The sequence below is a fragment of the Sus scrofa genome, chromosome 10 (genome assembly GCF_000003025.6).
Source record: "Sus scrofa isolate TJ Tabasco breed Duroc chromosome 10, Sscrofa11.1, whole genome shotgun sequence".
In the NCBI taxonomy this organism is placed as follows: domain Eukaryota; kingdom Metazoa; phylum Chordata; class Mammalia; order Artiodactyla; family Suidae; genus Sus; species Sus scrofa.
Window position 1 is genome coordinate 38163491 of NC_010452.4, and position 72089 is coordinate 38235579.

General features: G+C 40.2%; 1 long non-coding RNA gene across 2 annotated transcripts; it reads right to left on the reverse strand.

Annotated features, from left to right (window-relative positions):
• Positions 10693 to 44956, reverse strand: LOC110255612. 2 transcript variants are annotated; one of them, XR_002336156.1, is made up of 4 exons: positions 44425 to 44956; positions 41200 to 41262; positions 12478 to 12642; positions 10693 to 11741 (listed from the first exon to the last, which is right to left on the reverse strand). It is a non-coding gene; the product is annotated as an uncharacterized LOC110255612 (long non-coding RNA). The 2 variants fall into 2 exon arrangements; XR_002336157.1 differs by lacking the exon at positions 41200 to 41262 and having other exon boundaries at positions 44425 to 44951.

Below are 72089 nucleotides of genomic sequence, written 5' to 3' on the forward strand. Positions count from 1 at the left end.
TCCCTTGGCTTCCAAGGGGTGAAACCCCCTCAAATGCCCATGTGATATTTTAGCATTTCCCAGGCCTGTAGTTTTGTTTGTTCCAACAAAAGATTTCTAACGTATCTAAAGGGCCAGCATTTGCACTGTGTTTGACAAACCCCCAGGGGGAATAAAAATACAGAAGAGTTTACATTTTCTGTGACTGCCCCAAATATGGGTCACATTAAGAAAATGTGATTAGAAGAACTCCTTACGGAGAGAAAATGCCTTCTATCAAACAGAGCTCAAAAACTCATGTGGCTAATATCTGTAGGTCATACTCATTTTACTTAATAAAGTCAACTCTAGAAAAATGTAGTCTTGAAAGGCTACATTATAAAAAGCTATTCTGATTGATTTATTTGAACCAGAGTTTCTCAGACACTATTGCTCTGTGTAATTTGTTTTTTCACATGTCATAAGGGAAAAGCCAAAGTATACTATGTCATACATCTTGAGTACCTCTATCCCATCAAAATTTAGTTTTGGGGAGTTCTCTTGTCCTCAGGTTGAGGATCTGGTATTTTCACTCTAGCACCGTGGGTCATTACTGTGGCACACTATTCTGTTGGCTGATCGACTAGACTATACCATTCAGTCGTTTGATCCCTGGCCTGGGAAATTCCATGAGCCACAGGTTCAGCCAAAAAAAAAAAAAAAAGATTTTTTTAATTTTATTTCATTAGCCAAGACCGTCTATAGTATAAGGATGGGAAGAAGGTTGGAAGCTGTCAGGGCTTGTGTAGCCAGGGGAACCTTCTGGGCATACATCAGGGCTATTCTCAGCCTGGAAAACTGAGGATTTCAAAGAACTGTCACATTGATTATCTAATTTGAGCCTCACAACGGCACAATGAAGTAGGGAATACAAGCCTTATTGCCATTCTGAGGCAAGACAAACTAAAGTACAAAAGAGGTCAGAGTGAGGACTTAAGATCCCACAGTCAGTGAAGATTTGACAAGATTCTTGACCTGTGAGCTGTAATCTGGTATCATTTCCCCTGTAGCTCACTGCTCCCCTGGCACTTGTAGCCAGATTGCAGTTGTCCAAAGGGCAAGGAAGTGAAGACCTATCCAAGAAAAGTTATTTCTTGATTTTTTACCAGTGGTGGTATGTGATTTGTTTGACTGCTACGGAAATTTTTTAACATCAGAGTGGAAAAATACACTCCTGCCAACCTTTATTGTGACAGCTGAGTGAGAGGAAAGACCTTTGAATTGGAGGTAACAGGAGCCGGAGTAATTATACTTGGATGAATTAGTTTGCTGACATCCTGGAGACCCCAGAACATAAGTAGAATTCTGGAGAGCAGACTATTCTATTGGCTGGTCGACTATTGGTTCAGTCCCCTCAGACATGGAGGCTACAGAGACCTGTCCCTTGGCAGGTGACAAGGTTCCCACAGCCACAGGTTCTGAAGTTAGATATCTGTTTGCTTGTGCTATGCTGTGGACCTCAACACCTTTCTGGCTTTCTAAAATTAGAACCAAGCATTCATCTCATTCCACTCCATCTTCTGATGAAAGTGTAACATTATGAACAACAGTGACCAAGTCACCCTTGGCCTGAGCTTTGAGTAACTTGGAAACCCTTACCAGTAATGTTCTCCATCAAGTGCTGGACTAAGTCAGGACTTCCCTTTACAAGATCATACAGACCTTTAAAAGCCTCACAATGAACACTAGCACCACACAGCAGTGCAGCAGCATCTCAAGCCCAGATTGAAGGATAACATTTTCCTGACATTAATATAATTCAGGCCTTTCTTACACCAAGTCACCTTTTTCAACATAGTACTAGAGCAATTGGCTCTCCATTGGCAAAAAAAAAAAAAAAAAAAAAAGTTTCAACCTAATCTTTACACTTTCTATTAAGATCAACTCAAACTGGATCATAAACTTAACCATACAATATACAACTATGAACCAAAAAAAAATCAAAACTCTTTGGAGTCTAGGGCTACGCAAAGAGTTTTTGGACTTGACCCCAAGATTATGATCTATAAAAAGAAAAACTGATCAATCAAACCTCAAAGTGAAACAGGATTTTGCTTCATTTTGTCGTTTTGTCTTGTGAAAACCCTTATGTAGAGCATGAAATGACATTACAGACTTGGAAGAAAATATTTTCAAACCACATCCATGACCAAAAACTACTATCCCAAATACATAAAGCATGCTTAAGACTCAACAGAAACAATACAGTTAGAAAATATGCAAAAGATATGATGAGACATTCCACTGAAGATATGCAGATGACAAGTAAGCACATGAAGAGATGTTCAACATTATTTGCCATTGTTTAAATTCAAACTGATATCCCAATGAGGCCTCAGTACACATCAGAATTGCCACAATTACAAATAGTAACAATACCCCTTGCCAGCAAGGATGCAATAGGCAATAGGAATGTAAAATGGCAGACATTCTGGAAAAAAAATTATGTTTTGACTTTTTTTGGCTTTTTAAGGTTGCACCCATGGCATATGGAAGTTCCCAGGCTAGGAGTGGAATCAGAGCTGCAGCTGCCAGCCACAGCCACAACACCACCACATCCAAGCCACATCTGTGACCTACACCACAGCTGACAGCAATGCCAGATCCTTAACCCACTTACTGGAGCCAAGGGTGGAACTTGTGTCCTCATGGATACTAATCTAATTCATTACCACTGAGCCACAACAGGAACTTCTGTTTGGCACTTTCTTAAAAAGAAAAGCTATATATGACCCACCAAAGACACCCCTGAACATTTGTCCTAGAGAAACAAAACATTTCCATACAAGAAGTCTGCACATGAATGTTTGTAGCTGATTTGTAATAGCCCAAAAGAGGAGTCATTCCAGATATTCAAGGGATGAATGGCAAGAAAAACTGTAGAATAAACATACTATGGAACACTAGTCAGCCATAAAAAAGCAACATTAATCAGCAATAAAAAAGGAATGAACACTAGTCAGCAATAAAAAAGGAATGAACTATTCATACACAAAAACTCGGATGAATCTTCAGGGATTAAAAAAAAAAAAAAAAAAAAAAAACAACAACAATTCCCAAAGGTTACACACTGATTTCTATGAAAGTTTAAGTGACAAAATTTTACAAAATTGGAAGACACAGTAGTAGTTGCTAAAAGCTGAGGACTGGAGGAGGTACAAAATGGGAACAGAAGACAGTTGGCATGGCCATAAAAGAACAAGGAGAGATACACATAGCAGAATTGTTCAATATCTTGACTGTGCAGGTGGATACACACACTTACACATGTGATAACACTGCGTTAAATTTAGACACAGAGACACAGAAACAACAGCACACCAACAAATGAAAGTTAAACTGGGGGAATCTGAGATCAGTAGATTGTATCAATGCAATTATATTGGTTGTGATATTATACTGTCGTATTTCCTAAATGTTACCACTGGGGGATACTGGGAAAGGTACAGGAGGATAACTCTATTATTGCTTATAAGTGCATGTAAATCTGCAGTTATTTTGATAAATAGAAACTTCAATTGAAAACGTGTCTTGTGCAGTCCACTACCAATTTCGCTTCTCCTCGCTTCTCTCATTACCCCGTAATTTAAAGAACCTATCTAAGAAGTCAGAGGAGTATTTGATGTCTCTAAATAAGGGTCTTAGATTCACAGCTTCTCCTGGGGTTCTTTAATCATGTGACTACAGCATCTGCCAATTAGCAATTTAAATGCTTCCAGATGGACCCAAGTGCTTCAGCGATCTCAGTGCCAAGGCTATCACATAAGGCAAACATATCCTCCCCACTGCCCAGCATCCATACATCAAAGATGAGCTCCAGATTTATTATCAGCTCCACGTGGCAAACAGGTCATTATTTATAACATAGTCATATAGGGGCCTATAAAAACCCTTTAAGCCCCCCCCCAAAAAAAAACACAGAACAGCAGCAGATGGTCCAAACCTAAAATGGAGAATTAAAGATGTTAATAAGCAGAAGAACAGTTAAAAGAACAAAGGATCACAAGAAAAACCAATATTCTTTTTCAGTGAGACAAGGACATCGCTCACCTCAATTTCAGCAAATATGTCAAGCGTAAGACAGGCTGGAAGTTGGTATAACCCCATAAAGGGAGACTCCCAGGCTATCAGAGGAGAATCATCTATTGCTCAGCTGCCCCACCTCCAACAAACAGAAGACACGCACTAGTTGCTCTGTTCACAGGAGCCTAAACCTCAAGTTTACACATAGAAATGAATTTGTAGATGGATGCCTAGTAATTTGTTAGAGTCTTATTTGGATTTTTTGGCAACAAGATCAATAGCAGTAAGGGTGAGGAGGCATCCCAAAACACATGCGCATGAAGCCTCAGTAGCCCCCACATCATCTTCCTTCACTAGCTCAGCCGCAAGCATCACCAGCTGAGCCATGAGTGCTATCAACCACCTCATAACCTCCACTGCTACAGTATCTTGACACTCTCATCCACTGTCCCTGGGCTGCAACAGGTGAAGGACTAAGGACTTTGGGTTTCAAATAAAATTCCAAAACATCTCCCTCCCTAGGTTAAGGAGTGCAGCTCAGCTAGTAGACTTTCACTGAAGTCAGGACTATTATAAGCATCATTTACCTGAAACTATGAGGAATACAGAAGTCATAGAATATGCCCAGCAAAGAGCTTAAGATAGAAAGCTGTTCATGAACCAGAGAAGAGTCCAAATGGTCAAAAAACACAAAGCCCAAAAGAAACAGCTAGCACCCTGTAACATCATCAAAGATGAAAGTGTAAGACAGATGAACAAGAAGCAACAAGCATAGTATGAAGGAAAAAAGACCTTCAGCTCTTACCAGGAACAGACATTCGAGATGGAGCCATCTTGGTAACTGCAGATGCATTGTGGGTAGGAAGGCCAGCTGTAATATAGGACCAGAGATAAGACGGCAACAGAGAAAACCTGGGAATAATTAAAATCTAGGCAAAACACCTATATGCTCAGCATACTAAGTACACCTGTGTCTTTAGCTCAGATAGTCACTGGGGAATTCCAGATTCAACAGTTTACAATCACTAAGAAACACCAACCACAGTTTCTCCTAAGTTCCACCAGGAGTTCCTAGAAACAGCAAAGTCACAAGGGAGCAAAAAAATATTAAGAAAGTTTCAACACATACTCTCCAAATTCAGCAGCTTTTTATAAAGAGTCAACTGTCTTCTGAAATCTGCCGTCAGGTTTGAGTGGGAGAGCAAATTCCCACGAAGTCCCATAGCAGACATATAGTCCCATAGCAGACATAGTGACCCCACTATATTGCAAAAGCAGGTAAACACAAAAGGTAATAACTTTTGACTGGAGAAGTTTTGGATATTAGAATAAGGGAAGGCTAGCCATGAATAGGCTACAGGTGAAATGTGGCCATCTTCAAATGGCCCTGGTGGCAGAGGAGGCAGGCTACAGGGTGTTCACGTCAGGAAGCATTTCTTCAAGAAAGATACGGATAATGGAGGCAGTGGAAGAAGGCAGCATTAAAAGGTTCCCACATTTCTCTCTTTGGCTCTTGGGACAGGCAAATATCTTCAGAGCAATCATGGGTGGCAAAGGATTTCTATTCCCTGCAGATAGATTTAACCAATTATAGAATAGATATTGAAAAGACAAGAAGGCTTATCAGAAAGAAATTCAAAGTGAGGATATAATTCCACTGAGCACTCATAAAAAAAATTTTTTAAAAATTAAAAAAAAAAACTAGCTACCTTTTTGTTCTTTTGGGGCAGTTTTGATTCTCCAAGGATACCACCCCTTTCAATGAGGAAATCCACGACTACTGCTATGGGGCCTGTGGGCTGAGAACCAGATAGCACATCTGCAATGAATCAAGCACAGGGACAAGGAGGTAAAGAAGTCAAGGGTTACCAATGCAAGAATGTAACAGCAGTCAGAGGGTTACAGAAGCCCACCTGGGTCACATTAGGTGTTGCCCAGATTTAAAGCCATATTATCACCTAAAGAAAAGAAGCACATGCATTATAAACGAGCTGATTCCATAATGGTATTCCTTCTTTCCCTTCGAGGAGCTGCTCAAGAGCAGAGGAAGGCAGCTGTCCCATTTCTGTTTCTTAACATGTTCACATGTAAATTCCTCTGCCTGATCGTCAAGGTCTCTATTATCCTTCTTCTTTCTACCCACAGTTCTTTATACTCATTCACAGATACCCGTGTATATGAGTAAAGAAAACAAACAGAAATATTGTCTGAAAGTGCTTCCTTTTATAAATTTTAAATGTTTCCTTTTTAAAATTTTACATTATTGGAGTATAGTCAATTTACAATGCTGTGTTAGTTTCAGGTGTACAGCAATGTAAATCAGTCATACATATAAGGATGTCCATTCTTTTTCCCCACAAAGATTAGCCATGCTAGAAATATACACACGACAGAAAATGATAAACTTTACAAATCAGGGCTTTCTTTACTCCTTTCCTCAACCCCCCACTTCTTTCCCCAACCCTCCACAGACAGCTAGTTATTAAACATTTACCAGGTCACCATTGGCCCTGACCTAGATTTAAGTTTATCCGGCTTTAAAGTTAAATGAATTACATCAACTTTTCATCCTTCTGGAGTATAGGAGCCAAGTTAATTACAAACTAAAGCAAGGTGCCAGACACAGACATGAAAAAGTTTGTATTCTCAGTACAAATTTCAAACATAAAGACAAATAGCTACAATGAATTGGATATCTTTTAAACACGTATTTTACTTATCACCAGAGTATCTGCAGATTTGATAAATGTTAAATGGGGGAAGAAAAATGATATTTCCTTGATAAGAAAAAAGGCAGTATTTACAATAACTAAAATAATGACACAGCCTAGGCACCCTTGGGAGTTACATCCCACAATTGGCCCAGTGGTCTCCCTGGGGATTCCCAAAAATGGCCAAGCAACAGAACACCAGAGATACCATTTAAATTCAGCCTCCCAGGTTTCATCCTAGAACAACCTAATCAGAATCTCTCAGGACAAGTCTTGAAATACGAATGCATAGAAAACTTCCCTAGTGATTCTTATGTTAAGTGCTCATATTGCATTACAAAGAGTTCACCATATTCATTTCCTACTGGAATGAGCTGGATGGTCTTTTTTTTCCTTCTCATACCAACATTCTATAATTTGGAAAGTCTCCTCAATCCACTCTGAATATACTACATTTGAAATATCATTTTTATTTCTGGAGACTCTAGCAGAAAAAAGAAAAGGAAACATATGAAGAGCAGAGAGAGAGAGGTGAGGAATCTGCAAACTATACCTCAGGAGAAACAAAGAACCAGGAAAAAAATATGCTTAAAAAAAAGTTGGAAAACAAGTGATCAAAAAAGCTCCCTAATTGGGCCTCATCATTTATTTCACTTCTTTTTTTTTTTTTTTTTAATTTACTTTTTTTTCCTTTTTCTTTTTGGCGCCGCACCTGCAGCATATGGAAGTTCCCAGGCTAGGGGTCAAATCAGAGCTGCAGCTGCAGACCTACACCGCAGCCACAGCAACACAGGATCTGAGTCACATCTGTGGCCTACACTACAGCTTGTAGCAATGCCAGATCCTTAACCTACTGAGGGAGGGCAGGGAACAAACCTGCATCCTCGCAGAGACAATGTCAGGTCTTTACCCTACTGAGCCACAATGGGAACTCTCTTATTCCACTTCTTGCTCCAGTTTTGGGAACTAGCCCTTGGTAATCTGTTAGAAGAATATTCCCTATAACTAGAGTGACCTTACAATTTATCATCCAAATTGATACATTTAGAGAGTGAATGAAGATGCTATTTGTAACTACCCTAGGACCATAGACATAGAGACACAACAAACTTGGACCGTCTCGAGGAAACTTCTATGTACAGTCACCCTAATCATAGCAATCTTGTCTCCAAAGAACTTTTATCCATTTATCCTTTCTTCCTTCAAAGCCATAGACATCAGCCTGATTTCATTTGATAGCCTTCAAAAATTAGAAAGTAGCCATTATGGGAGGGAGTGGGACAGACTGGGAGCTTGGGGTTAATAGATGCAAACTATTGCATTTGGAGTGGGTAAGCAACAAGATCCTGCTGTATAGCCCAAGGAACTATATCTGATCACTTGTGATGAAACATGATGGAGGATAATGTGGGAAAAAGAATGTATATATGTATGTGTGACTGGGTCACTTTGCTGTACAGTAGAAATTGACAGAACACTGTAAACCAACTATAATGGAAAAAAAAATTTTAATCATAAAAAAAAGAGAAAGAAAATAGCCATTCTGACCACCCTGCTGGTCAGAATGGCTATTAATCATTTTCTTACCCGGAATCTTAACACATAAAATTGACTCAGGTGTGGTTGGAGGAGTGAAGAGCCCAGCCTCCACCTGCTGACTTTCTTCTGCCCCTTAGGATGGTGCTTGCAGCACCTCCAAGAAAATCTTAGGAATTGGTAGTTTGAAAACTAAGCCGTTGAGGTGAGCTCAAGAGATGACCTTTCCATATTAAGCTTTAGAATTCTTAGATGACTCTCAATTTTGAATTCAGTAATAAGACGGCAAAGGAATAAAATATTCAGTAGCTTTATAATTCCCAGCTTTTCTACATTAAAAATTATTTAAGTATACACAAAGCTGTTATATAGTATAAAAAAATAGCAGTACAACTGACATCCAAATAACCATTAACAAGTTAAAGAGAATATTAGCATTTTTTTTTCTTTTTACAGTGGCACCTGCAGCATAAGGAAGTTCCCAGGCTAAGGGTCAAATTGGATCTGCAGCTGCTGCCCTACACCACAGCCACAGCCACAGCCACACAGGATCCGAGCCATATCTATGACCTATGCCACACCTTGCAGTAATGCCCGATCCTTAACCCACTGAGTGAGGCCAGGGATAAAACCTGCATCTTCACAGACACTATGTCGGGTTTTTAACCTGCTGAGCCACAACAGGAACTCCGTTAGCATTATTTTTGAAAACCCCTTTTATAGAGGTTCCTGGTGGCACAGAGGGTTAAGGATCTGCCATTGTCACTGCAGTGGCTCTGGGTCTCTGCTGTGGCATAGGTTTGATCCCTGGCCCAGGAATTTCCACATGTCATAGGTGCAGCCAAAAAAAATAAAAGTCCCTTTAACTCTTCCCCTTCCTGTCTCCCTCCTCTCTCCCAACCCCCCACCCCAGATAACCACTCTCTGGAATTTGTGTGTACAATTCCTTTCACAGTTTGCTGAGATATCTTGCACTTAGGGCCAGAAAACTCTGAATGAGCAGGGGATCAGAGCCCCCACCCCCAACACAAGGCAAGCATCCCTCTGTCCTGCATAGCCCACAACTGGCTGACACGGCTTTGAGGCAATTTTCATAGAACCATCTGAATCAATGGATAAAGACCCCAGATTTGGCTATTTCCCAAACTGATTTGATGTGGTTAATGTAGAAATGCCAATTCCATACAGCTGTGCAGAATGCTGAGCATGTTTTGACTGAGGAGATGGATGAATCTGGCACAGAAAGCTCACAAGCCAGGGATTGTCACAGTGTTTTATGCCCAGAAACTGACCATAGCAGACTTTTGAAAGAAAAATGGGCTCATTTACATTGGAAAGCTAACTAAGAGCAGGAGTTTACAAAAAAAAAAGAAAAAAAGAAAAAAAGAAAAAAAAAAGAAAATTGGAGAGAGAGGAGAGCGCTAAGGAGTGGCCCAGCTCCTTCCATCATATTTTTAAGATCCTAGATTTTGCCTTACACAGTCTTTGTCCAGGTGTTGCTTAAGGCTTGTTGGAGGAGAACACAAATGTAGGGAATAATTATATTATGAACAAGGCAGGATGTGACTGACAATCTTTATACCCAAGGGATAAGTTGGGTACCACAGGCCCCTAGAGAATAGCACAGTGCCATGTCCCCAGGGAGTAACTGTGAGGTAGAGTGACTGAATACAAAAGACACTTACAAAAAGAATGATCAGTCTGGCTGGCATCAGAGAAACCTTTGGAGAGGCAGCAACCTTTGAGCAGAGCCTCAAAGAGGAGAAAATGGAGAGTGAAAGCATATTTAAACCAATAATGAAAACAACTGGCATTCGCTGTGCCAGCTTCTGTGGTAAGCACTCCACATGCATTATTTCCTCCTTCCAACCACCCTCTGACATCTAAGTATGCCCACTTTATGGATGAGGAAACTGAGACTCAGAAATTAAGGAACTTGACCCAGGTCACACAACTATATAGTACAGTCAGAACTCATCCCAGGATATGTGATGAATAACCAACAGGATGCTTCACTGCCTGGGTAGAGGAACAGCAGGAGAGGAAGCCCAGCTGTAGGAGGAAACAGGCTGATTGTCAAGGAGTCAGCAAGGATTGGTCATACCAAAGGGGTGACAGAGCATGGGTGTCTGGGCAAGTCATGCCTCTGCTGCTAGATCCTTAAATACCTGCCCCATCCCCTGTGCCTGGCACACAGAGATGCTCAAGATTGCTTGTTAAATTTAATTGGCAATGTAAGGCAAGGACCCAGCACGAGAAGCAATGATATAATTGGGATTCTTTGCTTATTATACCTCCTAGTTGACTAATATTTTGAAGTTTAACAGGGCATGAACAGATTTATATGGGGGGGAAATGTCTTAAATACATCAATACAAGCTGGGAAAATAAAGGATAACAAGAATGAATGAACATGTGAAATCATCTTTTATTCATCTATTCATGCAACACACATTTCCTGGTTGGTCACTTTGTATTAGTTCCTGTGCTGGGGCCCCCCTGAAAGGGCAAAACAAAAGGATATCAGCTTCCACTATAAGCTTTCTAACAAGATAGAATTCAAGTCACCTCCCACACCATGTATGGAACAGTGAGCAGTTTTCAAGGCTCTACTGCCTGCTGGGTGCTCTTAGATGACAGGTCCTCAAATGCTTCCAAGAGGAGGTAAACAGGCAAAGGAAGAATTGCTGCACAATGCAATGAGTGCCCCCTAAAGGGGGATTATAACTAAGACAAATATCTGCACCAAAGAAGGATATAAAAATCCTGATCTGGTCTATATCCGCTGAATTTACTTGGAATAAGTTTAGAAGTTTTCTGTTAAGCCGAGTAAGTTCATCTCCCTGGACTCCAAGGACCAGAGCAGATCCCCTTTTAGAAAAGGCTTGTAGCTCTAGAATTAGATTCTGCACTCCTCCAGCCATTGAGAAATCAAGGCACAAAGGCCAGATGAAAAAAATAATATAAGAGTAACAGAACACAGATAGAATACTCAAACTGGATAGGCAGACGATAATATTCACTAAGGCTTCTGTTTTTTTTGGGGGGGGGTTTGACAAGACACCAAAAGATAAAACATTCATTTATTCATAAGTAGGTTAAAGTTACAATTGCGCAATACAATGGTAGTTGCTTTTGCCTAATTGCTAAATTCCAGTATGTCAGTGGCAGTCCACTGAAAGTCAGATCCCATTACTCAGAAACTGTAAATTCAAGCAGTTATGTCCCAACCGTTTGTTATAAAACATAAAATTCAAAAAAATTCAGAAAGTTCAACTGCATGTATTTAGAAAAATTCCAAATGAAAGCTCGATGAAGGAGGAAGGATGATAACAGCAAGGACAATTGTTTCATTAAAATGCCTAGAAGATGACGCTGGTCTTGGCATATAGCTTACTAGGTTGTGTGACATCATGCAAATCACTTTCTCCTTCTGGGCCTCAGTTTTGTCATCTGTAAAATAAGGGGATTGGACAAAAATTTCCATCCTTATCCTGTGATATTATGAAAACTTAGCAATTTACAGTCATAGTCAAGAAATGGCAAATATTCTGGCCTTGACTGACACCTTCAGTGGATTGGTATTTATGAGTTGCCTGGGAGTGGAGAAAGATTCTGAGCCCTAGTCCAACTTCAGAGGGAAAGAGCCAAAGGCTTTAACACTGTCTGGATGGGACAAATGGGATGAGGGGTACACAAGAGCTACTGTGGTTCTAGTTGAATCCTCACTTTCTTTTTAAACCAGAAAAGTTGGACCCTGAATGGTTTAGGGACATGCAATGCTCACAGAACAAATCAGTAGATAATACAAACTCTAAGTTGAATTTTTATTATTGTCTGTACTCTTTTTTATAATATTGATAATTATTGTATCTTCTTGCATCTTGTATCCGAACAAAATTAAAGTGGCTTACAAAAGGTTGCATGAGGTCAATGAATACAGAAATAAGACAAAAAGAAACGTATTATTTCATTTTATCATACTCAGGGCTGTCGAACTGATTTGTCCAGAGGACAATTTATTTCATATCACTATACTGCTCAGCGATGCCCTAAAGTCCTTATGATCTTTCCCTAACTGCCCTTCCAAGCCTGTATTCCAATTGTACTGGTCTACAATTCCCCATACACAGTATAGCAGATACCCATCCGGGAAGGTCTGATCACCATGCAAGTCATCCCCCCTTACCTAGGAACTTTGAGATCTTCCCTGGGAAGCCAGGTGTATGTAACTTTCGCCTCCTGGCAGTAGTTCATGAAACTGACATAATGTAGGGCAAGAACATTCTCTTCAATTAAAGAGTTGGGAGTAGCCACGGTCCACTGTGTGAATGAAGGAGCAGGGAAAGCAGGTCTGCAGAGACATGAATGAAGCAGAATGAGATTTCGCTGGGTTCCTGATTGCTTCTCAACCCTGATTCCAATTCCTTCCTGAAGCCCAGATGCATGTCTGTCTTTGAGTTTCCCCCAAACACCCCTGAATCCTTACCATAATATCTGCCATCTCTTAAGCTTTCACAGTAATTCATCTGCATCCCTTGCTGTGGCTTCTCCCTTATTCTACAGATCTCACCTTCAAGTCCCTACTCTGGAAAACTTCCTTCAGAAATCTTTTGCTGATTCCCCCAGAAGAAGTGATGTCTTCAACCTATGAATTCCTGCTGTGCTGCATCTATATATTTCTTATGACATATCTGCCTGAGAGCACACTTTCATGATTATACATCCTGGTTTTTTTTACCATAATTTCTAAGCTTCTTGTAAAGATCCATGCCTTATTCATTATTGTAATCTCCATATACCAGGTACAGCAGAAGTGTCAACCTTTATTTGCTCAAAGAAGAAAAAAAAAAGGATGAACAAATAAGTACCTTTTATTCATTTTCTACACTTGAGCAAATCCCTAAACCTCTCTTTTCCACAGAAGTGGAGATTGGATCAGCCAATTTACCCAGTTAATGTGAGCAATGTAGACAGACAAATAGGATAACTGTGACCCAGAGGTCTACTCCGGGGCCAGAATGACGCCATTTGGTTGTCAATACCGATCACGTTTAATTAGAAAATTGCCAGATTTCCGCTCTTCTTAGTGCTATGTGGACATCACCTGAAAGCAAAGGGATGACAAGCTGTTCTTAGCATCTGCAATATTTATGTAATAAACATGTTTTCATTTGAGAAAATGTGTGCCTACTTCTGAACATGATCAGAGCCTTTTAGAATTTTTTCTCTATTCCCCACACCAACTTTCTTCAGTGGTTAGGATCAAGAAACTGTAAGTGTATAATTCCTAGAGTTATTAAAGTCATGTTAATTTTATTTTAATTCACATCGTAGAAATAAGCATTCACAGAGTAGATTTAGAGTAGGGTTAAAAATCAAGATTAGGGCTTAAGAAATAATCACTCCAGAAAGAGAATGGAGTCATTTGAGATGCCTCGTGACTCTGCGAAGTGGGTTATTAACCTGTCAAGGACCTATGTCTGCTCCGAACACCTCTCTGGTCTTTCATGACCCTATCAGAGCTCCTTCCAGATGAAAGCATAGCTGTAATCACTGTGTTTTATGCCATCCACTCAGTTTCTCAAATGGCAGGTTATACTCAGAGTGAGATTTGCTTTTTGATCTGTCTGTATCTGTGTTGATGCCCCATCAGAACTGGAAGAAGCCTGTCAGTAATCATTAACAGAGGGTTAGAGCAAAAAACTTTCAAGTGTTCATTTGCCAGTCTCCATAATTCAAAACAGTCATGCAGCAGTAACCAGGCTGCTCATCTTGGTATTCAGGCTTAAGCATGTGACATTTGCATGGACTTGCTGGTAAATAAACCTTAAGGGTGGAGCACTCAATTGTTATTATCAAGAATAAACACCAAGGATTAAGATTCAATATCTATGGCATTTTCCTATCTGTGCTTATTGACTAAAGGGGTGCTTAAATTATGAAACTGCAAGAATTCACCTATGTTTTCAAAAGGCATATTGGAAAAGCATTATTCATTATGCCCAACATAAACAATTGATTGTCATATCTGCTAATTCGAAAATCTCTTTTTACATGGAAGGCACATGTCTTATTTTTTTAACTATCTAAAATAGAAAGTGGAAGATCAAAAAATCCACAAAAAAAGTTTTTTTAAATTACAATGCTACTGCCCTGAGAGTATCAAGGTTAAAATTTCTGCTTTATAGTCTTTCAGCCACTTCAATATATGTAGATATGCATGTGAGAGTGATAAAAATTTGTATTTAAAATTAAAATGATATAATACTCATACTATTTTGTAATATACTTTTTTCACTTAGTAATATAGCATCAATATTGCTCTGACCCAAATGTTGACACGTTTTTTTGTAAAGGGTCAGAGGGTAAATATTCTAGGCTTTCCGGGTCACACTGTCTTTGCCACAACTATTCAACTCTATTTTTATAGCAAGAAAGCAACCGTACACAATACGTAAAAAAATGGATATGACTATGTTCCAAAAAAACTTTTTTTTTGCAAAAACAAGTAGCAGAAACACTGTGTTCATGGAATAAAGACTCAATATAGCAAAGATTTCGATTCTCCCTATATTGATATACAGGTTTAACATAACTCCTGTCATATTTCCAGCAAATCTTTTTGCATTTATGGACAAGATAATTCTAAAATGTGTATGAAAAGGCAAAGGAACTAGAAGAGCTAAAATAAGTTTCAGAGAAGACTACAGTGGGAAGAGTCACTCTGTCCAATTTTAAGATGTATTTTATGGCTGCAGAAATCAAGACTGTGTGGTAGTACAAACCAAATATCTAACAAAGAACTTTCTGGAGTAGATATTACTAGAGACCTATCAGAACAGCCAAAATAAAAAATAATGGCAATACCCAAAGCTGGCAAGGATGCAGAGCTACTGGATCTCTTATGCACTGTTTGGGGTACTGTAAAATAATATAGCCACTCAGCAGTTACTTAAAAAGCTAAACATATACTTACTATCCAACCCAGCAGCCACATTTCTAGGCATTTATCCCAGAGAAATGAAAACCTATATCCATACCAAAACCTATTCACAAGCGGTCAGAGCAGTTTCATTTGTAATAGTCAAAAGGAGGAAGCAACCACAACGTCCCCTTCAGGAGGTAAATAGTTAAACAAGATCTGATAGATCCAGGCATTCCCTTGTGGTGCAGTAAGTTTAAGTATCCATCGTTGTCACCACAGCAGCCCAGGTTGCTGCTGTGGCACAGGTTCAAGCCCTGGCCCAGTAACTTCCCCATAGCCTAGGTGTGGCCAAAAAAAAAATATGATAGATCTTTACATGGACTATTACTCAGCCAAAACGAAATGAACTAGTGATACACCTATAATTTAAATATATCTCATGGACATAATGCAGAGTGGGGGGGGCGGATTTCAAAAGGTAGTATAAATTGTATGATTTTGCTTACATAACATTCCCAAAATAACAAAGTCACAAAGATGGAAAACAGATTAATGGTTGCCAAGGTCTAGAAATGGAAAGGGAGAAAGGATAGGTATGACTATCAAAAGAGAGCACAAGAGAGACCTTTGTGACAATGGAATAGTTCTCTATCTGGATTGTGGTTGTAACTGTAGAAATCCACACAAACATTCCACTAATGTCAGTTCCCTGGGTGATACTGTACTACAGTTATGTAAGATGCAACCAGTGGAGGAAATTAGGTGACTGATACACAGGAGCTTTCTGTTCTATCTTTTCTTTCTATTCTATCTTCCTGTGAATCCATAGTTATTTTAAAATTAAAAGCTTCTTTAGGAGTTCCCTTCGTGGTGCAGAGGAAACAAATACGACAGAGAACCATGAGGTTGCGGGTTCGATCGCTGGCCTCACTCAGTGGGTCAAGGATCCGGCATTGCCATGAGCTGTGGTGTAGGTTGCAGATGCAGCTCAGATCCCATGTTGGTGTGGCTGTGGCATAGGCCAGCAGCTGTAGCTCTGATTAGACCCCTAGCCTGGGAACCTCCACGTGCCACAGGTGTAGCTCTAAAAAGCAAAATAAATGAATTAATTAATTAATTAAAGTTTTTTTTAAAAGCAGGTGAAAGGCCATTGCCATAGTTTGACTACAGTTTGCTAACCCCTGATCTAGAAAATTAGCTGTTTTGATAGTATTTATTAGATGTAGAAGAGGTCTTTCAGTATACATAATTTATTTAACAATTTCTCTGCTTCTAATTCTTCTCTTTATAACACCAAGACCTAGAATATTTTATATCTTTTTATACATTTATAGTTACTTCTCTAGAATAAATACCTAAAATCACAGTACCGAATATACACATATCTTTAAACTCTTGGCATAATATTGTCAATTATCTTCTAAAAATTTCCAATCAATTCATATTCCCATCAGTGCTGTAGGAGAGTGTGTACCCATATATTCATACAATATATATTATCTTTAAAAAAAAAAAAACTTTGCACACTTGTCAAGAAGGAATATCTTTGTTTTTCTTCATTTTAAGCGTATTCTGCCTTTTACTTCTAGGTCTTTACTCATGCTGGCCCCTGACACATTCTGCCTCTTCCTAGATAACTGGTACTCAATCATCCCAAGTAAGATGCCACTTCCTGCAGGAAGACCTCCTCCATAATTGGCCCAGATGAGGTAGACTTCTTATTCACTTCCACAGCACCCTATCCTTCTTTGCTCTATCACTTATACTCTGTGGTCACAGCTTGTTTCATTGTGTGTCTTCAATCTTTAGACCTTGATCTCTGTAGGGCTATACTTATCTTGCCCCCTCTTTTTATGCTCAGTAGCACAACGATGCCTGACAAATTGTAGGTGTTCATTAAATACTTACTAAATCAAAGGATGAAAAAAGATTGTATCCATCATAAAGGAGATGTTCTATTTTTCAATCATTCACAACAATATTGATATTTTTACTGTTTATGTATAAAAACATAGATATAAATATATAATGTTGTGTTTCTAGCACCATCCAGGAAAAAAGGTCCTTTACTTATGAAAATAGATATCAGATCAGCACAAAGCCTACTCTTACAGGAGGGAGATAGAGTCATTGGATTATCATAGCTTGATGACACTGGCCATGAAGATTATTCAAATGGCTTTCATTGCACACTTCCCAAGCCACTTTTTAGTTATTATTTTGTTTTTAGGCATAGACTATAGACTACCCAGATGGAGAATATGCAAGCTTAAATATTCCTATCCTTGTGACAATTAGACTTTTTCACTAAACATTAATAAAGTGACATTCAATTTGGGCATCAGTTGCTTATGAACTGTTTCTTATACATTCCCCAAACTCTATCATCTCCCTTACAAGGTAGCAATGACTTCCATGTGCCATCAACCTCCAGGGGCTGGCTGCCTGTTTGCTTTCCCACACTGCAATAGGCATGACATTTAAATCTCTGTCTGTTTTATCCCTAAGCATTCTTATTTCATTGGACTTTTTGAAAGTTCCAAGTATCTTCTAAAACTCTTCATGAAGTCATTCGCAAGCCTCTGTGCTCTTTCTGCCTTAGCCAAAATATGTTCTTTGATTGTAATTGGATTAGATCTAAACTTGGAGAGGTATCAGAATGTGCCCAGTCCTGATCAGACTGTTATGGCTCCTCTTTGGCAAGAGATTTCAAAATCTGATTGTATTCTTTATCAAGACTCCCTATCTATACAAACTTGTTCCTCGTGTTTAAAGGCCTTTGGCATTTAACACAATTAAAGCAGTCAGGTTTATTGTAGGTAGGTGGCTTTTAGAAAAGATCAGAAAGTATGTTTAGTGGCTGGGATTTAAATATTTGTAAAACAGGAGTTCCCATTGTGGCTTGCGGTTAGTGAACCCAACTAGTATTCATGAGGACATGGGTTCGATCCCTGGCATCGCTCAGTGGGTTAAGGATCCTGTGTTGCGTGAGCTGTGATGTAGGTCACAGATGCAACTTGGATCCTGCATTGCTATGGCTGTGGCATAGGCCAGCGGCTACAGCTCCTATTGGACCCCTAGCCTGGGAACCTTCATATGCCACAGCTGCAATCCTAAAAAGACAAAAAAATAAAATAAAATAAAATATATGGAGTTCCCGTCATGGCGCAGTGGTTAACGAATCCGACTAGGAACCATGAGGTTGCGGGTTCGGTCCCTGCCCTTGCTCAGTGGGTTAACAGTCCGGCATTGCCGTGAGCTGTGGTATAGACCGCAGACTCAGCTCGGAGGCTCGGATCCTGCATTGCTATGGCTCTGGCGTAGGCCAGTGGCTACAGCTCCGATTAGACCCCTAGCCTCAGAACCTCCATATGCCGTGGGAGCGGCTCAAGAAATGGCAAAAAAAAAAAAAAAAAAAAAAAAAAAAGCCAAATAAATAAATAAATAAATAAATAAAATATATATATATATATAAAACAGAATTTCTTATCTGAGAATTATACTCTGGATCACAAGCGTTATAACCAGTTGCTAAGAGAGACTATGGAATTGTGACCATCTGACCTGGAAATAAGAGGAAAGGCTAAAGGAGTAGGCGATATATTACAGAGAAAATATACCAGAACTGTAATCCTGTTACTAAGTTACTGCAGGAACCTGCGTTAGCCACTTAACCTCTCTGAGCCTCATTTCCTCATCCACAAACCAAGGGAAGTGGACCAGAAGAAGGATAAATTCCCTTCCAGCTCAAAAGTTCTGTGATTCTGTGGTACAACTGGTCTAGCCCCTCAACATCCAATCCCAGCGAGATATGTGTTTTGTAATTACTCCTATTTAATTTGAGGAAATAAAATATCCCACTGATTTAGAAAAGATTGTATAGGGCTTGTAAAAAAAAAAATGATCTTCTAATCCAGAGTATCACCTTTTTCTACTCACAGACACTTATTTTCATAGAAATTTTAGGTGACAGGCTGAGACTGAATAACCACTCTCACCAACCACTCATCCTCAGGTACAGGCTCAGAAATCATGGGGCCAGGTAGATGCTATTCTGTGCCTCTCTTCTTAGCTCTAGCTAACCTCAGCTCCATCAAAGATGACTGCAGGGTGGTATACTGGAATCCCATGGCACTCGTGGTTTGTGAAAATTCTTCAGCTTCTATAGATCTACAATTTCAATTTCATGGTTAATGTGCTCAGGGCGACATCAAATCATGTAACCACCTTCTTCTCTTTCTTTTTGAAAAAAAAATCTCCTGCACCTGCCACCTACCCTCTTCTTTTCTCTGAGCCAGTGGATTATAACGTGTGGAAATTAATGTCGACATTGAGAGTGGGTGGAGGTACTACGAGCGGCACATGTGAGCCAATGGTAGATAACCAGATGTACTGCTGGCCAGTGTTTTTTGAAGTTGAACATTTGGCAACTCTGCAGTCAGAGGAGGGATAATAACCTCTGAAGTTAGCTACAGGGCTTAGAAGTGTCTGGCATCAGAAAGGTCAATGTGTGATCAACAGGTAAGGTAGATGCCGGAAGAAACAGCAGCAGGAGAAAGAGATAAGGAGCAAAAAGCATCAAACAAACAGCCTCAGACTTGAGAGACGGCCTCCGGGTGTTTGCTGGGCTGGGAATCTGCGACACTGAGTTTGAGTTTTTCTGACCCTTTTATAATTGTGTCATTCATCAAAAAGCCACACTGGAAATGGAGAGCTAGATCAAGTGATTTTCCTGCTGACTGCAGGGTACTTAACAATTTGTCCAGGGTTGGTAGGGGGACAGAGATGAAGGCCTCTCACTTCCTACGTGGGAAGATGGCCCATAGTCACTGTTTCAATCCCTGCAACCTCCGCAATGGCAGTGGACCATTGAAAAGACATCCCCAGACGTTTAAGAAGCTCTAAGTCTTCTCTTACCCCTTAGATATCTACTCCCAAGACTAGGGCCCTACAGGGATATGACATGATTTCCCAGATATGGAACTAGATTAAATAAGATCACATATAAAGACTGCCTCAGAAGTGATACATAATAGGCATTCTCTAAAGGTGAACATCTTCCCTAAATTAAATTCATTTTTGCATTACAGTAAGCTTGAGATGCCTAAGGGACTGTTATATGGAGACATCAGTATTCACTGGGACACTAGTGAAGGTAGGGTTCAAGTTCAAAAAACGAGAAGGTTTATGAAAATGAGAAGGGGTAGACTTGGAAATGAGTCCCTGGTGATGGCATATTAGGGGGCAAAATATCATTTTCTGAGAAGTGAGCATCATCTTGCATGGCCTTGTCACTTATATTTTGCTCACTGGTTGGTCAGTGACTCAACTTACAAACTATGCTTATTCTATGTATTTTATAATAGAATAAATAGCTAAAAATTTAAGTTAGTGGGCCCAACGTTAGGAATTTTTTATTTATTTATTTATTTATTTATTAATGGACAAACCTTCAGAATACAGAAGTTCCTGGGGTAGGGGTCAAATCACATCTGCAGCTACATGTCTACACCACAGCCACCAAGGCCAGATCCAAGCCACATCTGCAACCAATACCGAAGCTTGTGGCAACACCAGATCCTTAACCCACTGAGCAAGGCCAGGGATCAAACCTGCATCCTCACAAAGACCACCCACTAGGCTACAACCAGAAACTCCTGGAAAAGGAAATTTCCTTTTTTGTCTTTTCTAAGGCCGCACCCACGGCATATGGAAGTTCCCAGGCTAGGGGTCTAATCTGAGCTGTAGCTGCCGGTGTAATGCGGGATCCCAGCCACGTCTGCGACCTACACCACAGCTCACAGCTGGGAAGTTTCTTGAATGGCTTTACTAGTAACTGCCTGTCTGCCTTCCCACACATGCCAGACCTAAAATCCACCTCGGTGTCAACCATTCTCCACCAACCAAAGTGCTAGTGATTCAGGCCATGACCTTTTCTCTTTTTCTTACAAAGAAGACTTTAGATTTCATTATGAGCTCCCCTGCTTGACCCTGCTGGCTTTGCAACCGTAAAATGATCCCTCTCCGTGTTTCCTATTTTTCCTTTTAGAAAGAGCAAGTGAGATTCAATTGGTAGGAACATGTGATGAAAAAAAACTGGAATGAGAACTGAAATGGCCTCAAACACCAGCTGCCGAAAGAACAAACCTGGTTAACGATCTAACTTTTAAATATATTGTGTGCTCTCTAGCAAAGAAAATAGCAGCAGAAAAACAGGCAACATAAATGTGTCATAATGTCCACCTACCGAAAAAAAACACTGCATTCTAATGGGGTGGAGGTGGGAGAAATAAGAGAAAGAAAAAAACAAGTAATTTTATTGAAATTCCTACTGTGTGCTGGGTGCTTTGATATATTTTTTTAAATACTATCTCCTTTTTTTTTTATTCTCTAGCCTCCTCAGGATACCATTTGCAGTTTGGATGGAATTCAAGTCTGTTTCAATTTGAGCTTTGGGACTTCTTAGTAGCCCACAAGGAAAGCCTTTTTATCATGTCTCTAAAAAATAAAAAGAGAAATTCTGTTCAAGATGGTATGTCAGGAGTCCCCAAGACTACTCCATGTTTAGAGATTCCCTAGAAGGATTCATGGGACGCATATAGTTGTACTCATGGCTGAGATTTATTACAGCAAAGCAGCGGGAATAAATAGCTGGATCTTATGGGGAAAATAAGCAGGCAGAGTCTGGAGGAATCCATACACAGGGTTTTCTTGTGCACTTTCCCTCCCATAACAGGTGATACACAGCAACTTCTTCCCCAGGAACAAAAATGCAGTATGTGTTGTCATGCCTCTGACCAAGGAAGCCCATTAGAGCCTCTGTGCCCAAGGTCGGGGCAGGGGTGGGCTGGCCACATAGGCACTCCCTGCCCAGCAGACTCCCAGAAGGAACACAAGCATTCAGCAGAAATCGTATTTGCCCAATCTAGGCACGCCAAACCAACCTTATCAGTTAAATGCTGACTACCTGGAATGCTCTGACAGCAGAGTTCCCAGCTGACAGCCAAGGGCTACTCTCCACACAGGCTTTTCTAAAGATAACCGTCTTAGGGATGATATGGCAACTCTTTCCTGTACAAGTAGTATAGTAAGTGAATGCTTTCATGTATTGTTTTTATAATGATTGTTATTTTTTTCCATTATAACTGATTTATGGTGTTCTATCAATTTTCTGCTGCACAGCAAGGCGACCCAATCACATATACATGTATATATTCTTTTACTCACATTATCATGCTCCATCACATGTGTCCAGACATAGTTCCCAGTGCTATACAGCAAGATCCCATTGCTTATCCATTACAAAAGCATCTATTAACCCCAAATTCCCAGTCCCTCCTACTCCTTCCCCCTCCTTCTTGGCAACCACAAGTCTGTTCTCCATGTCCATGATTTTCTTTTCTGAGGAAAGGTTCATTTGTGCGCTATATTAGATTCCATATATAAGTGAAATCATATGGTATTTGTCTTTCTCTTTCTGACTATAGATTGAAAGTGAAGAGATGGGAAAAGATATTTCATGTCCATGGACAAGACAGGAAAGCAGGAGTTGCAATCCTCATATCAGACAAAATAGACTTCCATGTATGTTTGTACCCACTGCCACCATGATCTACAGAACTCAGAGCAATGACAGTAAAATGTGAAAAGTATGAAAGAAATATCTGGGCTCAAAAACTAATCTCTGTGGATCAGGAACAGAACCACAATATAGACCATCACCATTACTGAAGCAAAGTATGTAACTAGAAGAAACCCTGAAGAAGGCAATCATATTTGACCAGACTGGGGCATGAAGTCAGAAATTCATTTACGGAATATTAGATCTATACTGGAAATGTGTCCATTTGCCTTGCAGGTGGAAAAGTAGGTACAGGAGTTCCCATTGTGGCTCAGTAGAAATGAATCTAACTAGCATCCACGAGGATGCAGGCTCAATCCCTAGCCTTGCTCAGTGGGTTAAGGATCCGGCATTGCCATGAGCTGTGGTGTCTCAGATGCAGCTCTGACCTGGCGTTGCTATGGCTGTGACGTAGGCCAGCAGCTACAGCTCCAATTCTACCCCTGGGCTGGGAATCTCCAAATGCCAAGGGTGTGGCCCTAAAAAGACAAAAAAAAAAAAAAAGAAAAGAAAAAGAAAAAAGAAAGAAAGAAAATTGGGTACAACTCCAGCTGAAAATGCTGGTTAGAATGGTCCCATTCAGTAGGGCTATTTGCTCAGATTGAACCTAAGCAGAATTAAAGTAAAACTTTTAAATTTAACCAGATGAACCAGATCTACCTAAGTTCAGAATCATTTAAGTTTAGTTCTCAAATGGTGCCAAATGTCATACAAGTAGCTTTGAATGCAGCCCTGGCCAATAGAACTTTCTGTGATGACGCAAATATATATATATATATATATATATAGTGCCTACTGGCTATATGTAGTTCTTGAGCACCAGGCATGTGGATAGTACAACTGAGGAACTGAATTTTATTTTATTTAAATTAATATAAATTTCAATAGTTACATGTTGTTAGTGACTTTTCTGTTCAAACACATTTTCTAATGAGTTCATTGTCTTGATTTTACTCAAATCGCAAGAGCTTCCTTCAAACTGTGTTGACAGAGCTGTTGATTTTGAGGTGTGTGTGTGTGTGTGTGTGTGTGTCTTTGGGCAGTGTCAGCAGCACCATGTATCAATATACATACCTAATTATCAGTAAGAGAAATTCCAGGACTACTTTTGATCATCCTAGTCTAGTTCATCTATCTTTTCTTCATATTTGTAACTTGACTCTATGGAAATCAAATAACCAAACTTCAACTGTTTAAGTGGACAGGCCAAGAGGGTCTCCTTGACTATTAAACTTCTCAAAATCTCACTGGATAAATTAGTCTTAGAAACAAAGGAAAGAAAAGAAAAGAAAGGAAAGGAAAGGAAAAGGAGGAGGTAGGTGTGGTGAATGGTACTGTCAAGCAGAATTGATTTTATATATGAACAATGGGTCAAGTTATAGTTTTACTTATTGCTTTTGCTTTAAAGAAACATTTTTTAAAAAATATGGGAAGCATATTTTCCATTTGTCTGTAAGAATTTATACTGCCAGGAAACTAAAGATTCACCAGGACACCATCTGAATTCTAAAAATAAAGTGGCACTGATATGCTGAAACACTAGGCTAGGTTAGGATGAGTAAGCATCAGTGAGTAACACCCATCCGTTAACTTTGGAACATGATCTGCATGTCTCTGGTATACAAGGCTCTGTGCTAAGTACAACAACTGAATAAAGATAAACCTTTGGCCTCCAATCATTGTGATCAGGACCTGGTACCTGGACTGGATAAACCTTTAAAGAGAACTGTCAATACAGCATATTTCCTACCTACATTTTCCAAATCAGTTCGTTTTACATACAATTTTGCTTATGACTAAAATCAGATGATTATGATCAGAAAGTTATTAGTGGGAGTTCCCATCATGGCTCAGAGGTTAACAAATCTGACTAGTATCCCTGAAGATGCAGGTTCGATCCCCAGGTTAAGGATCCGGCACTGCCATGAGCTGTGGTGTAGGTCACAGACGCAGCTCAGATCTGGTGTTGCTGTGGCTGTGGTGTAGGCTGGCAGCTGTAGCTCGGATTGGACCCCTAGCCTGGGAACCTCCATATGCCTCAGATGCGGCCCTAAAAAGCAAAAAAAAAAAAAAAGAAAGAAAGAAAGAAAGAAAGAAAGAGAGAGAGAGAGAGAGAGAGAAAGGGAGAGAGAGAGAGAGAAAGAAAAAGAAAGAATGAAAGAAAGAAAGAAAGAAAGAAAGAGAGAGAAAGAAAGAAAGAAAGTTATTAGTGACAGAATGTCATAATATTCATCCTTCCATCTAAAAAGTGAATACGGGCTAAACGCAATATGGTATCCTGGAACAGAAACAAGACATTAGTGGAAAACTGAAAAAGTCTGACTAAAGTCTTAAGTTCTGTCAATTGTAATTAATGTCTTAGTTTTGACAAATGTACCATAGCAAAGTTAATATTAGGGAACACTGAGTGAAGAATGCATAGGAATTCTTTGTACTATTGTCTTAGTCTATTCAGGCTGCTATGACAAAACTACCATAGATGGAGAAGCCTAAACAACAGAAATTTATTTCTCCCAGTTCTGGAGGCTGGGAAGTCTGGGATTGAGGTGCCAGGAGATTCATTGCCTAGTGAGGGCCTGCTTCTTGAGTCAGAGAGGGTCATCTTTTCACTGCATCCTCACTTGGTGGAAGAGCAGAGGGAGATCTTTTACAAGTGTCCTATAAATCCTATTCACCTCACAAAGGCTCCACCTCCAAATACCATCACACTGCAGGTTAGGTTTTAACATGAAAATGTTGTATAGCTAAAAATATTGTCTGAAGCAGCTACCTTTGAAACTTTTCCATAAATGTAGAATTATCCAAAAATTGAAAGTTTATTTAAAAAAGATATGGAAGTGTTCCTGGATTGGGAAAATCAATATTGTAAAAATGGCCATACTACCCAAAGCAATCTACAGATTCAATGCAATCCCTATCAAATTACCCATGACATTTTTCACAGAACTAGAACAAACAATCCAAACATTTATATGGAACAACAAAAGACCCAAAATCGCCAAAGCAATCCTGAGAAACAAAAACCAAGCAGGAGGCATAACTCTCCCAGACTTCAAGAAATACTACAAAGCCACAGTCATCAAAACAGTGTGGTACTGATATCAAAACTGACAGACAGACCAATGGAACAGAATAGAGAACCCAGAAATAAACCCTGACACCTATGGTCAATTAATCTTTGACAAGGGAGGCAAGAACATAAAATGGGAAAAGGAAAGTCTATTCAGCAAGCATTGCTGGGAAACCTGGACAGCAACATGCAAAGCAATGAAACTAGAACACACCCTCACACCATGCACAAAAATAAACTCCAAATGGCTGAAAGACTTAAATATACAACAGGACACCATCAAACTCCTAGAAGAGAACATAGGCAAAACACTCTCTGACATCAACATCATGAATATTTTCTCAGGTCAGTCTCCCAAAGCAATAGAAATTAGAGCAAAAATAAACCCATGGGACCTCATCAAACTGAAAAGCTTTTGCACAGCAAAGGAAACCCAAAAGAAAACAAAAAGACAACTTTCAGAATGGGAGAAAATAGTTTCAAATGATGCAACCGACAAGGGCTTAATCTCTAGAATATATAAGCAACTTATACAACTCAACAGCAAAAAAGCCAATCAACCAATGGAAAAGTGGGCAAAAGACCTGAATAGACATTTCTCCAAGGAAGATATACAGACGGCCAACAAACACATGAATAAATGCTCAACATCGCTGATTATAAGAGAAATGCAAATCCAAACTACCATGAGATACCACCTCACACTAGTCAGAATGGCCATCATTAATAAGTCCACATATAACAAGTGCTAGAGGGGGTGTGGAGAAAAGGGAACCGTTCTGAACTCTTGGTGGCAATGTGAACTAGTACGGCCACTATGGAGAACAGTGTGCATGTAACTTGGAAATCTATACATACAACTTCCACATGACCCCGCAATCCCACTCTTCAGCATATATCCGGACAAAGCTCTACTTAAAAGAGACACATGCACCCGCATGTTCATTGCAGCACTATTCACAATAGCCAGGACATGGAAACAATCCAAATGTCCATCGACAGAGGATTGGATTCAGAAGAGGTGGTATATATACACAATGGAATACTACTCAGCCATAAAAAAGGATGACATAATGCCATTTGCAGCAACATGGATGGAACTAGAGAATCTCATACTGAGTGAAATGAACCAGAAAGACAAAGGCAAATACCATATGATATCACTTATAACTGGAATCTAATATCCAGCACAAATGAACATCTCCTCAGAAAAGAAAAGCATGGACTTGGAGAAGAGACTTGTGGTTGCCTGATGGGAGGGGGAGGGAGTGGGAGGGATCAGGAGCTTGGGCTTATCAGACACAACCTAGAATAGATTTACGAGGAGATCCTGCTGAATAGCATTGAGAACTATGTCTAGATACTCATGTTGCAACAGAAGAAAGGGTGGGGGAAAAACTGTAATTGCAATGTATACATCTAAGGATAACCTGACCCCCTTGCTGTACAGTGGGAAAATAAAAAAATAAATAAATAAATAAAATTATTAAACGCTGTGTCCCTAAAAAAAAAAGAAATGAGAAACTTCTAAGTCCACTGGTGTAGAATAAATAAGTAATAAATGGAAAAAAAAAAAAGATATGGAAGGATGAGCAGGAACATCTAAAGCCCCTTAAAGGATTTCCCGTGGTGGCTCATCGGAAACAGACCCAACTAGTATCCAATGTGGGTTCAATCCCTGGGCTCGCTCAGTGGATTAAGCTTCTGGCATTGCTATGAGCTGTGGTGTAGACTGCAGATGCAGTTCAGATTTGGCATTGCTATGGCTGTGGTATAGGCTGGCAGCTATAGCTCTGATTGGACCCCTAGCCTGGGAACCTCCAGGTGCCACAGGTGCAGCCCTAAAAAGCAAAAAATAAATAAATAAATAAATTTTTCAAATAAATTAAATGTAATTAATTATTTTTTTAAAAAAGACATAAAATTGTACAGAACAGGGGGGAAGGTTCCCTCCTAGATCTTAGTCCCAGAATGTGGCCAGCTGTGCCTAAATCAACCATTTTGAGGAGAAAAGAGATCCATGCCCCCTTTCTACTTTTTCTTTCTGTGCGGTCCAGTCTGTACCATATTTGCACGAGCCTGATTCATGAACTATGCTATGGAAATACCATCATACTTTACTTTTTTAATTTTCCTTTTAGAACATTTCAATATATTTCACTGACAGGAAAAAAAATGATTAGCCTATCTTTTGAAAGATGAATTAAAGGAAGTGCGGGGGGCAGCAAAATAGAACATAGACTCGACCATGACAAACATAAATCTGAAAGTCTCAATCAGTTAATGCTTCAATTCCAAAACCAGCCCTTTTCTTTTGTCTTTTTAGGGCCGCACCCATGGCATACTTGAGGTTCACAGGCTAGGGGTCAAATTGGAGCTGTAGCTGCCAGCCTCCACCACAACCATAGCAAGGCAGGATCCAAGCCATGTCTGTGACCTACAGCACAGCCACAGCAATGCCAGATCCTTAACCCACTGACCGAGGCCGGGGATCAAACCCACATCCTCATGGATATTAGTCAGGTTCGTTACCCACTGAGCCATGATGGCAATTCCTAAAACCAGCCTTTAAATTGCCGTCCTAATTTTGATCTATGTGGATTTATGCAAATAAACATTTTGAGTATAACTACTTAGATTTGCTTCTTCAAAAAGCATGAACTTAAACAAATCAAATATTCCAACTAGTTCCTGACTAATTTTAAGTGCCTAGATGTATTTTTTGTAAGCTACTGTTATAATTTTGGGTAGGAAAGATCCAATAAGTTTTGCATGCATAAACTTAGAGGTTAGGGTAATGTCACTTTAAAGACAGAAAACTTCAAATTTTGGGAAATGTCTGTAGAAAGCATCCAATTTCCTCAGACATTAATCTGTGCCCTTAATGAGGAACCGTGCTTGTCTTCACAATTTCAGAGGCAGCTGGAGGTTTTTACACATTGGTACAGACAAGCCTATGCAAGACCTTCTCACATTGTGCACAGGTTTTTAAATAATGTGTGAAAATTCTGCGGTTGTAATATACTTAGTACTCTCACATGACAAAATAAGAGCAGAAAAATCAATTCCCACCCTGAGAATGAAAGGGTGGTCCTGCAGGGGCAATATACCAATTGAATGAACAATTTCAAATTCGAGCCACAGAATTTTTAGAAGAATAGATTTATATCCTCGGTGAACATACGGGACTCAGAGTTTCTTCAAATAGTTTTATAGGCAAAAATCACTAAATTTCTTTGGCGTAGAGGGCGGGGGGGGGGGAGGAGAAAGAAAAGCAGTTACAGGCAAAACTCTGCCTGAATCTTTTATAGTCCCTTGCCCCTATGGGTTTCCACAGCTCCTGTGACCATTATTTTTCTCCATCCATCCCAAAGCAGGAAGGCTTCACCATTTTCTGGATGATCCCATAACAATAAAGCATTTTCCACCTGCATTAGATACTTTTCAAAAGGGAGCAGAGATTCTTTTCCAACATGGTAGGAAAAGCCCCGCTATATCTCATCTTACCTCTCATTACAAGTAAAACTACTTAACAAAATACAGAGAACAGCTACCTAAGGACTCTAAAAAGCAAATAAAAGACGGTGGGTTGTGGAGGAGAGTCTGAACTTAGAGAAGAAAACTATATGGTGGTTAAGCAGTAATTTGGGTATCTAAAACTTCAATAGAATCATTCTATTTCTGGCCAGCGGGATGGGGCAACGGGTTGGAGAAGGTGGGGGAGTAATTCCAGTGAGGAGATAGCTAAACTGGGAGATTAACTCTTATTCTAAGGGAAATCTCAGGCTCGCCCCTGAACCTGCATGACTGATGGACACCCAAGCAGTAGGGCTGAAGCCTCGAGAATGAAGCCAAGATTCCAACCACAACTCAAACCACAGACCATCCAAGAGGCCCATGCTCCAGACAGACCCAAGCAGCATAGCAAAGAACTGAGGTTGGAAACATTGCCCACAAAAGGTGAAAGAAAACCTGCAATTTGAAAAGAAAAGATTGATAATCTGCTTTAAAAAAAAAAAAATCACACAATCAACAGTCTCTCAAATAAGAAACATTGTCAGGGATAAAGAAGCACATTACAAACGCTAAAAGGGTCAATTCTCCAAGAGTACATAATGATCTGAAACATTTCTGCACCTATCAGTAAAGCTTCAAAAAAACATGAAGCAAAAACTGACAGAAGAGAAACCGAAAAATCCACAATTTTGTTTGGAGACTTCAGCACTCCTTTCTCAGCAATCCATAGAACAAGTTGACAGAAAATCAGTAAGGATACAGAAGACCTGAACAAGATTATCAACTAACTTGATGTAATTGACATTTATAGGACACTACCAATAACAGCAGAATATGCATTATTTTCAAATCCACATGAAACTTCTACAAAATTAGATTATATTCTGTCCTAAAACTAAACGACATATTTAAGAGAATTGACATCTTACAAATAGGTTCTCTGACTATAATAGATTTAAAAAGGGAATCAATAATAGAGAGATGCCTGGAAAATCCCCAAATATGTGAAAATGAAACGACCCACTTCTAACAAAAGCAAAGTTATAAGGGAAATTAGAGAATCTTTTTAATGGAACAAATGTAAAATACAACATAAAAATGCGTGGGATACAGTTGAAACAATGCATCAAATGAAATGTAAAAGATTGAATACTTCTAATAATAAAGATCTCAAATCAATAATTTAGGTTTTCTCCTTAAGAAACTAGAAAATTGCAACAAACTAAATTCAGAGCAAGTACACAAAAGTAAATAATTATAATAGAGTAGAAACCAATGAAATCAGAAAGAGAAGACTATAATAATCAATAAAACCAAAAGCTGACTTTTGAAAAATATTACTAAAACTCATAGGTCTTTACCAAGAAATAAAGACACAAATTACAAGTATTAGGAGTAAAAGAGGAGACATCACAAAAAACCCCACTGCAGATGTTAAAAGGATAATAAAATATTACAAATAGTTTTATGTACATAAATTTAACAATTTAGATGAAATGGGCAAATTCCTTGAAAGACAAACTATTACAGTTCACTTGAGAAAAAGTAATAATTATCTGAATAGGCCTGTATGTACTAAAGAAATTGAATTAATACTTAAAAACTGCAACACAAAAAATTCCATGTTAAATGGCTTCCCTAATAAAGTATGTCAATCATTTAAAGAAGAAATAATATGACAAGAGGAGGACGGGCCTTTACAAGGGATGGCTGTGTCTTTTGTGCTTAGGCTTGCTGAGAAAAGCTGGATTACTAATTTCTTGGATCCTCTAGGACAAGTTGTCTACACTCCTTCCCTAGGCACCCTGGCTTCATTTCCTTACCACTTCACTTCTGCCTCCACCAGCCCCTCCAGTTTGCCTAACCATGTGAGATTTATCCCAGGAATGCAAGGTTGGTTTAACATTTGAAAATTAATATAATTCGCCATATCAATAGCCTAAGGAATAACACAAATTGAAGCATAATCAAACTAGTTAGCTTTAAAAAAAATATAGTGGCAATAAATGCAGGACTAACTTATCATAGAGATCTCCACTATCTAATTTATAGAACATACTAAATACATTGCCAGAAAACACATTCAATTCTTTATTTAAAATCTTGTTGGCTTTTGGGGATAAATAAATGATTAAAGAATTCACCTTACAGTTCTCACATACAAATTTTCTTGTTACTTAGCAGTATTATCTTATTTCTCATCTTTCTCCCCATATTTCCCTTTCTCATTCCTTGCCCTGAAATGCAAAAATGGGAATAATGGAGCGTTTACACTACTGTGAACACTTACTGAACTGAATTTAGCACTTTCAGGGGCACCATTCTGCATGTTTGTTTGAACTTCAACTTAAAAATACTAGTGTTTTTTTTTTCAGATTCCACATATAAGAAATATTATATGGTGTCTGTCTTTATTACATTTAGAATGGAAAAGCAATGAGGTCCTACTATACAGCATAGGGAACTATATCAAATCTCTTATGATAGAACATGATGAGTGATAATATCAGAAAAGGATTGTATATATGACTAACTAGGTCACTGGGCTATATAGCACACATTAACACAACATTGTAAATCAACAATAATTTTTAAAAAATTTTTAAATAATACTAGTGGGTCTCTAACCTTTAAGTGAAGGCACTTCAGATGCAAGAATTTCACTATTCAAGTTTTGCCTTTGGGGGAAAAAACAAGAAAATGCTAGAGATTGTCTAGTTTTGTGAGTTGTGTTGTCATGCCATGATGCTAGGTCTCAGTCCTGTGGATCCTGGTTTCACTGAGCTCTACTGTGGTCCACACCATACCTGAGTGAGCTGGCACAGCGTGGCCTCTGTGACAGTACTCATAAAGTGCAGCTCAGGGTCATGTGCGCTAACCATCCCAGCTGTGCCCAACACCCAGGATGTGAAGCACTGCCCTCGATTCACAAGTGTCGTTTCTCATTTTCCTTTTCCCCACAGACCACAGTATTTTGCTTTTTCTTCTTCTATCTTTTTAGGCCTGCACCCATGGTATGCGGCGGTTCCCAGGCTAGGGGTCGAATTGGAGCTGTAGCTGCTGGCCTAGGCCCCAGCCACAGCAATGTGGCATCCAAGCCATGTCTGCAACCCACACCACAGCTCATGGCAACACCAGATCCTTAACCCACTAAGCAAGGCCAGGGATCAAACCAGTGTCCTCATGGTTGCTAGTCAGATTCATTTCCACTGAGCCATGACGGGAACTCCTATTTTGCATTTTTAAATCAGCGGGATATTTGGAAATTTTATTTTCACAACAGGCTATCTTAAATCAGACTTTTCAATAAATTTTCGATTTAGGACATCATATTCTGATGACTCTTGATCAATGAACGTTCCAAAATTCTCTGAAAAAAACAAATGAACATGTTTATCTGAATGACATTTACATCCATGTTACAGATAAACCATTCACCAGCTTCTAGAGTCAATAAGCTTTCTATAGAAATACCACAGACGTATATTGGCACCTTAAATTCCTAGGAAATTGTTTCCTTTTGAAATCTTACTATTTGAGGCTTTGAGATTATGTGAAATAGCCTATGTCGAACCTCATCATCTCTCCTCATATACACAGACCCCTCCCCTGTCCCAACTCACTTGGAAACTTATCCTCTGAGTCTTCTTTAGGGAACACTTTCCTGACATCATTCCCTCCTCCCACTAGACCTTGTAAGACATCGCTGGAGCATGTCCAGTGTATGTGTTCCCATTTGACACTAAATGCTCTTGAGGGCAGCAAACATGTCTGTTTTGTTTACTCTTATTTTCACTCTCTAACCCAGGGACTGGTATATAGAAGGAAACCATAAATATACCTGAATGGATGAAAAACTAAGTGTGCTACCAAGGAAAAACTACCCCCAAATTACATTTAGGAGGAAGTCCAAAAACCCAAGAAGGTGGAAATATTGATCACCTCCCTTGAGGGGATATCAATTTCTTTTCATAAGAAAAAAAACATGGGAGGGGAATATTTTCAACCTAAATCCATTAAAAAAATAGATTATGGAATATTACATATCCATTAATGAATTGCATGACTAGATATCCATAATACATTTTTAACTCAAAATACATAAACTATATACTATTATGTGTATTTGATTCTGTTTCGTGTTTAAAAAATATGAATGCACAGACACATATAAGGGGATCTTAGAGTTTTCCATTTTCTACTACATATTTTCCTATTATAAAATCTTTAACAATTTTTAAGGCAAAAAATAAAAAACTGAAAACCCTTGCCATTCTGTTTTAGTTATTCTGTTAAGTGCTAGAATAGCAAGAATTCCAGTATCATAGTACATATACCAATAGAATAAAATATCAAACTTTACTGTATTATATTTGGCCTTTCAAAATTTTTTATTTAAGGTTGGGCTGTATACAGAGAAGAGTACAAATCATAACTCTTTGGCTTAAATTTTTGAGCAAGAGATTGGACTGTAATTTTCCTTCTGTCCTATATCCTTCTTTAACACGCCAAACATTCTTCTGCCTCATTTCTACCTTCTCCTTCTGGAATTTCTATTTTACGTATGTAATTTTTTTTCCCAAGAACATATCTCTTTTGCTTTTCCCCTGTATTTTCCATCTTTTTTTCTTTGAGAGCTTTAGTTTGGTTTCTATCACTCTACCTCCACTATTCCTATCTTCTCTTGTGTTCAGCCTTTTGTTTAAAAATCTATTACCAACTTTTAAAATTATTACATTTTTCAATTTTAAAATTTCTATTTAATTCTTTTTTGCATATTCCCATCTTCTGACTAGATCCCCCATGGTGTCCATGGATTTTGCTTATGCTTCCTTCTATTTGTGGGGCATACTAGTTATAGTGATTTTAAAGCCTTTATTCTGCTAATTCCAAGATCTGAATCATTTGTTAAACTCTTTTTCTTATTTCATGTTTTAAGTGACAACCTTGTATATTGGCATGCCTCATAATATTTTATTGAGTGTCAGGTATTACCTGTTCAAAAAAAAAATGTAGTCTCAATGTATTATTTTCCTTCAGAAAAGTTTTACCCTTTCCTCTGAGACTGAACTGAATCAGAACTGGGCAACACTCTCCTAAGTTTCCATTTACCTCTAGTTCACCTCTGCTCCTAGGCATAAGCCTCCAGGGTTTCATACTTGAGATTAGTGTACCTGGTGGGTCCTGAATCTATCTCCATCAGTACCTTGAAGCTGATGAAATACCCTGCTTTGTTTTGCAAAGAACTTCTGCTTAGTTTTATGGCTTCCTATTCCTTGCAGCTTCAGAATTCAATAGATACCTTGAAAAAAAAAAAATCACGTTCTCTTCTCCATACCAACCTTCTCCCTGGGCTCTTGGCCCTCAAAGCCTCCAATTACGTCTCCCCAGCCTCAAAGGACCTCCCAAACTTCTGTTGGTTACTCTGACCTGAACACAGTCCCTTTGCCTCAGCAAACCATAGATTCTTACAGCCTCTTGCCCTATACCCAGTCAGAAACACCCCCAGGATTAATGTCGCTGAAGTTCAGCTCACATCTCAGCAATCGCTCTTTCTTTACATATTGAGCTGCTTCCTTTAATGGCTCTCTTAGTCTTTCAACAATTTTTTTTTAATTCAGCATTATTCATTGTTCTCAGTGACAGCAATGGTATTCAATGAGTTACTCCACCACAACTAGAAGCAGAAATTACTTGTGGGTCTTCTTCACCATATCTTTAATTTGTTGTTACAAAGACAAAAGTATAGGACTCTTTTTAAAAAATTAAAACAATTAATACGTGTTCGTGGCTCAGCAAAAACGAACCCAACTAGTAACCATGAGGACGCGATCCCTGGCCTTGCTCAGTGGGTTAAGGATCTGGCATTGCCATGAGCTGTGGCATAGGTCGCAGATGCAGCTCAGATCCTGCATTGCTGTGGCTGTGGTGTAGGCCAGCAGCTACAGCTCCAATTCAACCCTTAGCCTGGGAACTTCCATATGCCACAGGTGCAGCCCTAAAAAGACAAAAAAAAAAAAAATTAATAAAGAGTGTATAATCTAGTGAAAAATGAAATGTGAAAGATTTACATTTCTACCTATCTGAAAGATGGTGTTTACATATAGTTTTCATTATTTAAATTGTATCAAGTGTGTTCAGTATGTTTATTGAAACTATCTTCAAGGTAACAGTGGCTCTGGACCAACCACAGGATCTCCTACAGCTCTTTTTCCTTCCTATTGCATTAAGAAGTGTAAATTTTCTTAATTTTCTAACTTTTGGATGAATTCCAGGAGAGTCTTTTATATTTGCTTTCTCTTGGCTTCCCTAAGCTCTCTCTAATTTTATGATATTTTATTCATTGATTTCATTATATCCATTATTTAGTTAGAATTTTGAACAGTCTCCACTGAAATTACATCAATGTCCCTTTTTTTTCACTTTAAGAGAAAAAGAATAATTGATTATTTAAGAAATAAAATAATGGAATACCACAGGTACTATTACAAGTCCCATAAAAAATAATTAGGTATTTCTTCAGGTACTTATTACATTAGTAGGTACTTACTTTGAAGTACATGGTATGATTCTGTTTACATGCTTTATGCTGTGCAATAAACACAAATGCAGTCGATTTAAATTCTTCAGTGGCAATTTAATGTAGAAATTGAGCTTAAATAGAACTTTATAAATAATAATGCTACTTCCTCCTTAGCATTGCATTTCAGAGGAAAACATTTTTTGCTTATAATCATTTGTACATGAATAATAGTTTAAACATTGAGTTGACCTACACTGCTGGTTAATAATTAACCCCAAACTCATGCAAAATTCTTCAAAACATAATTAGATTGATATGCTGAAAAGGCTTTGAGTTCTCTATTCACATAGAAGCTAATTATTTTTCTTTATTGCCCATTTAATATGCATGTGCTTAAAGAGAAATATCTGGAAAATACTTTCATCAAGGAAACAAAGCACCAGCTCTTAGCCTTATATGACCACATATTTATAGAACCAGAAACACCAACATAATCTGATTTTTACCAATCTTCCATTAAGAAACAAAAGGAAAACTCTCAGGGAATTCCTAAAACCATCCTTACCCCTCACCTCCCCGCCACTTCCCACCCCACCACACACACACACACAAATTTTGGAGTAGTAGCAGCTAAAACTTTATAAGTTGCTGGCCAAAAGCATGACACACTTAAGTGTTTCCTTAAACTACTGGAAGAAATGAAGAAAATTTATTGGGTTTTTTTCAAGTAATATTTCTCTCTACTTTTGCATTTCCCTAAGTCTTAAGGAAGACAGAACTTTTTTTCCAGAAAGGCCATGAGAAGATACAGTTTTAAAGCATCCAGTGCTTTTTATCACTCAAGTGGAGTCTTGGTTGAGGGATCACATTGCTCTTCATTCATTCAACTAAAGAATTCTAGTATGAGAAGGGACTTTATGGGAGTTCCTGTCATGGCTCAGCAGTAATGAACCCACCTAGTATACCTGAGGATGAGGGTTCCATCCCTAGCCTCACTCAGTGGGTTGGGGATCCACCATTGCCATGAGCTGTGGTGTAGGTCACAAAAGTGGTTTGGATCCCACGTTGCTGTGGCGTAGACCAATTCAACCCCTACCCTGGGAACTTACATATGCCTTGGGTGTGGCCCTAAAAAGAAAAAAAAAGAGAGACCTTACAGGTCTTCCACTTCAAATACCCATTGGGAGCGAAAATGGTCTCCTTGGCTTGTTCCACAGGTTATTCTGCTGTTGTTAGGTGGTATTTTTTTTTTTTTTTGCTTTTTAAGGATGCACCCATGGCATATGGAGGTTCCCAGGCAAGGAGTCGAATCAGAGCTGTAGCTGCCAGGCTACATCACAGCCACAGCAACACCAGATCCAAGCCACTCTGTGACCTACACCAAAGCTCACGGCAATGCCGGATCCTTAACCCATTGGGTAAGGCCAGGAATTGAACCTTTGTCCTCATGGATGCTAGTCAGAATCATTAACCACTAAGCCACAACAGGAACTCCTGTTAGGTACTTCTAATGAATAATAGAAATTGATGCATCCCAAAGCAGTTTAGGCCATCCTTAGATCATAAGCTGAAATCTCCCTGGAGCTTTCACTCATCAGTCCTCTTTAAAAACCTTCCAATGATATAAAATAAGTCTAAACTTCCTCCCTCATATGGTAAGATTTTAGACATTTGAAGACCCTCCATGCTGTTGAACTTGAGGTTTCTTGTCTCTGAATAGTCCCCATCCCTTACAGTTTTGAGTTTTTCCCCAAATAAATATTTATTTGGTGTTACTCAAGTATAAAGTACTCTGTTAGGTGCAGAGGCACATCTAAATAATTTTCTCCATATACATCCCCCTAAAGGAAGTTGAGAAAGCCTTTTTAGAGGAAAATAAGGATTAATGAGTGACTAGTAGTCATTCACTCATTTATATGTTCAACAAGATAGGAAAGCACCTATTACATGCCAGACTCTTCCCAAGGTATTAAGAATTCAGAAATAAGATTTTTTTAAAAGCACTTGTTGGATGAGTAAATGAGTGAATCAATGGGTGGATAAGATAAAGCACATCTCCTCAGAAACTCACAGTCTAGTGAATATCAGTTCAATCTATTTCTATCTATTTATTTATTTATTTATTGCTTTTTAGGGCTGCACCCATGGCATGTGGAGGTTCCCAGGCTAGGGGCTGAATCGGAGCTGTAGCCGCTGGCCTACACCACAGCCACAGCAACACCAGATCCTAACCGTGTCTGTCCTACACCACAGCGCTCAGAAGCATTGGATCCTTAACCCTGTGAGTGAGGCCAGGGATCAAACCCACAACCTCATGGTCACTAGTCAGATTCATTTCCGCTGGGCCACAACGGGAACTCCTCAATCTATTTCTTAATACCTTTTACACTTTCTAAAATATTCTGAACTATCACCCAATGGCCTATAAGATTATACATTTAAATCATTGGGTATATTTATGTTTTATGAGTTGAAAGTATCTCCATGGCACAGCTGAGGAAAAGAAATGCTCAGATTGATTTAATCCTTTGGTAACCAGTTTTCTGAGTGTATACCACTAACACATCTTCAAAAAAGATGAAAATGTTACTTATTACACCATACTTGAAATACAGTACTCAGCCTCTCTCAGAAATTCCACCTCCTGTGAACAGTACCTGTGTGATTGCAAAGGTGTCATACAGTGTGTCTACAATTACTCTAAGTCACAACCTAAATATGCCTACTGAGATTTTTTTTTTTTTGAGAAAAGAAAAAAAAAACTAGTGATAGAAACAAAATTCAAGATTTTTAACACTTCATCCATCAATTAACACATTATATTCCAGCATTCTTTTTACTTCTAGTATCCCAGGAAGACTTGAAATTATCATGGATTGTTTTGTATTCGGGGAAAATATGCAAGTAGTTGGTACTTTATCTTAGGGTTATTTGGAGTTTTGAGAGTGAAATTTTGTCAACTATCATGTCGGGCTAAATAACTCCTTGAGAAGCAGTGTGCCAAGCAGTTAATATAGAGAATTTAATTTGTTTGCTTCTTCTGAGTTTTGCCATTGAGCTTTCTGTGGGAAAGCTTTGCCTAAAAACACACTTTATTGGCTCTAATTAAGAATGCATCCAGTAGTGTTCTCTCAGGCTTTGGATGCCTGCTGGCTTAATTTTTAAGCTTCTCCATTCTCGATAAAAGTGCTGAATTGAATTTAAAAGTCTATTCCTACAGAATTACCCCTTAGTGTGCACACCACTCACACTTCTGCAGAAAAGATTAAAATACTATTTACTACACATAGCAGACATTGTTTTTTAAAAATGAATTGAAAATGAGTCTATAGTTGAGCAAAAAGTTTTAAATGAAAGGTCGTTTCAAGCATATGGTTTTCGGTTTTTGGTTTACTTTCACCCTGAACCAAGACTGAAGTTATTAATGGAACCACAGAATGGAAGAAAGTGTCTCTTAAAAGTCAGCAAACAGATGCATATTCTTTATTTTCAAAGGCTGGAAAAGTTATAGTTATTTCTTTATAACCAAGGTACATATGACCAACCTTAGGATTTTCTCATTAGGTAGACCTGGTTACATTCCCTTTGATTATTCATCAATGGGTAATTTTTCCTCACACATTCTTACTGATTCCCTTAATGAAAAGACAAAAATTTTTGGCACTGTCAGGGACTGGTCCTAAATGGAGTGTTTTTGTTCTTATTTTCAGGAAAATATTCAACATTGTGCTGACTGATTATATTCTTCCTATAATAGAAGCAGAAAATTTGTACACCAATTTGTTTATTCAACTATCCTTCACACATATTGTATTCTACTATGTGCCAGGCACCATGGTAAACCATGAGGATATAAGGAGCTAATAGTCCAATGGAAGAAAACTGATAGATAAAAAGAATTCACAAATAGAGAGGCCGATGCCATGAAGAGGTGAAAACCACATTCCGTGAGATACAAATGATCCAACTAACTCTGCTGGGGAGAATCATATTAGATTTGAAGAAGCAGGTATTTCTTGCCAGACATCTGAAAGGTGAAACGAAGGCTGGGTGGGTGTGGCAGTGGGAAGATCTGTGTCAACTTCAAAGACAGACATGTGCACAGAGGTGCAGACACATGAAAAGAGAGAAATGACAGAAAGTTCAATGTAAGTTTTCATTAAATGTAATATTTTTCTCTTTCAAGTAAATTGAAAAACCTACCTGGAGTGATTATGGCAACCTCCATAGGGGCACAAAGTGATCTTATCTCTACAAAAATCTGTCTATGATGTGCAGAATAAGCAGTAGTGAGGAAAAAGTGAGAAAGGAAGACCATTAAGGAAATTATTGCAATAGTCTAGGAGAGACATGATGGTGGCAGTGGTGATAGCTAGAAGAGGTCAGATTCAGGATATGATTTGAAGCTAGATATAACAGGATTTACTGATGAAGCAGGATATGGCTTGTGAAGGGCAGAGAGGAATGAAACATGCCCCTTGGTTAGGCAGCTGACAGAATACAGTGCCATTTCCTAAAGGAAGGAGGAACACAGGAGGTGTGTATATACATATGCACACATGTTAAGGCAGAAGAAAATCAAAGATGCCATTTGGCTATGGTGAGTTTCAGATGCATTTGGGGGAGCTGTCATTAGGCAGTTGTCCATAAGAGTGTAGTCATCAGTGGAGAATCTAATTGAGATGGGCTGGAGTTAGTTTAATCAGAGAAATATGAGGGTCAAGAACTGAACCCAAGGCTTTCTAAAATTCAAAGTTCAAAAAAATGAAGACGATATATAGCTGTCGCTCAGTATCTGTTGAGGATTGGCTCCAGATTCCCATAAACACCAAAATCTGAGAATGCTTAAGCCCCTTAGATAAAATGGCATGGTATTTGCATATAACCTACTCCAATTCTCCTGTATACTTTAAAGCATCTCTAGGTTACTTGTAATACTTAATACAACATCAATGCTCTATAAATAGTTTTAAAATACAATGTTAATGCTCTGTAAATAGTTGCTAGCAAATGCAAGGTTTGCTTCTTGGAACTTGCTGGATTTTTTTTTTCAAATATTTAGATCTATGATTGGTTGAATCTTTAGATGTGGAACCCACAAATATAGAGGGTTGACTGTATATACAATAGAATATTATTCAGCCATAAACAAGAAGAAAATCTTGCCATTTGCAACAACATGGATGAATCCTGAAGGCATTATGCTAAGTGAAATAAGCCAGAGAGAGAAAGACAAATACTGTATGATCTTACCTATATGTGGAATCTCCAAAATATTGAATTCATAGAAACAGATAAATGGGTGATTTCCAGGATCTCAAGGGCAGAAAAAAATGGGGAGAAATTGGTCACAAGATACAAACTGTCACTCGTAAGATGAATAAGTTCTGAGAATATACAGTAACATGACAATAGTTAATAATACTGTACTTTATGCTTGACCTTTGCTAGGAGAATAGATCTTAAATATACTAACCCCCCCCCCAACACACACACAAATGATAACTATGTGAGGTGATGGATGTGTTCATTGACCTTACTGTGGTAATCACTTTTCAATATATGCATATATCAGATCATTACATTGTATACCTGAAACTTACACAATGTTGTCAATTATAACTCAATAAAGTGGGAGGGGGAATGAAGGAAGAGGCAACAAAAGTGACTGAGCAGGGAAAGCCAGTAAGTATGGTGATTCTGAACCCAAGTAAAGGAAATATTGCAAAGATAAGTGCATAATAAACTACATCAAATTTTTCTAAGAAGCTCAGCAAGAACTACCAATTCTAATGAAGAGAGAGAAGCCATCACGGAGTCTGGCAACATGGAGATCCTTGGTAGTCTTGGAAAAATCAGTATTAGTAATTAGTAAAGTAGAGGTGATGAAAGCTTTATTGAAAGGGCTACCAAGACCCAGAGAAGCATGGACATAAAGACATAAACGTGACATTTTGCTTTAAAGGGGAACAGAAAAATAGAGTTATAGGTAGGAGGAATATTAAATTAAGTCGGCAGCTTTATTTTAGAATGAAAAAAATATTTATTTTAACATTGTTTCTTATTTTATTAAGATGGGACATATACCAGCTGATAGAAATAATCCAATCGGAGGCACATTTTGAATGCAGAAAAGAAGAGATCATTGTAAGAGCCACTTCCATGAGTAGATGGGGGAAGGACCCAGTGCTGAGTACAGAGGCTGGCCTCAGCTACACAGGATCTGAGCCGCGTCTGCAACCTACACCACAGCTCACGGCAGCACTGGATCGTTAACCCACTGAGCAAGGGCAGGGACCAAACTCGCAACCTCATGGTTCCTAGTTAACCACTGCGCCACGACGGGAACTCCAAGAGAACATTCTTAGGAGAGCAGAGGACATGGGCAAAGGACACTCTGAGAGGTCAAAAGAGCAGGTGGAAAGGTTTAACGGACAGGGAATGGTGTGAGATTGAGTCTCATTAGGAGATTTAGAACACTGAATGGGTGTTACATTTGGACAATAGGAGATGGGATATACATATATATATAAAGGAAGACTGCTCATCCATGAAAAAGAATGACATTTTGCCATTTGCAACAACATGGACAGACTTGGAGGGTATTATACTTAGGGAACTAAGACAGAGAAAGACAAATACTGTATAATATCACAAATATGTGGAATCTAAAAAATACAGCAAACTAGTGAATATAGCAAAAAAAGAAACAGACTCACGGACATAGAGAACAAATGAGTGGTTCCTAGTGGAAAGAGGGATGGGGGTGGGGGCAATATAAGGGTAGGTAAGTGAGAGGTACAAACTACTAGATACGAAATAAGCCACAAGGATATAATGTACAACACAGGGATATAGCCAATATTTTATAAAAATTATAAATGGAATATAACATTTAAAAATTGTGAATCAGTATATTGTGTACCTGAAACTTATATAATGTGGTACATCAACTGCACTATACATCAATTTAAAAAAATAATAATAGGCATCCCCATTGTGGCTCAGTGGGTAAAGAACCCAACATAGTGTCCGTGAGGATGTGAGTTTGATCCCTGGCCTCACTCAGTGGGTTAAGGATTGAGCGTTGCCACAAGATACAGTGTAGGTCATAGATGTAGCTGGGATCTGGTGTTGCTATGGCTGTGGCTGTGGTATAGGCCTGTAGCTGTGGCTCCAGTTGGACCCCTAGCCTGGGAATTTCCATGTGCTGCAGTTGTGGTCATAAGAAAAATAATAATAATAGATGCCACGAGAGTCTTGAGCTTTTGATTTTGTATGAGGCAAACAGGAATATAAGGCATAATAGGATTAGGTCTGATAGAATGTTGGTTCTTTCCAGGATACTATTTAGGATCCATCTCACTGTTGGTGAAGTGAAGGATGGTGTCATAGGATGCCAGCCTGGGCTGCACTGATCAGATCTCCCTGCTCAAGAGAACCTTATTTTAGCTCATAGCCACCAGCTGCCCCACATTATTTATCCCTTGCAGTGTTCACAACCAAGGCCATGCCCTTGGTGGGCTACTCCTAGCCAGACTGAGCAAGGGAAAATACTGGACAAAGACCATTCCTGCCAAATGCAGGACTCTTCCTCCTATGAGCCTCCACGTTGGCCTCATCAAGGCCATCTTAGGTCCGGCCAATGGTCAAGATGGTCTTAGGGCCACCCTACCATCTGAGGCTCCCTTCCCCCTTCTTTTCTCACAGTGTTCAAACCTGTCTAGGTCTGAGGCTTCCCTTGCCTATATCTGCCTCCTTTCCTATTATCTTTCCTGGACTTTTCCCAAAATAAATCTTTTACACTTATAACTGTCTTGTCATCTGCTTCTAAGAAGACATGAACGGACACACCCAGTGAGGAGGCTACAGAGCTCAGATAAAGTGTGCTGGATTTTACGGGGAACTCACAGAGCTCTGAAGGCTTCTTGAATGTCATGGACATGTTATGATCAGGGATGAACTGGTTTACCAGGAATAATGGAACACTGTGGATTTTCCTTAAATCCTACTAGAGGTGGTATTGCTGTCTGGATAATGGAAAAGCTTTTCTATCACACTGTACTTGATTTTTCTCCTTGTATACCAAGTTAAGAATGCTACAAAATTGCAAGCAAGAGAATCAGTGAACTGTATTGAGGGTTTACTCTGTATCAAGCTCTGGGCTTGAGCCTTTGCCATTCATTCAGAATACTTTTCCAAGGTTCATGGGGCACCATCTCGAGTCAAAATCTGAGCTAACACTTGTTTAAAAAAAAAAATCATTTACATCCTGCCTTGCTTATAGCATCCCTGTGTCTGTCCTAAAGCAAACATGCTCACAAGCTGCCATGTAATATAAATTCTCCTTGCTATCTTGCTGACTGGATGCTTCTTGCTTCTCCCAGCTGCATCTCAATTTTCCTCCTTAAATAGAGCTAACAAAGAGTCTCTTTCTTGCCACTGCATGTTGTGAATGCTTCAAAAAAGACAACATACCTCCAGGATCCTGGAACACTTGAAAATGGGTGCCTTCATAAGAAGAGTTTCTCGTGTTGTCCACTTCAGGGGTTCCTGCCTAACAGGTATTTCTACTGCTTTCCCAGTAGACAGCCCAGCCTCGGTGAAAGCAAGACAAGGTTAGCTCCTGACTCATGAGAAACAGCTGTGAATTTCAGGTTCCTTTGAACGCTTATATGACTTATTTGACTGATTTATGCCCTTTTTCGGGGATGATGACTGTTTAAAAATCCCAAACCTCTATATCCTTTTGCTTTTCCCCTTAGTGAGAGGCCTAATTAGGAACAAAATGTATCTTTGCATCATAAACACATTTGAGAAGTTAACCCCAGTCCCTGGCCCCAGCTCAGTGCTAACCAAATCAGCAGTTTGATGTTGCCCATAAAGATAGCTGGAGAATGGGGGGTGGGAGAGGGGAGACAAAGGAGTTACTTATAGGTGGAGAAACCAGCAGGAGAGAACATTATGGGAGTCTGGAAACCAAGCAAACAGCAGGGGAAAACCGAAAGGGAGAGAGAGAGAGAATGAATGCGTGGGAAACCAGCCCAGCCAGGTCACAGAGCTGGTAAGGGGATACAGCTCTAGGTAGCTAAAATTAAAAATGATTAGCTAGAATTGTCTAATTAGACCATTACATTTACCGAAATTAAATATAAAATCCACTAAGTGCTTACTGTTTTAACTCCTGTGTGTGTACACTGTGGTGTTATTCGAAAGTTTAATAAACTCACCTCTAAACACTTAGCAGCCATTTTCTCTGGGCTTTAGCCATAAAGTGGCAAGAGCTGGGGAGCTGATAATGTCCTTTGACCTAGATGTGCCACTCCTGGGAAGAGAGCCCGAGAAAAGAGCATATGAGTGAGGCAGGTATTCACCTCCTACAAATTCTGACTAACAAAGGATTTTCAAACAATGGAAATTTCTTCCAGAAATTATATACTACCAACCAAAGAAAACATTATGAAGATTATTTGCATTTGGGAACCAATTTCCTTGTGTTCCATGACTTTAAATCGGTCTCTTCCTGTTGTCTTCTGCAATTCAATAGATGGTAAGTAACATTAACGAAAAATGCTAGTTTCATCCATGGTAGGCATAACAGACCAATGATTTTCAATCCTCACCTCCTACCTAAAAGCCTCAATAAGGGAAAACTAGAAATTCCAAAAGGCGATAGAATAGAATTAGTAAGAGATTTTTCTGAGGGGAAAAGCGCAATGGATTTTTTTTCCCTCCTCTATTTGAGGAGGAGAGAGTGTGCCTCCCCCTTAAAAATTAATAGAGAAGGGTCCAAAGAGGTGTGAAAGGAGGCTGGTATTACTTCACCTGGATGTTTGCTGAGCTGCAGACACTTGTAGAACTAAGACAGTGGACCCACCCAAGTGAAGGGGGATAGAGGAGTTTTCAGGAGAGTTTGATATGTATTCACTGAAACTTCACTTACACAATCCTAAACATTGGATCTGCCTCTCATCTGGAAAATTCTGAAAGCAGGAGTCCAGCTGGACCAGCCTAATGGCAAAGCAAAGACAGACTGCTCAGGAAGGATGCATGAATTTCCTGAGACCTAAGAGTGGCCTTGGAAGATAAAAGGGCATCTTGTAAGTACTCTGGCCAGCCGTACAAGACCTGGGGTTCACCACCAGCAGAAGTAGATATAAGAGATTAGCTGGAAAGTGCATTGGCCTTACTTGGTGCAGTTTGGTGGTCTAGTCAGCCTCCAAAGAATCCATTAATGCCCAAGACCAAAAAGCCAGCAGGCAGACACCTTTCATGGAAAATATCAAGACTTACAAGAATTGTGCAAGCAATAATAAGGACAAAGCAAAAAAAAAAAAAAAAAAAAAAGGACAAAGGTCTTTTTTTTTCTCTAGTCTTCTCTTTCCTCCAAATCTACAAGATTTAGAAGGAAGAATATACAACAGAAATCAAAGAACATGGGGGAGTGTAAGGAAGAATAATCATACCATGGGCCCCATTCCAAGTCCCCAAGCCACCACTCCACTTGAGCTTGCTAGAGAGAGGAGAGAAAGCTGAACTGGATATGAGATTGAACTTGTGGTCCACAGGGGATACATTCCAAGACCCCTAGTGGAAGCCTGAAACTGCAGATAGTACCCAACCCTACATATACTATGATTTTTTTTTCCTATAATATACATGCCAATGGTAGAGTTTAATTTATAAATTAGGCACAGTAAGAGAATATCCAAATTGCCAGCATCACTACTCTTGTGCTTTGGAGCCATTATTAATGAAAACAAGAGTTGAACACAGCACTGGGGTACCAGGACAGTCAATCTGACAACCAAGATGGCTACTAAGTGACTAGTGGGCAGGATGCCCTGGACAAAAGGATGATTCACATCCTGGGCAGGATGGACCAGGAGAGAGGGAGGTACATCACATTCCTCAAAATATCACACAACTTAAAACTCATGAATTGTGCATTTCTGGAATTTTCCATTTAATATTTTCAGATGGTGGGAAACCACAGGTAACTGAAGCCACAGAGAGCAAAAATTGCAGGTCAGGGAGAACTACTGTATTTTCTAACTGAAAGTCCCTGGTAAGCTATAAGGTATATGCCAGACACAAAGGTGGGCAAGCTAGCAGTGCTCTTGCCTTTTTAAAGTCATGATTAGGAAGTAAATGTTTTCCATGAGTGTATCCCCACTGAGTTCATCTCATTTATTATATCAGTAACACAAAGCATTATGTGTTTTAATAATTTTCAAGAAAGAATGCTACCTAGGCTAGGTGTTCTATCCTTTTGTAAATTCATGTTCTCTGTAGCCATCAGAAGATCCACTGTTTAATTTCAAAGCAAGGAGATTTGAGATATCAAAAATACAGAGCTCCAAGAAGCATTTGGCATACACATAAAATATCCTAGAACAGTGCTTCCCAAAATATGTTACACAGAAACCTAAGATGCTCCTTCATAAAAAAAAAAAGATATGCAATCATATAAGTTTGAGAAACCTATATTTCTTATTTCTTCTTTGAAATTCACAACCCATATTAGCATGTTCAAAAGTTTGAGAAATCCTTTAATGTTTTTTAATTGCTAATGTTTAACCCAACACATTTGATTTAGCCCCCAATACTCAATCTTAATTCCATGCCAAGATCCAATGAGCATCTGTGGAGTTGACCCAATGGTTGGAGTATGGAAGATGAGTGGAAGACGAAGCTGCAAACATATTCCAGGCAAATGGGGACACTGGGTAGGTCTGGATATGGGGTTGGGAAAGGAGAAGGATCCTAAAACTTTGCAGAAGAAAAATATTCTTAGTTTTCTCTCTGGGGAAGTTAATCACTGGCATTGGTTGCAGGTAGTATGCAAAGTAAGAATCTAAAATAGAACCAAGGAAGGAAACAGAAAATGCTCCAGGGTGGGTTGAAAAACGGTCTTGCCAAGCTCCATAGAGCATCAGTATATCAAATGAGTATTCAAGGTCCAGGTCTGTCAATTCCACTCCCTTCAGAGAGAATGGGTTCTTAAAAAATGCATCTGTGCTATATTTAAATGAGGGAAACCTATCAGCCTCTCTTGAGAATTTACAGATGGAAAGAAGCTGAGGGTTTTTCTTAGTGGAGATGACAAATAGTAGGCTTTGTCATTTGAGATATGCCATTACCTAAATCTGACTGAAAGGAAAGTGATTTGCATCGATTAATTGATGATGCTTAAAGTCTGTTCTAATTTCCCCCAAACCACAATCTAGCCTGCCATTTACAAATGGGCTGCTGGCCATGGAGGGCTTCCTTTAGGGTCTCCAGAGCAGCTGTGTTCCTTTCTCCTCTCCTCTCAGAGGGAGCCCGGATAGAGCTTGTCCCAGATGGGATGGGGCCACGGTAAATCTGCTTCAGAGACGAGGATTTTAACAACACAGAAGGTTTTTACTGAGCACTTTACATGCGCCAAAGGCTGTCCTTAGGATTTGGTGCCATTACTTCAATTTTAGGTGAAGATGGACACTAATCCCTAATTGACAGAAGGATAAACTCAGCAATGTGAAGGAATAAAAAAGCCAGAGAAGAACTAAGAAAAGAAACCAGAGAAGCACACATTGAACTATCGACTATTAATTCCAGAAAGTAACAAGGAAAGTATTTAGATCAGTGGTTCTCAGCAGAGGCAAGTTTGCACCATCTCCGACCCCACCCTTGGCTAGAACATTGGGCAAAAACTGGAGACATTTTTCTTTGTCAAAACCAGGCAAAGTTGTTGGTGTTTGGCAGGTATAGGCGAAGGAGGCTGCTAAACATCCTAACAATATACAAGACAAACCCCACAACAAAGAATTATCCGGCCACATTATCAGTAATGCTGAGGTTGCGAAACCCCAATGCAAGTCAATCCTTTTATGTTACATAGGAAAACACTGAGATCCAAAGAGGCTGAAGTCTCACATAACAATTTACAGCTTGGCCTCTGTCTTAGGCTGCTGGGGTTGATATAATGAAGTTCTATAAACTGGCAGAAAGTTATTTCTCACAGTTCTGGAGGCTGGGAAGTGCAAGATCAAGGTGCCTGGACATTTGGTGTCTGTTAGAACCTACTTCCTGGTTCATCCATGGCCATCTTTTTCACTGTGTCCTCACAGGACCAAGGGAGCATTCTCATGGCTCTTTTATAAGGGCACTAACCCCCTTTGAGGGCTCCGCCTTCATGACCTAATCATGCCAAAGGCCCCACCTCCAAACACTCTCACCCTGGAGATTAGGTTTCATTTGACATTCAGCTTATTTATCACTCTCAGGCTCTGGAATCAGAATTTCTGGAGTTCTATCTGTATGACCTTGGCAAGTCCCTTCACTTCTCCGAGTTTCCTCTTTCACATCTCTAAGTGGACATCATAATGTAAGCATTTCATTGGGTTGTTGTGCTAATTAATTAAACTGTCCTATGTAAACAGGTAGCAGCAAGACTGGTGACATTGTCCATCCAACCCACGAGGTCATCTTAATGTCCAGCCCAGACCCACCACATCGTCATAGGACTTGGGAGAGCACCACTCACAGAAGATACGCTGAGACACCCTCACCTTGGGGTTTAGTTTGACCTTATTTTCCTCCATCAAGAGTCAGAACGAATAATGCCAGGCCTGCTGAGCTGAGTGACATGCAAGCAAAGTGTGAGATCCTAGCTAGACCAGCAGAGACAAGAGACATGGTGGGAGAGGAAAGATTACAAAAGACACCTGGAAGGAAAGAGAACAGAGAGGCAACATCCAGAAGACTCAGAAGCACAATAGAGGAAAAACCACCAGTTGCACCAGGTGGAGGTTTAGTTCAAAGCAGAGAGTAAGGGCCAAAACGACCAGGCATGTGGCCCACTTCTCACGGGCTTGGCAGAGCCCTAAAGAGAAGGGAAGGAGGCTCTGTGTGCACAGAGAGACAAAGCTGGAGAAGCCATGTAAACAGACACTCTCTTCATGGATCAAAGTCCTGTTTAATCATCCTTCCTGGAGAGACAAAAAAAAAAAAAAAAAAAATCACTGAGGCCCCCTGGTGGGTGTGCTAAAGCAAATATCTGAGCAACTAACTATTCAGAAGAATATGTTTGCTTTGATCCCACAATGAGGCTGAAAGCTGCATTTTTCTGGTTACACTGAATCTTATCCACTCCCTGGTTCATGCCAAACCACATTTCTTCTCTATTAGAATAGAAGCCATTTTTTATTATTCTAGGCAGCTCTTCCCAAAGTTTTTTTTTTTTTTTCTTTTTCCTAACTAGTGCTCAGTTTGAGCAGAACACTTTCTGATATAAACTCTGAAAGGAATGTAGGCCTCTGCAGCTGATAACCCTAGGCTTCCCTCTGTGAAGCAATGATAAGCACAGCAATTTGAGCCAACAGAGAACTCCTTGCCAATAATGCCAAAGATGTGGTAAGTTATTCAGGGAAGTCTACCCAGGGGGGGAAAAAAAAAAACTCGAATAAAAATAAATCTAAATAAAATAATAAAAATCTCTAAAACTTCAGCAGGTATTTAATGTGGCCCTGTGGTGAAGTTTATTTTCTCCAGGCAATTACGGACCAATGAATAACTAACATGTGTATTCCTGTATTCCTTTTTTTTTTTTTAAATTATCAACAATTTTGTTTAGAATGCCATTTTTTGCAAAAGGCAGATAGGGGCTGTGATGGAAAAGTGATGGCCCAGCCTTTGCAGTATAACTGACTTTTTAGAAGAAAGCTAAGCTATAAGGCAAGAGAACAGCACAATCACAGGTCGATATAATGAAATAATTTATAATGATATAATTTCTGTCCCTACATGAATAAGAGATGAAGGAATATCAGTAAGTAATTCTATCAAGATGTCACCCCTGAAGCCTGCAACTCTGGTCCCTTCCGGAGTTTGATTCCCAGGTAGAGATGTGAATAAAAAGAATCAAGCAAGTAGCTTTGACTTTAGATATTTACAAGTAGCACCAGCTAACATTCACATGGCATAAACAATGGGCTGGATACCCATTAAGCACCTCCCCCCATATCACTGCATTTAATTCCCACAGTAGGTACTATCCCCCCCTTTTCTGTCCTTTTAGGGCCAAACCCTTGGCATATGGAGGCTCCCAGGCTAGGGGCTGAATCAGAGCTATAGCTGCTGGCCTACACCACAGCCACAGCAACTCAGGATCTGAGCCACGTCTGCAACCTACACCACAGCTCACACAGCAATGCCGGATCCTTAACCCACTGAGTAAAGCCAGGGATCGAACCTGTGTCCTCATGAATGCTAATCAGTTTCACTTCTGCTGAGCCACAACAGGAACTCCAGGACCTCCCTTTTAAAGAGGAGGAAACTGGAGCACAAAGAGGTTAAGCAACATGCTTCAGGTTAATAACTGCTAGCAAGAAATTACGGACGATTTAAGAGCTGTTTGTAAATATTTCTGTCCTCCTCGGAAGCCCGTGATAGAATTGTACTTGCGTAGAACCTCTAAGATCCAGTGTTGGATCCACCATGTTCCCTCTGCCCTGGCTTGGTTATCACTGAGTAGGTGATGGCATGGAGCCTCCATCAGCCCAGGTTTTCAGAATAATGATTATAGGCCTCCCGCTAACCTGAGTAGAACATTTAAGCAGGAGCAAAAAACACACCTTTGCTGCGTCAAGTCTCTGCACATTTGAGGGTTGTCTGTTAACGGAGCACACTTCAGCTTATCCAGATGGATACAGTAGAGACACTGGTATCTGAAGCCAGGTGGTCTATCTCCAGAGTCCATGCTCTAAAGCGGTATGTGCTAATGCCTCCCAAGTATAAGGTATTGCCTCTACCCTTATAGAACTTATAACGTGTTGAGGAAACAGGTACACACTGTGAGCCAAATGAGAGGGCTAAGTAGCACCTGATTGATTCAGAAAATAGCACAGAGTAAGTAAATGGGAAATTCTGAGGATGGGAACATCAATGGAGCCAGACGTTTTGGTCCAAGCCCATGGGGTTGGAAGGATGAGAAACCCATTCAAATTTTAACTAGATTCAGAAGAGGAACTTAGTGTTAGGTTTTAAGTATTTTGGATTCTAAAGCAGGAAGATAAGAACAACTGATGCACACGTTTACATTTAGAATGGATAAGCAATGAGGTCCTATACAGCACAGGGAACTATATCCAATCTCTTGGGATAGAACATGATGAAAGATAGTATGAGGAAAGTAAAAAATATATATATTTTTTATATATATATGATTTATATATATATATTTATATATATATATGACTGGGTCACTAGGCTGTACAGCAGAAATTGACACAACACTATAAATCAACTACACTCTAATAAAAATAAAATATAAAAAAAGAACAACTGAGCCTCCTGTGAGCTAAAAGCAAACCTGAAAACTCCGTAATTCTGGTTGTTTTCTCACAGATTGCATGTACTGTCTCTCTTTCTCTGAGCTTTTCTGCTTCTCCTTCCCAACTGTACTCCTCTGCTTGGTCTCACATGATTGTCAGTGTCAAAGACCAGATCCATCTCTCCCACCATTGGAAAGGCTCAGTGTCACCACGTTCAGGTTATTGAGAGACAGAATCTGCTTGGCTCAACTGGTTTCTCTGTGGCCAGGGAAAAATACCCTCGTTCCATCACCCGGCAGGGAGAGGATATCATGGTTCACAGGGCAAACTCAGACAATCCCTTCAACAGGAACAGGAGGAGAGAACAAGTCCAAAGACAAAGGTGTGTTGTTAGGGAAGGAGCTAAGCATGATTTCATGAAAGAGGGGAGGATTTGATTTCGATAAGCACAGAGACATGCAGCCAGGCCATTGCAGGAGGAAACACAACATGTGGACAGGGGCAATTATTCCGGCTAGTTTGTAGGCAACAAAGACACCCACAGAGGCTAGAGAAGGAAGACTTATGTTGCTTAGGGTGGGAGGTTAGAAAAGTGAGATGAGTCATGGACCTTCATCTTTACCTGGAGTTTATTTTATACATCAGTGCTTCACAGTTCAGCAGCTGCTCTGCTGATTGTTTCAAAGTCTGGGGGTGATGGCCAGGTCAAAGAGCAATGTCTCTTCTCCGAACTATGCCATTTCTTTCCTTTGAACATTTCTTAATCACTTCCAATTAACTCATGTGGTATAGAAATTAATACACATTTCTTATACCCTCTACAAGTCTGTGAGCCGCCCTGAGGGAAGGAACTATGTTATATACCTATTCCTAGCACCTAGCTCAGTTCCCTTCATACAACAAAGCTTCATAAATGTTTGTAGAAGAAGAATGATTAAATATATATAAACCTTGCTTCAGGAAGAACAAAGAGCAACACTGACTTACGTGGCAACGTGGCAAAGGCTTAGAGTTCTTTGAAAAGCAAACAATCTATAACATCTTAGATCTTAGGAAGGGGAGAAGTTCTGAATTTCTATCACGACTCCCCAGGGGTTCCCCTTTGCTCATTAACTAATCTGGAAGTGGTGATGGGGCTCCCTCCTCACCCCACAATTAATAAGCCACTTTTTAAAATAATGTGTTATGTTTTAAATATATGACTCAAGTTTATAACATAATACGATGGCCTACTATTAGATGATTAGGTCATATGTGGATACATTTGGCGGGAAGTGCCCAGATTTAGCAAAACTAGAGACTTGCCAGCCATGATCTGAATCTCCAAGTTCTATCTGATCTTAGACAAGTTACTCTACTTTCTGGAGTAAAAAACTGGATATACTAATACTTACATCATATGTCTAGTATGAAGATTATGTAAACACATGTAAAGTTCTTAGCCCACTGACACATAGTAAGTGTTAGGAAACCCTAGACCTCTAACCTCCCCTTCTCTTTGACAAAGATTCCCTTTTGCTGAGCTGAGTGGCATCATACACATACCTGTGTGCCACATGGTTCTGCAGACAGATGGACCATCTGCAGTTTAGACTGCTAAATAGAATGCCTGGTGCTAAAGTGTGCAGCCACTCGGGCCTCAGTGGCCTTTGATCTCTCTGGAGTGCTTCATATTCCCTGGCCAGCGACTGTGCCTCCTCATTGCTCTGGAATAACTGAAGGTCAGAGCAGGGCTCCCACACTATTGCAAGTGACAGACTATCGCCAGCATTGCAATTTGGCTCATTCCTTGTTATGACAATGATGGTAATAAGAACTGAAAATGGCACAACAAAAATCCATTCTTTAGACCAAAACTGTAATAAAAATGGGAAATTTTACAGGAGCTGTTCTCCCCAGAGCAGGCTTCTCACTGCAAATGCGTGGATATTTATTTTTCTTTTTTTCTTGTTTTTTATAATCTTGTGTTCAGATCTTGGTACAGGCAGTCAGTCAAAACTGTCTGGGCAGTCAGGACCACAGTGATGCTCAACTAGTAACAAAGTTATAAAATTTGAATAGACCAAGGCAACAAATGCTAAAGATAGTTTCCTTTGCAGAATTAACTCTCCTACATTATACTTTTGACATATTAAGGAATAATAACCCCCAAACCAAGATCCCAGTGAAGAAAATTTGCATCTCATGAGAACGACATTCTGTTAAAGCAATAATTCTCAAACAGGAATCAACTTGCACCCTCCACCTACCATGGACATTTGGCAATATCTGGAAATATTTATCATTGTCACAATTGGAATGGAGGTGCCACTGGCATCTAGTGGGCAGAGGTCAGGAATGCTGATCAGCATCCTAGAAAATGCAGGCTAGGAACCCACAACAAAGAAATAGCCCACCCAAAAACAGTAATGAGAGAGAAACTTCTGTCCAAAGAACTCAAACTTCTTGCTTTGCTTAAGTCCAATATGTTAACATCTAACTATTAAATGTTTTTTCATCTTATTCCCTTGGGACTTATTAGAGCACTTTTTTTATTTTTAGTTTTTGGCTGCCCTGCAGTATATGGAGTTCCCAGGTCAGAGATCAGATCCTATCCGTGGTTGCAGCCTATGCCACAGCTGTAGCAATGCTGGATTCTTAACCTACTGTGCTGGGTCAGGGATCGAACCTGCATCTCAGCAGTCCCAAGATACCCCTGATCCTGTTGCACCACAGTGGGAATTCTGAGCACATTTTTTAAAAGAAGACAGAAAATGAAAATTTATAAAATGGGAACTAAAAAATTAAATCTCAAACTTTTTAGAAGTTGATATGAGCCAATGTAAGTAAGCATTATAACTATACTCAATATTTTGCAATAATTTATAAGGGAAAGGAATCTGAAAAAGAATAAGTAGATAGATATGTATAACCGAATCACTTTCCTATATACCTGAAACTAACACAACATTGTAAATAAACTATACTTCAATTTTAAGAATTAAAGAATTTTTTAAGAATTAAATAAAATAAACAAATAAAGCAATATCCCCTGGGGAGGGGGGAACAACCTGATATTAGTCACCTTTTTCATTAGCATACCCATAATTCCTAACACTTATATTCCACTTTATTTTATATTTTGGTTTGGGGGCTTTTTTAGGGCCGCATCATCTGTGGCATATGGATGTTTCCAGGTTAGGGACTGAATCAGAGCTGTAGCTGCTGCCTATACCACAGCCACCAACACGGGATCCAAGCCACATCTGTGACCCACACCATAGGTCATGGCAACACCAGATCCTTAACCCACTGAGCAAGGCCAAGGATCAACCCTGCATCCTCATGGATACTAGTCGGGTTTATAACCTGCTGAGCCACAACAGGAACTCCCAATTCCACTTTATATAGACCACTCAGTTACCTCACCTGATTGTCACAAAAGACCTATGGGGTACATATTATTATCTACAACTTAAAGGGACGGAGTAAGATTCAGAGGGGTTAAGTACTCGTTCAATGAAACATGGGTAATAAGAAAAGCATGGGGGAATGAGAAAAAGAAATGTTTGGGACCAGAATTCTGATCTCCCTCAAGTCTGCCATTGGGCAATCGTGTGTCACTGCTAACCCTCAGCTTTCCAAGCTGTATGGGAGTGATGACCAGTAGTTCAGGGGGTAACCATCAGGACGGAGTGAGGCCGTGGATGTCAAAGAAAGCATTTCATGTAAGGTGAAATAGGCACAAAGTTGGACGAGCACCAGAGCCTGAGCCAGATATTCTGATTTCAAACCCACTGTTATTTCCTCCATCCCACAAGGGCCCACCATGTGTTTATAACTCCACAGGCATTTGAGGTCACTGATTTCAGTAGCAAATGTGTGCAGCATGCCTAAGGAAAAAGAAAAAAAGAAACACCTTAAAATCACTTAGAACTCCTTTACTTTCAACTATATTGTTCAAAATTGCCAGGAGATTTCTTTCTCAGCCAGGACAAGAGAAGCAGAAACTTTCCATTTTCCATGATTGAGGGCTGTGCATTTTTGTGAGTGTTGGTGGGGGAGAGGGGTGGGAAGAATGAAAGCATCTCAAAACAGTCTAAAGCAAAAACAGACATGATCATCATCACTGAAATGAAGAGAACCTGTTTTGATTTGTCTCAAGGAATCTCAGACCAAGACAGAGTATCTTTCTCAAGCATCCAGCAAGTCTTCTGGGGCCTGAATCAAAGGGAAGAGAAAATTAAAAAGAAACATTGACTCAGTAATTCCAATTCCACTTCTGGGAATTATTCGGAAGGGAAAAATACATATATACATATATATACTTTTGATATCTAATATACAAATTGTAGTATCATCAGTCGAGTTCTTAAGTTATGAAACCTTTTATAAATATGAAAAATTGAAACCAAACAAAATATCCAACAAAAGGAGAATGGTTAGCAGACATTAAAAATTATGGCTATCAAGGATAGTTATAACAATACGATGAATGCCTGCTATAAGAGTAATGAGGGAAAAAGCAGAAACAAAATTATGCATACAAAATAAACTCAATTTTGGTTTTTTTTTTTTTTTGGAAAGCCTAAATAAACTGGTAGGAAACAGTCTAAAATGTTATAGTGGTAGGATTATGAATAATTTTTCTTTCTTATTTTTATTTTACCAGCTTTATAAAGTGAGCCTATATCAATGTTATACTAAAAACAGAAATAAATATAATGATGAAGTTAAGAGCACTTAAAAAAAAAGGAATTATGTTGGAAGCATACATAGATTTTTATGTGGAGAATTTGCTACTGCAAATAAAATAGTTCAGAAAGGCAAGGGAAAGAATAACTTGATTGTTACACCATCACAAAGCCCTTAAGACCCAATTCCTCTCAGCCCATCAATTTCACATTGATTTCATCTTGACATGTAACATGCCCCTCAGTTCCACAATAAAAGAAACCATGCAATATCAATGGTGACTTCTAGAGGACACATATACACATGTTGATTGAAGATTAATTTCTCAGCAAGGTGGCTCATCATCAATATCCTGCCTTTGGTGTGACATAAGTCAGATGACCTTAATGATTATTAAAGAAACCTACTTTGAGCTGGCTCTGGGTTTCCAAAGACCATGAGTTATCCTGAAGTAAAAGCAGAGAGGATGCTCTGGTTTGATAACACACTTTACTATGGAGCATCACAATCCAAGTAAGAGATTGTCTGAAGGTCCAAAATGCCATTGAGAGCTACTATTTGTATGAAGTGTGGTGACTGCTGATTCTAAATATAGGAAAATCTTTCTGGATAGCAGTTGGTAGAACTACCTGTTGGCTTGACCTATGTCCCATGAAATATCAACTGCTCCCCCTTTAACTTTTCCTTTGCACAAAAAGGCCAGGCAAAATTTCCAGTAGCTTGTGACCTTTGAAGGACATGGATTAAAGAGATTATTTAATCAAATGATACTCAGGGCTCCATCTAGAGTTGGGCATGTAAACAGCTCTGAGCTGAATGTTCAATTTAAAAAGAATATAGGCATGGATGGAACTAGAGACTCTCCATGGATGGAACTAGAGACTGTCATACTAAGTGAAGTCAGAAAGAGAAAGACAAATACCATATGATATCACTTATATCTGGAATCTAATGAACCTTTCCACAGAGAAGAAAATCATGGACTTGGAGAACAGACTCCTGGTTGCCAGGGAGGAGGGGGAGGGAGCAGGGTGAATTGGGAACTTGGGGTTAATAGATGCAGACTATTGCCTTTGGAATGGATAAGCAATGAGATCCCACTGTGTAGCACTGGGAACTGTATCTAGTCAATTATGATGGAGCCTGATAATGTGAGAAAAAAAGAATGTATACATGTATGTGTAACTGGGTCACCACACTGTATAGTAGAAAATTGACAGAACACTGTAAACCAGCTATAATGAAAAAAATATAAAAATCATTATATAAAGAAAAAAAAAGAATATAGGTTCACAAGAAACGTGAAGGCCACCATGACAACAGCAGACTTTAACAAAACTGATTAAAAGTCACCTCTTAATCAATTTAATGAGAACACACCTAACCCCTTCCATGGCTGTATAAAAGGCTACTTTTGGCAGTCACAACCACCTCACTTTCTGACAACTACTTCACCACCCAGAAAGGTCATTTCTAGAATGTGTCAACTTATCTTCCTCCAGTTCTGCCCAGTTTCTTCAACCAAAGATGGACATCCAACCGAAATTAGGTCAATCAGATACTCTTATCAATTTGGAAATGAGGTTAAAAGGCAAGCTGTCAGTTGCTGCAAGTGGCCTTACCACTGAAAGATGTGAATAGTCATCTTCCAGGTGCATAAAAAATCAGGAAAAGCTGAACCGACGTAAATGTGGAGAGAAGAGAGGTGTGAAGTTGAAGAAGACCCAATATGAAGATTCCCCTTCCCTGCCCAAGCTCTGAACCAAGTGGGAGACACGGGATACATGTGGAAATCAAAATTCCCCCTGTATTTGTGATCCAGTTTGGCGATCATAACCTTAGGTATATGGCAAAGTTGGCTTCCCAGTTCATAACGTCAGAGTAGGCGGACCTACGCTGCCTACTGTCACAGTCAGTACTGGACCAAGCTTTTCCCTACAGGCACCTTTCAGGCATCTGAAAACATAAGGGTTGAAGGAGCAGAGAAAAATGCATGTTCTGGGCAAGCAGACAGATCCCCAAAAGAAGGAAAAAGATGAGGCAAATAAGCCCAGTCTATTCTTCCAAATTTACCAGTCAGAAAAGTCACCCTTCCCCTAGGAGGAGTGAGTGAGGGTTGGAAAGTAGCCAGAAGTCCTACACTCACAGAAGTCTTTCCATGTGGGAACATACTGGTTGGGGAAAACTGATGATGCATAACATGATGACAGTTGCAACTAAGCATGGATTGGATTTCAGCTGGGCTTCCCCGGGATTCCATGAGATACCCTGAAGGATACCAGGTATCCTAGTACCCTAGTGAGATATGATGGAATCCCAGGGAATCTTTTGCTTAGATTAACTTGATTTCTATCCCTTAAAATCAAAATCATCCAAAGATAATAGTTTGAGCTCAGCACCCATGCCACGCTGGTCTGCAGAAGGATAACGTCAATCCTAGCATAGCTGCAGAGTGAATTCTATTCGTTCCACCTTTTGTTTTCATTTTCAAGGTGAGAGGAGAAGACTTGCATAGATAACCTATACATGGCTCCAACGTCACTTGCTATGGGCTTTATTTGAAACATGGAAGTAATGCTGACTCCCAGAAAAACTCACTTTTGGCCCATCAGTTGTGTTACATTGGACAGGAACAGCTGCAGAAAAGAGTGGGTAAGACAGAAGTCCTGGGTGTCAGGAGGCTGCTATGTGAGAGCACATCAGAGCCCCAACAGGTTCCTGCAGGGGACGCTGGTGAGCCACCCTCTTGCTCCTTCAGGATGGAGACTTTTATTCCTCAGCTGCTGGTATTGCTGGCATCTGACAGCTTACAGCTGCTTTCCCCAAGGATATGCCCCTTCCTCAAGAGAACATTGGTCAATAACCAATGACTTTTGAGGAGGGGTATAGAGATCTGCCCCCCCTTGCTCAATTCCAGATTTTTTTTTTTTTTTTTTTGTCTTTTTAGGCCTGTACCCAGAGCACATGGAGGTTCCCAGGCTAGGTGTCAAATTAGAGCTGTAGCTGCCGTCCTTTGCCACAGCAGCCTGGGATCTGAATTGTGTCTGTGACCTATGCCACAGCTCACAGCAAGGCCGGATCCTTAACCCACTGAGCGAGGCCAGGGATCAAACCCACGTCCTCATGGATACTAGTCGGGTTTGTTAACTACTGAGCCATGATGGGAATTCCTATTCCAGATATTTCTGAAGAGCCACCCTAGCCTCAGATCCCCCACCCCCGCAATATACTGAGGCCCATTTTGTGACTGCTTCAATCTCTCCTTTGCTTCATCTTACTTTTCTTACCCACTTCCAGATTTGTTCCTAAGACCACTCCCAGTCAATGTCCTGAATATAAACCTCTGCCTCAGAGTCTGTTCTCTGGGGGACTAATCTGTCCGGATGTCAGAGATATCTGACAGTATCTAGGGCAGCACAGACCTACAGAACTTTCTGTGATGGAATATTTCATAGCTGTGCTGTGCTGTCCAATATGGTAGTGACTAACCACACGGGGCTAAAGTGCTACTGAGAAAATAAATTCTTAACTTGATTTAATTAATTTAAATTGTAAATTAAACATTGTAAACATCTATATCTGGTTAGTGGCTACCATACTGGACAGTACAGATCCAGAATGTCAGAGTGAAAGCTAGAAATTCAGTGGCATGCCATGGTCATATCAAAAGTCTATGGAAAAGAAGCCAAACATGATAGAAAAAGATAGGTGTTGGACACATAAGAGGCAAAGATCCAGGTATTCGGGACAGACAATAATAAGCATATAATAACTACTGAGCACATGCACTAGGGAATACTACCCTTGTTTCTCCAATGAAGAAAATTTGGCTCAGAACTTGCAAAAGGTCATACATGTTTTAAGTAGGAAAGCCAGAATCTGAAAATGACTCCATTAAGTTTATGCTCTTTTTAAAGTGCTCAAGATACGATATTTAAGAATAGTAAACCCAGCAACAGATAGCTACACAAATCCTTCAGCCTTAAGCCTTCTTACCTCAATGATTCCTACTGTGTGTAATGATGTAGGAGGAACCATATAGGTGGCGCTATAGTCATCCACTGAGTCCCACCTATCACTTGTTGAATATTGACCACGTGCTGGATGCCTACAAAATCTGATAATGAGATAAATAAGAGATTGAGACAATGATCATAAGTGATGGTAAAGTATGGCTAGGATTGTGTTCTTCCTGGTGAGTGTCCCTACTGCAGAGCCCTGAGGCATAGTCACTGTTCCAGCACACTGCAGACTGATGCAAATACTGCTAAAGCTGTGGTTTTAAATTTCCGTACCCTCTCTTGTACATTATCTCTCTTATCCTAGCTGCTCCCTTTGCCCCTTCATGCAGAAGGGACCACTGAGGAGGGAGGAGGCAAGTGTTCACAGAAGCAGCTCCAGGGTGCACCATTCACATTCTTTTCTTTTCTTTTCTTTTTTTTTTTTTTTTTTTTTTTTTTTTTTTTTTTTGTCTTTTCTAGGGCCGCATTTGTGGCATATGGAGATTCCCAGGCTAGGGGGTCTAATTGGAGCTGTAGCTGCCAGCCTACACCAGAGCCACAGCAACCCGGGATCCGAGCCACATCTGCAACCTACACCACAGCTCACGGCAACGCCAGATCCTTAACCTACTGAGCAAGGCCAGGGATTGAATCTGAAACTTCATGGTTCCTAGTCGGATTTGTTAACCACTGAGCCACGACGGGAACTCCAGTTCACATTATTTTCGATGTGACTGGCACCCCTGCCGTTGTAATGAGTGGCCCTGCATGAACCTGTCTTCCTACATGATTTTCCCAGGACCCACTCTGGTTCCTGTTTGACTTTTTCAAAAGAGAAGAGTAGGGAGGACTCTGGGGCTTATCTCAGCAAATTAGCAGCACAGAAGATGTGATTAAAATAGAGCTGTCCTTTAAGCTTGAAGCAACCCAAAAAGAGAAAGTGAAAGTTAAGAGGTTTTTAACTTCTTAACTCTCCCAAGGGAAGCTTCAGCCCTTAGCATCATAGCTCTGAGCTCCCCCTACAGGTGATTCTGGACCAGCTATAAACACAGTAGTCCGGTTCCTCAAGGGACTCACAGACAAGTGAAGACGACACAGCAATAAATGATTGGTCTACAGTGATAACTTCTATGGGAAAGGGGCATACAGATGCTATGGCACAAGAAGGGACCAGTCAGAGCTTTCCACGTGCCTTCAGTTATAGACCTGTTCTCACGTAGTTGACAGAGTTAAGATGTGAGAGCTATTGAACAATGGCTAGACCACATGCCTGACCCATAGAGTGTTTGTGAGATACTCCCAGCCATTAAACACAGTGCAGGGAATCAGCACTTCTCTAAGAGATACCAACTTGATCCATGAGCTTTTTGTTCTGAGCCATCTATCAGTCAAGGGAAGGGAAAATGAGGTGTAGGTTTTCAGGTTTCCATGCCACACCCAAGCCCACACTAGAGGTCTATACTCTCCTTTCTCCCAGCATATTAAGGATATGTAAAGAAGAAAAGATGGCCAAAAAGGTACCACAAACCTCCTTAAAGCCATTAACTATGAACTCAGGCAATTCCAAAGCTGCCCTTAGAGCACCTGAGATCGGGGCTAAATTTTCCAGATCATCTTCCATATTCACGATTCATGAGAAAATACCTGAATATGGATTCCTGAAGGCAGCGATGGTTCTATTCATCACTGTTATTAGCGCCTAGCCTGTCAGGTACCCACTATGTATTAGTCCTCCTTCTCCATACAGCACAATTTCAACAAACACCTATAGAGTGCTTATGAGCCCAACATCCTTCCAAGGACTGGTGGAAAAAATATGACACACTGGTCCTTTGCTTGCCATTGGCTTACAAATGAACTGAATTGCTGACTGAGTAATTCAATAGGATCAGCCTCAGAACCCTAAATAAACTCTGAATAGAAGCCTTCAACCAACCTAATCAAAAACTGATTTGAGATATAACCAAAGGATATTAACCAGGCATGTGCCTTGAGTTTTGTAAGCACACTGTGTGCACTGTCTTAAAACACCTATGTTGACTTACTTGTTCCTATAACCACCCCACCCCTGGCTCCTTTCTCAGCAGTAAAGTCCAGGATGAAGCCTTCTGTCTCTGGCCACACAATCTAGAGAAGCACAGGTCTACATAGGGCTTGAATTGACATCTTTCACTGGCATTGTGCTTTCACCAGCTGCACCTACATATTGCAGATGTGCCAAAATGGATTGGCTATCATGTTGACACAGCTTTACTGTAAGTTCTTCAACATAACATAGAATTGTCTTCCGAATTGAAGGCGATCAGTATTGAATTGGACAACCTACCTTCTGCATATCCTGATTTTGTGAGTGTATTTCTAGATTAACATTATGGAGGTTATAGAGTTTGTTTTTCCCCTCTGGGCACTTTGTTCTCTAAATCATGCTATTTATCTTTGTTTGCCCCTCATTGTCCAAAGGAAACTGTCCTTGTCACTGGAAAATAAGGATGAGTGGTCAGACAATGGCAGCACATAGGCAATCACAAACAGTCAGGGCAACAAAAACTAGCAACAAGATGAATGTACTGGAAGCAAGCGTAACAAAAGAAGTGGCAGTGAGCACGGGCCATTGCTTCAGCCACACAGCCAGCGCCTCTGTGCATAAATGCTCAGCAGGCTTCAGAGGGAGAGCTGGAAATAAATTTATACCCGAGGCAGAATAGACTGTCAAGTCAACTTGAGGCCAGCAGCAGAAGAGACGAGAGAGACATGGAAGTGATTGGCAGGAGCAACATGGCCTTTGCTGCACCATGTCCCAGGCTGTCTAGTCTCTTCAAGGAACACGATGCTCTTGACCATGAGCCAGTGTGAAAGGATTCTGGCTGGCCTCTCCCCTGTGCTGCCCGTGTCCTAGATGCAATGCAGGGATCACATATGAAATAGATGTGCTAAGACTTGGGACTCAGGGATACACATGACACACAACGGCAGTGGTTCTTACATCGTTGTCATTAGTTCACCTACCAGAGAGGTGAAGAGAGGTCCCCATGCTGCACCCCCACCCCGCCCCCGCCAAGTGCAGCTGCCAAAATTTAACTTGTTTTGAAGCTGGAGCAACTTTGATGTTTCCTTAACACAGGCAGGCGCTTCATTAAAGCACCATGGTGCCTACCAGCTATGTTTTCCCTGGGGTGAGCTGGATGAGATCCAAGCCAGGATCCCAGACACACACAGGCAAAATTATACCAGCAGAGAAGTCAACCTCATTATCTTCCCAAGACACAATTTTACCTGCTGTAGTTAATTGTTGTGTTTGTGCAGGGAGGGGAGTCACTTCATCAAAGATGTTTTTCAGAGATGTGTGTTAGTCCAGACTCTATGGGCTACTGTCCATGTCGGAGGCTCACAGTCTCACCAGATGCCCCAGGGTGACATCCTGCAGGAAGAGCACTTCCTCCAACACAGGCAAAGGTAACAGAGCATATGTCACATCAGAAAAGGGAAAATATTTTGTTCCCACCAAAGAAGTCATGCAAAACTGATTCCTTTGGGAACTACAGTTTGTCCCATTGGAATCAGGATTAGTTGACCTTAAGTTGTTTAAAGCCAAGGAAAAGCACTGAGGGGTAGAGAGCGGGTAGAGGAGAAAAATGCTTTAAAGTCATAGACAAGCTCTTTAAGCTGTTTAGTTTTCATATGAAGAACTGAGTCTCTTCAAAAATGTATGATTCCATGCAGTAATCCCCAGTTCATTCATTAATTCCTTCAACACGTATTTATCTTCCATGTGCTAATCAGGGTGCTAAGCCCTAGAGATATGGTAATAAACAAGACAATTATGGCTCCTCTCCTTTTATAGCCTAACACATTAAACACATAATAAAATGTGATTTTCTTTAAATAAAAGAGTATGTATGTGCAGGGAGCAATGCACACATACAGATAAGAGGCCTAAACTATTTGGTGAAATGTGGTGGCCTCCCCCCCAAAAAAATGGGTTACCAGTCACCTAGGTTATGCTGTGATATTTAACAACCCACAATTTCAACAAAAGTTTATTTCTTGCTAACCCAAGATGTCCACTGCATCTCGCTAACCAGGGGCTTCTGCTAATCATGGTGGCGCAGGGTCCCAGGTGACAGGACAACCATCACATCCAATGGGAGTAAATGCTAGGCTGCAGGGATAAAGACAGCTCTGAGAGGAATTCTCATCCTGGCACAGTGGAAATGAATCCGACTAGGAATCAGGTTGCGGGTTTGATCCCTGACCTTGCTCAGTGAGTTATAGAGCCGGATTTGCAGTGAGCTGTGGTGTAGATCACAGACGTGGTGTTGCTGTGGTGTAGGCCAGCAGCTGTTTCCAAAAAAAAAAAAAAAAAAAAGAGTTCTGAGGGCCTGGTGGTAGCACTGGAGCAGCCCAACTGTACAGCAAGCATCACTCAGCTCACTTCTCATTGGCCGAGACGAATCACGTGACCCTGCCCACCGTGGCCGGCCATCCTCCCAAAGGCTCCATAATGACTTGCATAGCCAGTTACAACTCAGCCTAACCAGGAAAGCAGGGTACTAGCCAGTCCCATGAACTAGAAGGAGAGGTCAGGGGCTGGAGGAAAAGAATTCCAGACATCTTCCCAGGCAGTAACATGTACGAAGGCCACCCAATTTTTTTCCTGGAGTGCACGCTCTTCTCTTCTGGAGAGACAATTAACTGTAATATCTGCCTACTGACTAGACTGCAGGTTCTGACATCCATACATCCTAGCACAGTGCCTGGCCCAAAATAGGTGCCCAATAATGTGTAAATAAGGAAAACAAGATTGCCTACTGGATCAGATACAAGAGATCAGATTAGATATACCCTGAATTCCTGGTAGCGTCATCACCACCTCTGGGTCAAAATAGGACCTGCTTAAAGAACTTCCTGATCTACCTCCCACACTCTCTCAGAAAAGACTGATCCCTTCTCCCTTCTGTCTCTAACACTTTTCTCAAAACTGTCAAGTTCCCAGGACCTGCAACACCTTTTTCTTGCCTGTGTTGGTCTCTCATCCTACTAGACCTTGAGGGCAGTGTCACATATTATTTATCGGTACACAGGTGTAGAGACCAGTGCCTGGCACATGGTAGGGGTTCAGTAAACATTTATTGAGTAATTGAATGGATCTGAATTAAAAGGTATCAAGAGAAGGGTGGTTGACTAGCAATGGGAGCATAGGAGAATTAGGGAAGTTAGAGGGAGGTCGACGGAATGAAAAAAACACCCTAGTTCAGTGACAGGTATGTCTCCTGGGAGAGGTAGATGCCGCAAGTTGCAGCCTGGTTTGAAATGGATTTAAACCACCCTCGTAACTTCCTCCATTCCAATGCTCCCACATGACATTCAGGACAGAACCTGCTGTCAGCTTACATGTACATTCACTCTGGTTTCTCCAAAATGCCATTTCTTTTTCCTGTTGGCCTAGACCCTGCTGGTGTGCCAGAAGCCAGTCCAGCTTTCACCACAATAGCATCCATCTTGCATTTGTATAACAGTGGAACTTCATAAAATGATTTCATGTTTCTTACTCCACCATCCAGAAAGGCAACTTGTGTGACCTCGACACTTAAATAATGATGCATGGTCATTATCCATCAGAGGAAGAGAAAACATAGTGTGCTGTTTCTCCACCTCTCTTTCAGGTTTGATTTTGCAGAGTGGCTGAGAAGCTGTTCAATCCCCTCTCTTTCCCAGCTCTACTGGCCTCATTTTCTGCTGGAAACATCAGGGCTCCAGGCAAATATCCAGGCATATGACCACAGAAATCGGAACAGAATGCCAATTTCCATGCATTTGAGGTGAAGCTGGCTACCGCACCTCTCAGGAATGTTATATCCTACCAGGAGACCTGCCCCCATGGCAGCAAAAAGCAGCCTGTGTGTCACCACAGCTGCTCAAGGAAGGGCTTGTGAGCTGCAATTTTTCACACCATTAATGCACTGCTTACACCAAGGCACACAGCAGGCAATCCTGGGGTTGCATTAGAGGCTTCAGTGAGAAGCCTGGAGACCTCTTATAAAGGAGAAAGTGAAAGGTGATTACTGGGACTCTACCTGCTAACTCTGCAGGGAACCACCACTGTTTATGGGATCACCAGAGTCACACTTCTGAGTGTAACGGGGCCCCTGTCAAATGGAGGGGTTTTTGCATTACTGCACATTAGTCGCTCTAATAGGATGTCAGCCTAGGCTTTCATGCCTTTCCAGAGGACCCATGCATAATAATTCCTATGCATAGGCCTCAAGCATCCATCACTCACTTTGCAACCCATACTCACAGTTTCTGAAAATGCTAGTCACTGGAGAACCCTATACGTCTTAAATTTCCATCATGAACCCTATGATATTGTTAGCAGTTAATAGCATTTCCCTTCCAGTTATAATGTCTCCTTACAGTTCAACTCTCAGCTCCTCCACTTTCTAAATGTTACTTCAGACAAGATACCTTCGCAAAGCCTCAGACTCCTCAGCTTTAAAACAGGGATAATAGGGGTTCTTATCATGGCTCCATGTAACAAACCTGACTAGTATCCATGAGGACATGGATTTGATCCCTGGCCTTGCTCAGTGGATTAAGGATCCGGCATTGCCTGAACTGTGGTGTAGGTCACAGTCATGGCTCAGATCCTGCATTGCTGTGGCTGTGGCTGTGGTGTAGGCCAGCAACTGCAACTCTGATTTGACCCCTAGCCTGGGAATTTCCATATGCTGCAGCTGTGCCCTCCCCCACCAAAAAAAGATTAAAATAAAATAGAAATAACAATAGCAACTACTAATGGTGAAGATTAAATGAAAAAAAAAATGAGTGTACAGTGGTAGGCACAATAAATTATATCTATTTTTACCCGTTTTTTTGTTTGTTTTTTTTAATAGAACCCATGCTAGGGTTTCCTAAAAAGCTAGAAAGATTTAACAGGTGGACATTACATGGAAAGAGACCTCAGTAAGGTGTCCCTTATCAGGAGTCAAGCACTGCCCTGGGAGATGAGGTATCAAGGACCTACCATGTAAGAGATAGCAAGCTCCAGGTAGATATGTCATCTGTCACTGGATATGCTTGCGTGTGAAATGGGCAACCACTTCGTGAGAGCAGGAGCCAACAGAGGGCATCTTCTACCCCAGAAAAGCAAATACAGTCCAGTCAGCTCCTAAAGGGAAAGGAGAGTGTTAATCAAACTTTAAAGGCTGAATAATCAACTTGCACCCACTTGAATCGATGCAAAGTTGCATGCGGGTCCCTTCATTCTGACAGGTGTCTATATTAATAAAGAAGGATAAGAGCAAAGGGGGAGGGGAGAACAGCAGGAAAATGACATAATTGCCTATTCCAAATTGCTTGAAAGACTTACCTGAAGACATATACATCATAATTAAGGCCTCTGGGTTCCATTTAAGAAAATGCTGGAACAGCTCCATTGCTCTGCTCCCTGGTACACTCAGAATTTTTTTTCTTGCTATTGCCATAATTATTTTGCTGAGACATGTTAATCATTAGTGGAGGCTCTTAGGCATCACAATATGGAAGGGAAACCGCCTCAGTTCCTGGAGCTTCCTTTTCCATTTATATCAACACTTGAAAGAAGAGGTGGGCACATAAAATGGGAGTGGGGCAGGCAGGGGCACTGTCTGAACAGGCAAGACACAATCCCATCCTACAGTGAGCAGCACTTCAAGCAAGCTAAACCCTTTCCATCTGACAGGCTCCCAGTGCCCTCCCTGGAGGACACAGAGAACCTGGGGAATGAGCAGCTGCTAGGCTGAGGAGGTGGCAAGGCAAGCTGACAGTCGCAGGAGAGCATGCAGTTGGTGGGTGAGAAGGAACCAGGGGAAGAAAGCTGGCACAGGAAGGAGAGACTGAAAAAGGCCCACAAGTTACATTCTGAGAAGGCAGCCCACCCCACTAGGCACACTACAATATGCTCCCAGATGTCTCCTTTGTGCTATTCATCCGTGACCTTAGTTCTCAAACTTGCACACACACAGGATTCACCTGGAAATCTTGTGGAAATGCAGATCCTGATGCAGTAGGTCTGGGGTGGTGCCTGAGAGTCTGCATCTCTAATTAGCTCCCACCCACGTGATGCTGACACTAAGTCTGCCAGAGAGTACAATTTCAATGGACTGAATGAAGGGTAGCAAACTCCTGCCTGGGGGCCAGATCTGGCCAGTTGCCTGCTTTGTAAATGAACTGCGATCCAAACACAGCCACCCCCAATCATTTAGGTATTGTCCAGAGTTAGTCTTGCACCACAATGACAGAGGCAAGTAGTCATGATCCAGAACTTATGGCCCATAAAGCCTAAAAGATATTCACCCTCTAGCCCTTTATAGGAAGATGGTTGTCCAAGAAGAAGAAGACCTTTGTCCAAGAGGATACTGGTCTTAAAACTAAGAAAAAAAGGGGAGATGGGGTTGTATTGGGCTGAAGGAACTTGTATTATGGATTCCAACAAATAAAAGTTCTCACTTTGACAACCAAAAACAATCATCTTGATGGAGACATAGAGGGGGTTCATCGTCTGTAAAGAAAATTGAAAGAAAAAAAATTCCAGAATTACACAGGTCTAGAGGAAACACTCTGGTCCTTTAGAAACAGTCTATAAGACTGAAAAGCAGAACAAGTAAAATCTTGTGTGTTGTCTGAAGTTGATCATCAATTAAGTTCAGAAGCAGAGAAGTTTGTAAAGCCTTCTTAGTTCAGTTGAAAATAACATGTTTCTCCTCTCCACTACTTCATCAGGGGGTTGGGGGGGTTGCCCTTTTTATTGAAGTGTAGTTGGCTTACAATATTTTAATTTCAGGTGTAAAACATAGTTCATCATGGGTTTTTTAGCTGCTCAGAGGGAAGTGATACCAACAATCCGGTCTTAATTTCATGTGACACAGCATCTTTGCAAAATTAATTTCACTTGCAATATAACATGTGTTCTTGGAGTTTCCATTGTAGCTCAGCAGTGACAAAACCAACTAGTGTCCATGAGGACATGGGTTCGATCCCTAGCCTTGCTCAGTGGGTTAAGGATCCAGTGTTGCCGCGAACCGTGGCATAGGTTGCAGATATGGCTCGGATCTGGCATTGCTGTGGCTGTGGTGTAGGCCGGCAGCTTCAGCTCCGATTTGACCCCTAGCCTGGGAACTCCCATATGCTGTATGCGCAGCCCTTAAAAAAGCAAAAACAAGCAGAAAAAAAAATGTGCTTTTCATACTAATCCTCCTTACAAGTAAACAAATTCAGTTTGATGCAAGGAAGCAATGGTATAAAGTCTTCTCTCAAAGAGTGCACAATCAGACAGTCATGGAAATAAACATGGTGTAAGAAATGCTAATAAAAGGTATATGGTTCAGAGAAAAGCCTGGGCTGCAGGGACTGCCATTTCAGAATTCGCCTTATGGATCTTTATTTGTTGTTGTTGTTGTTGCTCTTTTGCTTTTTGGCCACACTCATGGCATACAGAAGTTCCCACGACAGGGACCGAACCCATGCGAGGGCAGTGATCTGAGCCACCGCAGTGAAAACAGCAGATTCTTAATCTCCAAGCTGCCTCGGAACTCCACCTTACAGATCTTTAAATTGAGCGAGGAGTTTATAAGAAATGAGAAGATGGTTACCACAAAAATGGTAACAGAACCAGAATCTGAAAGGAAAAAAAATAAAGTCCATCGTAGCAGTGTACAGAGAATGTTCTTATGCGGTAGAAATTCTCCTCATGTTGGAAATAAGAAAATTGAGGCTCAGAAATAATACAGATTGATGACTGAAGGTCGAATCCATACTGAAGTCTTGTAACTCCAAACATTGGTTCTTTCCACTACTACATTAGCTTTTCAATGATGATTTTTTCCCCCCAGGGTAATGTGGGATTATAATGACAGCTATGATGAAGAAGAAGACAAACATACATACATGTTTTCTAGAGATCCCAGAAATAAACCCAGGCTCCTACAGTCAATTAATCTTTGACAAAGAAGGCAAGAATATAAAATGGGAAAAAAGCCTTTTCAGCAAGTAGTGCTGGGAAAATTGGACAGCTACATGTAAACCAATAAAACTAGAACACACCCTCACACCATGCACAAAAATGAACTCAAAATAGCTTCAAGACTTAAACGTAAGACATGATACCATAAAACTCCTAGAAGAGACAGATCATAAGGAAAACATTCTCTGACATAAATCGTACAAATGTTTTATTAGGTCAGTCTCCCAAAGTAACAGAAATAAAAGCAAAAAGAAACCAATGGGACCTAATCAAATGTACAAGCTTTTGCACAGGGAAGGAAACCATAAACAAAACGAAAAGACAACCTACAGAATGGGAGAAAAGATTAGCAAATTATGTAAGCAACAAGGGCTTGGTCTCCAAAATACATGTTTTCTATGTGCCAAACTCCATCATTCAAAGAGCTAGCACCAACAGATGTTACACAGAATAGATTATTGGATGTTACATACAAACAGATTTTAGTGCAATGTATTAAAATCTTTCAAATCTTCTTCGGAGCTGTCCAGAAAAAAAATAATAATAATAATGGCAGCTCTCTTTCTCTTTAAGGAAAACGTGCCTATATTGATGCTACAAGAGGTTGTGCAGCAGAGATTGCTTTGTGTTGGCTAAGTCAGAATGTATGACTTCTTGAATCCCCAACTCCTTCCCATCTCTTCCCAAAAGGTCAAGGCCTTTCCCAAGGCCACAGATTTATTCAGTGGCTCCACCAAGGCTAGAACATACAACTCCCAGTTCCTTCCTCCACCTCCCTCTCCAGTGGGGCTATTAATATCAGGTGTAAAGGATGGGATGCTTGATGAAGAAGGTGGCATTGTATTCCCAGAAGTGGACTGGAGGTCAGGACAGACAAGAATACGTAAATAGTCATAATTCTCAGTAGAACCCTCTGAGGGCCTGACTGAGCCTCATTTGAGCAACTGGGAGATTTCCGCATCCTCTCAGTCACTAAGATAACATTCTCCGGTTACTGTTTTGATCCAGTTAGACCTGTTCTTGAGTCTTATTTCAGGTACCACTCAAATAGCTTGCATTATGCTTGGGCCATATTTCACTGCTCTTTCTTTTTTTTTTCTAATTCCAATACCATTAAACACAGCTTCCTCTATCACAGTAATTTAGCGATGG